The sequence below is a fragment of the Humulus lupulus genome, chromosome 9 (assembly GCF_963169125.1).
Source record: "Humulus lupulus chromosome 9, drHumLupu1.1, whole genome shotgun sequence".
In the NCBI taxonomy this organism is placed as follows: Eukaryota; Viridiplantae; Streptophyta; class Magnoliopsida; order Rosales; family Cannabaceae; genus Humulus; species Humulus lupulus.
In genome coordinates this window covers 149,255,654-149,327,742 of record NC_084801.1, presented here as the reverse complement: position 1 = coordinate 149,327,742, position 72,089 = coordinate 149,255,654, and the positions used below count along the sequence as shown (strand labels likewise).

Sequence of the window (72,089 nt, the reverse complement as noted above, 5' to 3'; positions counted from 1 at the left end):
ATGGTCATTTGACTATAAGAGATAAGTAACATCTGCCTTTACACCTTAGTGGAATTACTAGAGAGTGTGGGAAGCTGAAGGAAAGGGAAAGAAGGAAAGAAAGAAGAAAAACAGGGACTTCTCTTCTCCATTCGGTTTGTTCTTCTCTTCATCATTTTTCTATGAGTTTTGGAGCTGGAAATTCCAGAGTAAGCTCAGGATGGAGCTTAGGGCTAAGGACCTTGGTGAAGCTAGAAGAACTAGCAGGGTTTAGCCAGTCAATTGAGGTAAGTTTTAAGGTTTCCTGATGTGTTTTTCTGGGTTTTAATGAGATAGTTTCTAAGTTTGAGTTTTGGATGGAATAAAGGGATATGAACCTGAGGAGCTGAAGGGATTGAGGCTGGTTGGATGCTAGGGATAACCTAAGGTCGAAATCCTCCATAGAAGGTAACAATTTTTGGCTTTGATGTTCTAAGTATCTGAGTTTCTGGTTGAATCTTTCAGTTCTTGGGTTCAATGTTTGCTTTTCTAGTTTGATGATGCATGTGGTTAAGTTTTGTGTTATTGAGTTTTTTGGGATGAGATATAGGTGATGGTAGACTCAATTTGGTGTGTAGTTGAGGGTTGGAAGGGTTCCAAGGGGTTTTGGTTCGAGGAAAGTTGAAGAGGGGAAAACAGAGCGTTGCTGGTTTGTGACTAGCGCTGTAGCGATAGCCTTTGGGCGCTACAGCGCTAGGCTAGGGTTTTGTGGGCGTTTTGATTCTGTCTGTAGTGCTATAGCGCCCTCCTTAGAGCACTGCAGCGCTACCCTGTCTCCAGAAAGGGGTTTTTGAGTTTTTCCTTAGGGTTTTTTCCCAGAGGCTTGGGGTTTGGTTTCACCACCCCGTTTGGTGGAATTAGGGCTTCCCGGGGGGCTCGGGATTGGTCCCGAGGCTAGGTTTTGGATTTGAAGTTTGGTAGTGATTCTGATCTATGGCTACGACTAGGTACGCGCTAAGGTTCAGATGGGATCGTGCTTGAGGATCAATTTGAACGAGCTAACGAAATCTAAAGGTAAGAAAGCTGCACCTGATTATGTGGTTAAGTTGGGACTAAGTGTTCCCTATGTTTGTATGCATTTTTATGTGAATGTGATTAACCATGTGGACACGATGGGACTAAGAGCTCCTTGGTATTTGTATATCATGTCATGGGATGGTATTATTATGCCATGGGACATGCGATAACCGACCTAAGAGTGTCGAAATCAATATTTGCGCACAGGGCGCGGCTCGACCACTGGTAGTTGAGGCAGCTTATTTATCACTGAGCTCGGTTAAGCTGGCCGGAGTCAGTGAGTATTACACTGGGGGCGGCCCAAGTGAGCCGAAGACAGTGTGTTAAATAGAGGGTGCGACCTAAGGGTGCCGACCCTGATTATTACTTGATGAATGTGATAAACTGTTGTTTATGAATGTGAATACTGCGTTATGGTTATGATTTTCTGATTGTCTGGATGACAAATTGTTAATTTGTTGAGTGTTATCACTGATTGGATAAATGTTATGAATTGCTGAATTCCTGGTTATGCATTGTGGAATATTTTATTATTGATGTTAATCTTGCCATGATATTGTGCTTTCTTGCTGGGCCTCGGCTCACGGGTGCTACGTGGTGCAGGTAAAGGCAAGGGTATGCTGAATCAACCATGAGTTGGAGAGCTCTGGGGGCGAGTTGTACATTGTCAGCTGCTCGACCGCCACGGTCGAGGGATTGTACAGGGACGGAAACCTAAAATGTGTATTTTTCCATTAGAGTGGCTCGAATTATTTATAACTTTTGGAATTTGATGTAACTATGTCAACTAAACCATGTTTTGAGTTTCCATGTATTAAATTGTCATTTTTAATGAAAATAGCCTGTTTGTGACCAAAATCTTTTATTCCTAATCTATTAATGATGTTGGATTCACATTTTGTTAAAATGATTTGATTAGCAAGTTTTGCACTCTTTTAAACACACAGTGTAACGGTCTTGGTTATCCAGGGCGTTACATGGAGCCTGTTGTCGCAGTAGGCGAATCTGTTCATCCTGGCTCTGTAATCGAGCCTGCATATCTGCCATGAGTTGCTGCCAGTTATCAGGGACTGGCGAAGGAATATGGCCCTGGTCATCACCCCCGGTCCCAGACCTAGTGTCGGCTAGTCGCGTAGATTTTCTTGGATGCATAGCTATCCAAGTCAATCTGCAATCAACGACTCGGCAGTCAGACCATGATGACAGGATAAAAACTTCTCCAAAGTTCACCAATGGTGCATAACCAATCACAAACAATCAACATATAGGCATTTATCCACATGCACCGGCTTCTAATAAGCATGCCCCAATCTCACCACACAATAGCTATGAATCAAGCATTCATCCATACACAATATGCAATTTAATCATCCAAATATTCATTTACATGCACAGCGATGCTAATAAACATGCCTCAATATTCTCACACAACAGTCAAGGGCCAGACCCTATCAGAATCTCATGCTTCCTACTAATCCAATAAATACCAGCATTCATAACTCATTTTAGGCATATAAGCATATAAGCACATATACACATTACCAAACCCTGAATTGAGGTTGTCTCTAGCAGTGAATGTACATGTCCAGCCAGTCTTCAGGAACCCTTAAACCTAGGACACTCTGATACCAAGTTGTAACGCCCTGGATAGCCAAGACCGCTACACTGTGTAATTATAAAGGTGCAGGACTTCCTAATCAAGTCATTAAATTAAAAACGTGTCACTAAACATGTATGTGCTAGGGTTAAAAAGGTTTTGGTCTCAAAAGTTTTACTTTACATAATTAAACAGTTTTATACATGGGATCCTAAAAAGAAATAGGGTTTAAAAGTTGATTTACAGAATCTCCAAAATACAGACAATTATCAGCCATACTAAGGCAAAATAGACATTTCTGGTTCTCGCGTCCCTGCCTAAACCCCAACCGTGGCGGCAGAGCAGCTGGTCATGTACATTCGTCTCGTAGAGCTCTCTAAGGCAGGGCTGATCAAGCTTGCCCTTGCCTTTACCTGCACCACGTAGCACCCGTGAGCCAAGGCCCAACAAGAAAACATAATGTGCAACACAAACAACAATAACAAAAAGTCAATTCTTGAAGCATGATCAATTATTAAATATTCCACATTAACCATTCAGCACATACTAAGGATCAAAGATGCAACTAATTACAAATAACATTCAGGTCTCATAATAATCAGGTCACATAATAGTCAGAGCCGACAACTTAGGCCGCACCCTCTGTTTACCCCACTGACTCCGGCCCACTTAAACCGAGCTCAGTGTATAATAAGATGTCCTCGGCTACCAGTGGCCAAGCCGCGCCCTGGGCGCTAGTGTAACCCTTGGCACTCTTAGGCCGTTGGTTCACTGTTTACATGGCATAATATCATCCTTTCAAGCATATACATTAGGGAACCCTTAGTCCGATTACAGATATACAATCAGGTGAAAGTTTTCTTAGCTTTAGTTTTTGCGTTCACTGATTACGAGCGACGCTCCTCGAGCACGATCTGTTCCCGAGCCCTAGCCTTAACACCTAGTCACAACCAAGGTATTGGATTCCATTAATATTCAAATAAGGGTTTTCGGATACAATACTAGCTTCCGGGACATCGAATTCAACCAAGCACAGTGGTGAAATCGATCCCGAGTACCCTAGGCTAGATTCCCGCGCTTAAAATCCCTGAATGATCAAGAATGTACCTAAGGCTGCGGCCCTTGAACCCTAACCGCAGCCCACCCCCAAAACAGAGCCCAAGGCCCTCAGCAAGTAAACATGTGCTGCGGCCCTGCCCAAGGGCGTCGCGACGCTCTCCCCTGGCTCTCTTGCTTTGTAGGGCCGCAGCGCTCTAGAACAGAGCCGCGACCCTTCCCTTCGTGCCCAGAAAAACCACCATTTCTAGCATCCTAACCCCATCCAAAACCATTCCAAAGCACCCTAACTCAAAATCCATTAATTACAAAACTTTTATCATGACTCTAACAACATAATCCAACAGAAACTCAGCCTAAAAACCAACTAAAACTCCATTTTGATTCTCTGAAACCTAGCAACTCTAAACACCAAAACCAGTCATACAAAACTCAAAATTTAACCTATGATTTACGAATTGAAGCTTACCTCTTTTGCTGAACCGCCTTCTTGACGAATTCCTGAGCTGAAATCCAAGCTTCTCAGCTTAATTCAACCCTTAAACATAAAAACCATAAACTCCCTTAATACCCATTCAAAACTCAAAATTCAAATGCTCAGATACATGATTCAGCCCTTACCTTAATCTTGGTTGAGTTCCCTTAGCTGAGCACTAGATTTAACCTACAAGTTCCACCCTAAATCACTAAATTCCCAGCTGATTTCCCTTGAATTTTCTGTGTTTTCCTTGAAAGAGAAGAGAGAAGGAAGAGAAGAGAAGAGAGGAGAAGAGCTGAGGTCGGTTTGTGTTTTGTTCCTCTGTTTTTCGTTAACTTAGTCTAATCCTAACCAGTTAAGTCAATCCCGAGGCTCGGGGTACCGGAAACGTCCCCGAGGGCAAAATGGTAAATTTCCCCAATATTCCCGCCTAAGCTTTCTATCATCAAATATATCTCCATATATTTATTTCCATAACCCAATAGTCTAAATAACTACACGATACCTAAAATACCCCTGACTTATCCGAAGTCAAATATTATTAAGCCCCGTTGTGACTTTTCCTGCTATCTGGCTCCCTAGGATCGCCTCAAGTCGCTCACTGCTAATCTACCCACATAATAATGTGGTTATCACAGATATAAAATTTAACCACATTTACATTAAAATATTCATACAAGCATGCATTAAATCAAAAATTCACTCATAAGTCAATTATGCCTTCTCGGCACACTAATCAGGGCCCTTAAGCCATATTAGTGATTTTGGGTCGTTACATGAGGGCTAATTAGGAAAATGTGTCTGAAGCGATGGCATTGCAGCAGAGAGAAATTGATAGGCAACGCCAGGAATTTAATGAGCGACAGGCCGGTATGGACCGCCGGCAAAGGGATGCCACCACCGCTCTGGAGGTAGCCATTTAGTTGGCCCAAGGACAGCCGGCACCAGCCGCCCAACCAGATCAGCCACCCAGTGTACCACCACAACAGGATCCACATTCAAGTCATCCGCAACATCACCGCATTCCGCCTCAAACGGCAAGTCCTCAGAGGCGGGAGCAACCCCTCGCTACTCAATAGGATATTCCATTTTAGGATCCTGAGCAACAGCCACCTTCTCGCGCTGATCGAGACAATCCCCAGCAGCAAAGGCAGTATAGGGCTGGGCATCCTCCCCGAAGCCCTAGAAGCCAGACTGCTGAGGAGCCAAACTCATCGAGCAGGGGACAACGTCCTTCTGCTAGCAGAAGGCAGGTTGAATTAGGCTCTGCGGTCAGGGGCCCCCGCGACTTAATAATGCCCGAGGACCTACCGACCAACGCAGGCCTCCACCTGACGGTCGAGACATGCCAGCAAGAGGAGGGGAAACAGTGCGATCACCAGGTCACACCACATTCAGTCACACTTTGAGGACAACCATGACTACAATGAGGCGGATTCTGGCAGAGGAAATGTTGGTCGAAGGCAAGGAGATAGGGGCGGAGAGCGGAACCCCCCACCAAGAGAGAACTGGCCGACGAGCCAGAATGCTGGGGGGCAGCCTAGGCAACCTAACGTCTTTGATCGACTAGGCGCTAGCGAGTAAAGGCGTATGGATGAGGATTTGAGGGATGTTCTCAATGACAGACGAGAAAGACACGACGAGTATGCCCCTCCAGCATCGGTCGCCCCAACAATACCAGACGCTGTACAAGCCCAGCTCGATGCAGTGAATCAGGACGTCCAATAGCTAGTGGGGAGCCGGACATCCCACATTGAATACGACCGGAGAAGAGGCACTCCGTTTGTACAAAGAATAGTAATGGCCGAGACTCCAAGAAAATTTAAGATGCCAGTCTTGCCCAACTTCACCGGATTAGAAGACCCAGTATCTCACGTAAATAAATTCGAGATACAAATGGACATCCAGAAGGTGTCAGATGACGCTCGATGCATAATCTTCCCAACTACCTTGTCTGATACTGCTCAGGAGTGGTTTTTCAAATTTCCTCCTGTCAGCGTAGTGTCTTGGGAAATGTTCGTGAATGAATTTTACGGATAGTTTTACGCTGGTCGTTTACATCCTACCGAGGCTAACCAACTGGTCAAGATACGCCAAAAGGAGGCAGAAACCCTGAAGGGCTATGTCCAATGTTTTATGTGAGCCGCTGCTGGGGCTAAGACAGTTGGTGATGAAGGGAAGATGATGACACTTACTACTGGAGTACGACGCCATTCATCCCTCTGGAACAGTTTGCGGAAGAATTGGGTAAAAAGCACCCAAGAATTTCTGGACCAGGCAGACCGATACATCAAGCTCGAAGGGCCCATTGCCAACGAAGGGAAGGCACCTGCAGACGACCAGAGGCCAAAAGAAGATCCCACCAAAGCTGCCAGTGGGTCCGGGAAATCCAATGGCAACGACAAAAATAATGGAAAAAATGGAGGAAAAAAGGCGAACCACGAGCCATCAACATTTGAGAACAAGCGCCCTAAAAGTAACAGATACGAGCCGAGGTTCACCAATTACACAGTCCTAGTCGATAGTAGAGCAGAAGTGTACCAGGCCACTAACACCACTGTTCCCTTCAGGCGACCAAACCTAATCAGAAAAGATATCTCCAAGAGAGAGACAACCAAGTTCTGTCATTTTCATAACGACTATGGTCATGACACCAACGAATGCAACCAACTTAAAGATGAGATTGAGTTCCTTATCAGACAAGGACACCTGAGAAGATATGTACGAGCCCTTGGAGGATCTCAACGATAGGCTCAAGGAATCAACGAGCAGGCACTTGTATGCCAACGATCGCCCCCTTTACAGCCAGCTCCAGTTGCTGGTACGTTGCTAACCATCTGCGAAGGTCCACCCCTAGCAGGAGATAGTGAGAAGGCGAGGGAGAGGTATGTTCGAACCTTACGTCATGACCAGGACATTAAAGTGCTGAACGTAGAGGAGCAAACTCCCAAAAAAGCTCGAACAGAAGAAGAATCGATAACTTTCTCTGAGCTTGACACTCAGCATGTCCGATTCCCCCATTCAGATCCTTTGGTCATGGATGTCCAGATCGCTAATATGATGGTTAAATGAGTATTGGTGGATACAGGGAGCTCAGTGAACATTTTGTACAAATCTTCACTGGAAATAATGAAGTTATCAGTGCAAGATTTGGAGCCATGAAACCAAACCATCTATGGTCTTTCTGGCGAGGGGCTCGTGCCAACGAGGTCAATCAGACTTCCAGTCACAGTAGGAACTGCAGCATCGAACAGGACATTACTTACCACTTTTATAGTAGTTGATTGTCCTTCTGCATATAATGTTGTGATTGGGAGGCCAATTCTAGTTGACATGCGAGCTGTTACCTCAATCTGGCACCTAGCCATGAAGTTCCAATCGACGTAGAGGTAGGATGCATGTTGGGAAACCAACGAGAAGCGTGGGAATGTTATAATTCCTCGATCACCAAGGTGAAAAGGGGCGGACCGGGGGAAAAAGCTGAGAAAAGGTTGTTGTTGGTAAACGAAGCACAAGCCCAATCAGGTGAACATGTCACCAAATAGGGTGTTGCCCAAAGTAAGGATAGGGATTTAGATCCTCGCTTTGGGGATTTTGAAGAAAATGTAGGACCAGTGGAGGACCTCAAGAAGGTCCAACTTGATGAGGCAGATCCGACCAGGGTTATGAAAGTCGGTCAAAACTTAGAGACAATGACAAAGCAAAAGCTGGTGGAATTTTTAAAGGAGAACCAGGAGGTGTTTTCCTGGTCGCATAAAGATATGGTTGGGATTGACCCAGCAGTTATCAGCCATGTCTTGAATATAGATAAAAGTTTTCCACCAGTACAACAAAAAAGGAGGCTGCGCAACAAAGACAGATCAAAGGCATTAAAAGAAGAAGTCGAGAAGCTAGAGGAGAATGGATTCATCAGGGTAGCATTTTATCCATCTTGGGTCTCTAATCCTGTACTGGTTCCCAAGCCAAATGCCAAGTGGAGGACGTGCGTGGATTTGATAAACCTCAATAAAGCCTGCCCAAAGGATTGTTTCCCACTCCCAAGGATCGACCAGCTGGTCGATGCCACATCAGGGCATGAGATATTGTCATTCATGGATGTATACTCTGGATACAATTAGATTAGTATGCACCCACCTGATGAGAATCACACTAGCTTTCAAACTGATACATGGCTTTACTGTTACAAAGTAATGCCTTTCGATTTGAAAAATGCTGGTGCGACTTACCAGCGACTGGTCAACCGCATGTTCAAATAGCTGATCGGTGTTAACATGGAGGTATATGTCGATGACATGCTGGTCAAGTCTAAGAAGGTAGGAGGGCACATCAGGGACCTGCTAGAATTCTTCAATGTCTTGAACAAATATCAGATGAAGCTAAATCCCCTCAACTGTTCATTCGATGTTGAATCGGGAAATTTTTTGGGATTCATGGTAAACTCATGAGGTATCGAAGCTAATCCTGAAAAGATCAAGGCCCTGATCGAGATGAAGTCACCTGCCAAAATTAAAGATGTTCAAAGTCTAACCGGGAGGTTTGTCGCTTTGAGTAGATTCGTTTCTAAATCAACAGACAAGTTCGTTCCATTTTTTAATCTAATTAGGGGCAACAAGAAATTCGAGTGGACAGAAGAGTGCGAACAAGATTTTTAGGCATTAAGGTCTCATATGTCACACCCACTGATATTATCCAAGCTGATCGAGAAAGAAACTTTGTTCATCTACTTGGAAGTCACCGAGTATGCTGTGAGCGTTGTCCTGATCAGAGAGGAGGTACATGTTCAAAAAGTTGTGTATTATATAAGCAAGAGGCTAATAGGGGAAGAGTTGCGATATCCGCCCATTGAGATATTAGCTTATTGCTTGATTTTGGCCTCCAAAAAGTTGCGACCATACTTCCAAGCTTACCCCATCGTAGTACTCACCGACCAGCCACTACGACAAGTCCTGCAAAAACCAGAAGCCGCTGGTCGATTATTGAAATGGGCAGTCGATCTTTGGCAGTTCGATATTTCTTATTCGCCACGAACCGCTGTGAAGGGACATGCTCTAGTAGACTTTGTCACAGAATTCATTGGAATCCAGGATACCGAACCAATAGAAGAGCCTGAACTACATTGTCAAACTCCTTCCTGGAAGTTGTTCATAGATGGCTCTTCCAACAAGCACAATGCCGGAGCAGGTTTGATCTTAGTCACACCTGAAGGACATCGATTCCATTGTGCAATCATATTTGACTTCACAGCGTCCAATAATGAAGCCGAATACGAAGCTCTGCTCGCAGGACTAAGGTTAGCCAAGGACATAGATATCAAGTCGCTTAAGATCTACAGTGACTCCCAGCTAGTGGTTAATCAAATTATTGGAGAATATCAAGCTCAGGGTCTTAATATGGTTTCTTATTGAAACAAAGCAAAGGACTTATTAGCACAGTTCAAAAACTATACCCTCCAGCAAGTACCTCACGACCAGAACTCAAATGCCGATGCTTTGGCCAAGTTAGCAAGCATGAAAGATGCTGACACCTTAAACATAGTACCAGTTGAGCATTTGTCCGCACCAAGCATTCAAGCAGAAGAGTCTTCCCTGGTAATTCAGGAAACATACACATGGATGACGCCCTTCATTGAATACCTAAAGCAAGGAGAGCTGCCGGCAGATAGAAACAAAGCAAGAGCCCTCCAGAGGCAGTTCACTCGATTCATTCTGGTCGATGGAGTTTTGTTCTGGAGAGGGTACTCAATGCCACTTTTAAGGTTTGTTTCAAAGGAAAAAGCCAAGGAACTAATGCGAGAGGTCCATGAAGGTTTCTGCGGAGATCATGCTAGGGGCAAAGTTTATAAAAAAAGATCCTAAGGCAAGGATACTTCTGGCCTACCATGAATGAGGACTCAGTGGATTTTGTTTGGAAATGCGATAAGTGCCAAAGATTCTCCAAAATACCGCGAGCAACCCCTAATGATCTCAAACAGATGCAGAGTCCGTGGCCATTTGCAGTGTGGGGAATAGATTTGATCGAGTCTTTACTCGCAGGAAAGGGCAATGTCAAGTATGCAGTAGTTGCTATTGACTACTTTACAAAATGGGCCGAAGCTGAACCGCTTGCAACAATAACGACCAAGAAAGTGCTAGATTTTGTGGTGAAGAACATCGTGTGTCGCTATGGATTGCCAAGAAATATTGTCTCAAATAATGGCACACAGTTTGACAGTGATCTGTTCACCGATTTTTGCGAGAGGCATGGGATTATCAAGATTTTTTCTTCAATAGCTCATCCGCAAGCAAATGGACAGGTTGAAGCTGTTAACAAAACATTGAAGGATACCCTAAAGAAAAGGCTTGAAGAAGTGAAGGGGGCATGGCTAGAACAGTTTCTTGAAGTCCTTTGGTCGTATAGAACGTCCCATCGAACAACAACGGGCCATACTCCATTTTCTTTGGCCTATGGATATGACGCCATGTTGCCTGTTGAATTAGACCCACCATCACATAGAAGGTTTGCATACGATCAGAGTATTAATAGTCAGTTATTGATGGAATCTTTGGATTTGGTCGATGAAAGGTGCGACCAAGCTCAACTCCAAGTAGTAGCTCACTGGCAAAAGGTCGCTCGGTATTTCAACTCTAAAGTACGTGAAAGAAAATTTAACGTGGGAGATTTGGTACTTAGAAGGGTTTTTCTTAACACCCGCGATCAAGTTGCCGGAGTGCTTGGACCTAACTGGGAGGGTCCGTATCAAATTGAAGAAGTCCTCCAACCAGGCACTTATAAACTTGCTCACTTGAATGGAGATCTCATTCCTCACTATCGGAATGGAGAACACCTCTGCAAGTGTTATCAATAAAACAATTCTTTTTAAAGAATTGGCTTGTATTAATTTCACTTTTTACAAGTTTATGAACAAGGGTTAGTCAGTCATATGACTAGTCGTTTATAAGTGTATGATCAATTTTTCATCACTCGTACAGACACGATTGTCCATTTATTACGAGAAATAAAAGGAACTATGCGCAACTAGTTATTCTTGCCAATTATTGTATTTATTACAAGTATTTGCTCATTACGTGTGTTGTTTTGCTATATTATCATTTTTTTAATACAAACACTAATGTTCGAATAGGTCTTGGTCATGGAAAGTGACCGAGGACCTTAAGCTCCTCAATCACTTGGGGCGCATATAAGGTACTAAGAGAGCAAAGCATATCAACAGGCATATGTAAACACACGAAAAAAATAAAGGAAAGCATACTACGGTACTTAAAGCATTTTTCAAAAATTTGTTTAAATTTTGTCAAGTCAAAACAAAGTGCTATGCTAAGTTCGGTCATGCGAACATATGTTATAATATATTGCAAATGTTATAATATCAAAATAGAAATGTGTTGCACCGCGAGAATTTCCTGCTCGGATGTAACTATTAATTAAAAGAAAAGCTGCCCTACTCATCAAAAAATTGTCTTGACATCACGAACCATGGTTCGTGTGTCCTAGTTACAAATCAAAATAAATAAATAAAAGTTATTGAGTGGCAGGAGCAGCTGGAGGATCTTGCTGGGGTTGCTGGTCGACTGTGGTCTTAGCATCCTCTTCGATGCCTTCAATACCTGTCGCCAAAGAGATCTCAAGAGATCCCTGAGTTTTCTCCTCTTCCTCCAGGCGAGTAATGCACTTGGCCAGCTTAGCCTGCTTCATATGTTCTGGAAAATAATCAAACTTCGCCTCGGGGTTGCTTTTCCATAACATATAAAAGCAGTTGAACGCCGCTCCTTTGAACCTTTCTAGGTCGCGAGCATTGGTTTTCTTGAGCTGTTTGACACGCTCTTCTTGCTCAGTAGTCTCCTTCCTGCTAATCACCAAGTCATCCTGGAGCTTGGAAGCCTCTTTGAAGTTCAGCACCGAAGCCTCCTTGTACTTTTCTTCGGCTTCAGTAACTTTGACCAAAGTCTCTTGGTGCTGCTTCAGCTCCTCGCCCAACTTAGCAATTTTTTCGTCAGCCGCTCTTAGCTGCTCAGCATGTTTGGCCTCGACCACCTTGAGCTGTTCGGTGAGTCTTTCCTCGACCGTCTTAATCTCTTCAAAATGCTCGGCAACCATCTCCTCCGAGTGACGAAAACTAGTACTCATGGTCAAAACCCCCTACGATCAAAGGAAAGGTAAAGCTGTTAGTGTGAATAAAAGGGCAAGATAGACAATTAAACCACAACAAAAATGACGACTTACAATGAGTACTTCATTCAGTGCGCGGCTGATGAGTTAGTCGACCTTCATGGTAGAGGCGTTGCTGAAGGCTTCTAGGCTATGCTGACGTCTCGACAGTTTCTTCAGCCTGTCGGTGGCCGAGTTGTAAGCTATGTTCATGATAGCCTCGACTTGAGTCTTTCCTGACTGAGCAGAAGGAATTGGGTTGCGAGGAGCTGGAGGAGTTAGGTCGACGGGAGCTGGAGGAGGAGTCATGTCTCTGGATGGTGTTGGTGCAGGAGGATTATCAGCCTGGGCCTTTTTCTTGGAAGGGTCGCTACTGCTTTCCCTAGGGTGCCACCTACTCACTTTCTTCCTGCTCGTAGGAGCCATGGCGTTGGGGTTGCTGTACAAGTCGAACGCTTCACCAGTAGGCATAAATGCAAGATGGAAACCAACAATCAGATAATATCAATTAAGTTACTTGAAAAAGCAAGGGAACAAGAACAAGAAAATTTCTAAGTAGTATACCCGAGCTATTATTAGTGGTCGATACATTATTTATGGTACTACTGCTACACTTACTCCCTGCCTCAAAGAAGTCTGAATTTAAACTATTGATCGCATATTTAAAGTTGCCGTCCCTGTCGAATAAATGACAGGGAATGGGAAAATTGTCTAAAAGTGAGAAGTCAGTACCGTTCTCATCAGAAGACTCGAGTATGGGCTCGGGGTATTCTGGAAGTTTCTGCTTGCCCTGCTGGAGGGTTTCCTGATGGTCACTCATGTTGCCCGCTGTCTCAGGGGCTGTGACACATCTTGTTGCTGCTCGGGGATCGCTCCTCCAGTGGCACTCCCTGCTGTAGACTCCCTCACTTATTGGTGAGGCGCAAGAAGGTCGACCAGCCTTAAGTTGCTATCAGTAACCAACTCTTTGACGCTCTTCTCAATCGTCATCATGCTGGCCAAGGTTACTGCCTTTATCTCCATCTCTGGAGTAGGGTCTGGTCGATACCTTGGACCTAAACAACACCAAAATTCTAAAGACGGTATGGAAAAGCTAGAAGAAATTAAACGATAAGTAATTAAAAGATTTACCTCCTCGAGTGAAGGCCAGGTTATTAGTGACCAGGTCCGTTGTAAGAAAGTACTCATGGAAGTACTTTCCTACATTGGATTTGTAGGTGATGTCGCTCAGGAAGGTCGAGCGGACTCTTAGTGGTAGAAGTGGAAGAACCCCGTGTTGTTGTGGTTGGGGTTGGACTTGAGATCGAACAAGTAGTTGATCTCATGTGGTGTAGGTATGGACCACTTCTTATGATTATAAAGATATAGAGTGCAGATAGTACTCTATATCCGTTAGAAGTAATTTGAAAGGGGGCGACGTCAAAATAATTGGCCACCCCTTGAAAGAATTCGTGCAGGGGCAAGATTGCCCCTACCTCGATATGGTACCTCGACAAGGCACTGAAAGCGCCCCCAGGCACGTTTGCCCTCTGGTCGGGTGAAGGTTGGATTAGGGTTATCCCAGGAAGGTCGTACTTCTTGAGATAATTATTCACCATCGTAGCTGATATGATGCTAGTAGGGGCAACATACCATTTGACCTCTGGCCTAAGGCCGTCGCGAGGTCGGGCTTTAGTTTGGATTTCTGGGGGTGCGATATTCACAGGCTGCGGGTTTGTAGAAGGATCCTCAGTGCGAGGGGCAGGCTGGTTAGAAGAAGGGTTGGATGTTTTCTTCTTTCTACGAGCAGTATACTTCATGCAACCCATGTTCGATTGGCTGGTTGGAGGTCTACTTGTTGGGTCTTGCTGAAAAAAAGGAACCTCTAGAAAAAACAATGATGGTTTCTCTTGGTCCTCGAACAGTAGTGCGAGCAGATCGTCGTCGATTGGCCTTTCACCTCCCCAAGGATTGTGCATGAATATCTAAGAACAGAAAAGGGGAGATGAGAATCTACGGCCAATAGATAGAAGAAGTGGAAACGTTGGGATAACGTTGCTCGTGTATAAAAGTTAAGTTTTTATACGACCAGCAGCATTCTAATGTAAACACTAAAAGCACGCAAACAGTTTGGAAAAACAGATTGAAAAGCGAAAATGAAAAGTTTTTTCAGAAAAACCTTTTGACTCCGAAAATAGGCGGGAAAAACCATGATTTCTCCGAAAGTATAAAAATTAAAATTTTACTTTGACTTTGGACCCTAAATCAGTATTCCTACTTCCCACGCCAATTTCTAAGCCTCACTTAGTGTTTTTGTTAATTAAAACTCCTATCCTATCATGTTACTACCTACGAGCCCAGTTACCCCGAAATCGTTTTTTCTCAAGAACATTCAGATACTCAAAGCCCAGATATCAAAAAACTTGAGAAATAAATGTTGCATGGTATATCAAAAACAAAGACGATCAAGAAACTTACTTGATTGGAAGATTGAAGTGAAGTCACGAGCATTGATGCTTGCGGCTAGATGGACACACCTCAGATCATAAATTTTTCTGAGTTTTTCTTGCTTTGTTCTTATGAGTTCTTGAGAAAAAGAAAAGAAAAGTGGTAAAAGGTAAAAAATGAGAAGAATGAGTTATTTATATTGATCATGGAACAGTTAAAAAGGTAATGATGGGGGTGAGTTTTTGATACGTGGGGAATTGTGTTAGCCGTCAAAACACTTTTGGGAAACTGCAACGTCCATAATTAGTTACTTTTTCGAAAAGGCACTGACAGATGTGACAGGTCATACGGAAGGTTGGTCGAGTAAGTTTATTATATGCTGGTCACATTAAAATAAATTTGGGGGGAAAATGTTTACCCAAAAAAAGACTACTGATGACGTGGCAGAATTAACATACATGTGGGACACACGTGACTATTTAAGTGAGTATGATTTGTTCGACTATCAACCAAAAGAGAATCCACCCAGCATACATCATATTTATGGGCGATCAGTCTGGTTGCAACATTTCATTTATTTCCTTCAGATATGTAATTTCGCATTTATGTAATAATTGCATTTTCTATTATTATTTAGATACGCCTGTATTAAATGTAATTAAGGCCCATCGGCCCATGTAAAACTCCTTGAGCCTATAAATAAGAATCAAAGGGCTCAAGAGAGGGGACTTTTGGTTTTTGAATTTTGGAGACTTTCTAAACTTGATAATTCTAAGGGAAAATCAAAGTGTTTTATTCGCCATACTTGTATTCATCCTAAAACTGGTGAAACTCGTGAACCCTTAGTTCATTGATCACAATTCTTGGGATTTTACATCAATAAGAACACTAAGTGGATGTAGTTTATTACCATTTACTAGGGCCAAACCACTATAAATCACTTGTGTCATTTATCTTTTTGTCTTGATTTCATCTCATTTCTATCATTTTACTTGACTCCGTGTCATTGACCAAATCGAGGGTCAACACCCTCAACAATGGATAGACCAAGGGCTGACAAACATCCATTTTGGGGCTATTCGACTCACCCTCACCCATCATGGACGAAAAGGATCACTCTGCTGGATACACGAATGCGAAGGTTTCAACATGCCTCCATCAACACTCTTGAAATGACGCTTAATGCGGGAACGATAATTGTCACGTTCTACCCAAACTTCTGCATGTCTTTGAAAGTTAAAAGACTTCTCGATGATTTAAAAGTTTAGCAACAAATTGTGGGTTTAGACCAAGATCCAGAATCTATTGGTGCTACACTGCACTGTCAAATGGATTAGAGCGTCCAAAACCATGCCATTGACATAGCACTTCCGGGAAGCTCAGACGCACTGATGATCACTGTTGATACAAATCAACAACAAAGCTGCACCCACATACCAAGACAAATCACTACTGAAGAGATGCAAAAAATCTTTCCGACCTCATGGATTACTAATTACAAAAGGATCCACAGACCGCCTCCTACAATCCATTAGGCATATCCAACAAACTCCACAAATAAAGATGGGTCTATTAAAATCAACTTCCAAAAAAAGGAAGATACACCTAAGATATTCTCTACTCAGTACATAATGTCCTCAGTCATACCAAAAAATGCAGAAATCACCTCGTTCGACAAAAATGGAGTCCCCATATATGCCTATAAGTCATCCTCGGGGCATATTTATTGGGACGTATGCAACTACCCAGATTGCATTAACATGGACGAACCAAAAAGAATCCCCAAGAAAACTAGTACTGGCAAAGTATTAAAAGAAAAATGGAAGGCAAGGCACACAAATATTGCTCCTCTTGGGCAACCTTTTGGAAAATTTGATTACTTAGTCAAATACTCCTTCGATTCACCATCCTATCCCCCTCTCCCACCTTCCGGATGGGACAAAGATGAAAAACACCCAATGAGCCCCCCTCAGCCAAAACAAAAAGGGTTCTAAGGTGTTTTGACAATGTTTGTTTCTTTCAAAACTACTAATAATAACTCATACCTGATTATAACCCAGTTATGATGGCTCCTTACAAATATTAGATCATAATCTATATAATACATGTAGTATCTCTCCGTCAATTTTCATCACTAATGAAAAACCATGTTTTTTGTACATGATTAAGAATATATATAATATATTTCATCAAAATATACTCATTTTCTTTCCATTGGCAAAGTATTTTACATTCTTAAAGTATTAAGCAATTTAACATTAAAAAAAAAACTATACAGGTGCTAATTGAAATGCTAGGGAAAAAAAAATATTTGGCACCTCGACAGTTTTTAGGGTTGAAATACTCACTACTACAAAAACATGCTTTTAGGGCACTCACCTAGATGCGAGCCCTAAAAACATCTTCTGGAATTTTTAGGACACTCATTGAGAGTCCTTAAAGAATTTCTTTTAGAACACGCGGTATAAGCCCTAAAAATTGATGTGTGTCCTAAAAGTTTGATTTTTTTTAACAAGAGTTCCGGAACTTTTTAGGACACTCATTGAGAGTCCTTAAAGAATTTCTTTTAGGACACGCAGTGCGAGCCCTAAAAACTTATGTGTGTCCTAAAAGTTTGAATAATTTTTTTTAACTAAAGTTTTATTATATATTAAATCACAAAAGAAAAAACAACAACAACCGATTCTCTCTCTCTCTTCCTTGGATTCCCTCTCTCTTCCCCCATTTCTCTTTCACTCTCCCACTCTCGCAAGCTTGTTGCCCAGCCACGACGTCGTCTCTCCAGAAACCCCACGCCTACACGCATTGGCCCACCGTCTTCCCCAGCCCCCAAAACCCCCAGCCCCGCAAGCCCCTAGCCTCACGCGCCCCCTAGCCCTCTCGACGAAGCCTCCAAAGTTCGACGACCATGTGGGTTTCTAAAACTTTTTGGGCATTTTCCGACCACCTTGAACCACCCCTAACCAAATAACCACCACCACTGCATTCCTTGTGCTTTGGGCTTTAAAACCCACAAAAGGATCGAACCAAACCACCACCGTGGGGTGGTGGTGCCACCGTCATCGTCGGAGCTCTGGCAGGAGCTTTGGCTACCAATTAATTTTTTAAAAAAATTAAAAATAAAAATTTTCAGGACTCGCAATGCGTGTCCTAAAAATATTATTTTAGGGTGTGAGCCCTAAAAAACCTAATTTTTAAGGCTCTCAAATAGAGGACTCGCGCCCTAAAAAACCTTTTTTGTAGTAGTGACTCGTGGTCACAAAAATCTACTTTTTATAACCAAAAAAACAAAAAATATATATTTATAAACTTCGAGATATATAAGTGATAGAATTTGAATGGTTATATATATAGAACATGCTTGTAATAAGTAATGTATAGAATAAAAATCAAAACTAAAATAACTATAACTAAAACCCATAAAATCCAGTCAGCTGGAATGGATTAGACTTCGTTTGGGGTATGAAGGTTGTTTTGGAGTGGATGCTGAAGGGAATAGTGGGGGTTTGGCTCTTCTTTGGAGAACTACTACCGAGGTCTCTATTTGTTTGTACTTTCTTGGTTATATTGATGCCTTAGCCAAAATTGGTCAGGGCCTAAATGGAGATTCACAGGGTTTTGTGGCAATCCTAATCCTTCATTGAGAAAACATTCTTGGGATCTTCTTTGTAAAATGCATGATTTGTACAAGATGCCTTGGGTTTATGGTGGGGATTTTAATGAGATTCTAGATGCTATTGGTAAGAAGGGAGGTGGGCTAAAACCAGATTATTTGATAAGGAACTTCCAAAGGGTGATAGATGATTGTTGCTTAAAGGAGATGAAATTTGAAGGAGGCCCGTTTACTTGGTGTAATGATAGGGAGGCAAAATTGATCTTTGAAATATTGGATAGAGTTTTTTACAATAAAGAATGGGAACAGCTGTTTGTGGTCTCTAAAGTTCTTCAGTTATGTCGTTGGAACTCGGACCATCAACCTCTCCTTCTCATTTTTAACTCTAATCCTACTCTCCTTCTCATTTTTAACTCTAATCCTACTCAGCTAGCTCATTCTCGACCTAAATGGAAGTTTAGGTTCCATTATGAGCAGGCTTGGACATCTAATGAGGCTTATCGAGAGGTAATCCAAGATTGTTGGCAACATTCAGAAGGTATTCTTATTGCCAAGGATTTACGCCGAAAAATTCAACCTTGTGGTTCTAAACTTTCATCGTTGGAATAGAAAATACAGAAAGGAGTTGGATAGTAAGAAAAAGCGTCTTCAGCTAGAGGTAAAAGCTCTTTCAAGTTCGTGGGATTGAGCTGATTGGCAGAGAAGTCAGATTTTGAGTAAGAATCTTGATGCTGTATTGGAGAAGGAAGAATTAATTTGGCATCAACGAAGCCAGGCCCTTTGGTTAAGGCGTGGGGACAAAACCACAAGATATTTCCATAACAAAGCCTCGAGTAGAAGAAAGAAAAATGAAGTGAAGGGATCATTTGACAATAATATGATTTGGAATGACTCTATTGAAGGTACGGAAAAAGTTTGTTGTGATTACTTTACTGACTTTTTTACTTCTAAGCTCCCACAATTGGAGGTGCTTCACGAGTTTGCTTGTTGTGTGCCGAATAGAATGATCACAACAATGAATGAAGAGCTTCTTCGTCCTTTTTCAGCAGAAGACATCAAAACAACCATGTTTTAGATCCACTCTTTAAAAGCTCCTAGTTCAGATGGGCTTCCAGGGCTATTTTTTCAATCTCATTGGGATTTGGTGGGTCCTTTAGTTACTAGGGTATGCCTAAGTGTTCTTAACAACAATGGGGATTTTTTTGCTCTTAATGACACTCTTATTTGTCTCATTCCAAAGAAAGAGAATTTGGTGCACGTAACTAATTTTTGACCCATTAGTCTTTGTAATGTGGTGTACGAAGTGATTTCTAAGATTCTTGCTAATAGAATGAAGGATAGTTTGCTTCTTTTTATCTCGAAAACCAAAGTGCTTTTATAGGAGGTAGGTTGATCCAAGATAATTCCATTATAGGCTTTGAAAGTCTCCATACAATGAAGAAGGGGAGGTTTGGTAATGACAAAAAGATGGCTTTGAAATTGGACATGTCCAAGGCATATGATAAAGTGGAATGGAAGTTTGTTGAAGTAATAATGCGTTGTCTTGGGTATGAAGAGGATTGGATTCGAAAATTAAGAAATCTGTTTGTTCTGTCTCCTTTTCCATCTTATTGAATGGCAAGGTCTGTGATTCAGTTACTTCTCAACGGGGTTTAAGACAAGGAGACCCTCTCTCTCCTTATCGTTTGCTTGTTTGTTCTGAGGGGTTGTCTTGACTTATTCATAAAGTTGAGCGTCGTTCATTTTAGCAAAAATGGTTTACGAGTTTCTCATTTATTTTTTGTCGATGACAGCTTTATTTTTCTAAAAGCGTGTCAAATTGAAGGAGAGTCAATAAAAGTTATTCTTGATGTTTATGCTTCTGTTTCACGTCAGAAAAATAATTGGGAGATGTCTGAAGTTTGTGCGGGAAAAAACACTTCTCAAGAGGAAGCTAGGAACTTGGCTGCGTTTCTTGGAGTTACTCTTGTTGATTGTCACTCTAAATATTTGGGCATGCCAGCCTTTGTGGGAAAAAGAAATAAAGAAGTGTTCTCTATGATTAAGATTTTTTTTTGGAATAAACTTAAGGGGTGGAAAGCCAATCTCTTCTCTCAAGCGGGTAGAGAAATCCTTATCAAGGCTATTATCCAAGCTAGTCCTTGTTACATTATGAGTTGTCTTGTATTCCTAAGTGCTTAATTAGAGAGATTCACGCCATGGATGCTCGGTTTTGGCGGGGTTCATCTCTCCATAAGAAGAAGATTCATTGGGGAAGTTGGGACAAATTGTGTAAGGAAAAGGAAAATAGGGGCATGGGGTTTCAAAGTTTGGGAGATTTTAATCGTGCTCTTCTAGCTAAAAAATGGTGGAATTTACTTTCTAGGCCTTCCTCCTTTCTTTCTCGCATCTTCAAAGAGTGCTACTTTGTGAATCGAGATTTTTTAAATGCCAAAAATAGTTCCTACAGTTCAGTCATTTGGAGGAGTATTTTATGGGGCCGTGAAGTGCTTAAAAAAGGGATTCATTGGCATGTTCAGAATGGGGCTTCGGTTATAATCAATGAGGATTGTTGGCTACCCCGCCCGAAGACTTTTACTTTGCAAACCAAAGCTCTTGTTCCTTCAAACACGATGGTGAGCTCTCTGTTAGAAGACAATGGGGATTGGAATGTTAACTCGATTACTCAAGTTTTTCATAAGGAAGATATTCCTTGGATCTTAGGAATTGTTCTTGGTGGTCCAAGGAAGCAAGACGATCTGTGTTTGAGCTTCACAAAAGATGGGAGATATACAGTTAAAAGCGGGTATAAAGTGGCTAGAAGTTTGACTGTTGAAGCTGAAAATTCAAATGATGATCACTTAGTGAGCTGGAGGAGAAACCTTTGGCATCTAGATTTGCCTCCAAAAGTAAAAAATTTCTAGTGGGGAGTGTGTCATAATTGGCTTCCTGTCCATACTACTCTAATGAAGAAATTTATTGATCTATCCTATAATTGTTTCATGCGTCATTGTAAATCTGAAACTATTATTCATATTCTTTGGGAATGTTGGAGTGTTAAGAAAATATGGGATTCGGTTAACTTGTTACAACTCTTCCCTCATAACAACTTAGATCCTTTTGATTTTGCTTTGAGTGTTTGGTCCCGCTGCTCTAAGCATGAGTTTTTGGTTTTCTGCATCTTATCCTGGGCGATTTGGTCTAGAAGAAATAAACTTCTTCACAAACTTGTGGTGCCCAAGGAGTTGGACTTTCTTAATTGATCTTTGCAACTTCTTACTGATTATGAGAGAAAGGGAAACAGTCGGAGCAGGGGGAAGAATTTTAAGTGGCAAGCTCCTCCTCTTGGGACAATCCGAATAGACTATGATGCTTCTCTTGGAAGAGAGTCCATGGGATGTGGTTTAGGAGTTGTTGCTCGGGATCATGGAGGCAAAGTTATTGTTTCCCAATCGGTGTATAAACCTGGGATTTTCCCTGTGGAGTTGGCAGAGAGTTTAGCTATTCAGCTAGGTTTTCAGTTGGCTTGGAAACTGAGATTGCGTTCGTTCCAGCTTTCCTCTGCTAGTGCAGTAGTGATAAAAGCTTTGAACTATATAGATACAACTATTACTAATTGGTCTTCGGTCATAGACATTATTAAGGAGTCCCCTATGTTTACTTTGTGCAGTTCAATGTTTCATTCTTTTAGGGAAGCTAATATGGTAGCTCACATTATTTCTAAACTTGCTTGTACTAAATTTGTTTATAATTTATGGTTGGACTATGTCCCTGATTGTGCCTTTGCTTTGATTCAGGTAGAGTTGCCTTAGCTGTTGTTTCTTTCTTTGGTGGAATAAAAGTTTCCTTTTTAAAAACACCCATAAATTTTAGGTTATTTTTTTCGGTGCACCGATGCATCTCTCTTGTATTTTCGATATGTAGATAGTTATTGTTGACCCTCGATTTGGCCAACGACACGGAGTCAAGAATACGACAAGAAATGAGATAATACCCAAGAGTTTAATCTAATGGTAAAGAATAAACACAGACGATTTATAGTGGTTCGACCCCAGCGAATGGTAATGACCTACGTCCACTTAGTGCTATTATTAATATTGAATCTCAATGCCGTGATCAAAGAACTAGGGTTCTTGAGTTTCACAAACCTTGAGAGAATTACAACAAGACGATGGATAATTGCACTATATGCTCTCTCTCTCAGTATTCAGGAAAAAGATTAAAATGTCAAAAGTCCCTTCCTTGAGCTCTTTCATGCATATTTATAGGCTCAAGGGGGGTTACATGGGCCAATGGGCCTTAACTATCCTTAATATCCGTGTATCAAGGCAATAAAGATGAAATAATCAACGTAGTTATTACAAGATTACAATCTTTTAAAGGAATAAACCGAATCATACGACTAGCTTGGTTGTATCTAATCGTGAGGTTTGACGAAGTAATGTGTAGCTAGTCGATAATCGAACAACATCTCCTTATTTCGACTTTGCCACGTGTCAACCACGTCTGAGAAATATTTGTCACGTCATCAGTAGCCGTTTTTGGGTAAACAGTTATAATTTCAATTTTTTTATATGACGGTTTACATTATAATTATGTAAGACATCCTGCAAATTTTCGAAATTTTTTGAATAATTTACAGTGCCGAAAACACAGTCAAATAACTTGTTTCACAAGCATTAAAAAAAAAACATGTGTGTAACAAATTTTTGAACCATGTTTTTGACACTATAACTTATTCAGAATATTCTCAAAAATTTGCAAGATATCCTAAATAATTATCTAAGACATCTTATAAATTTTCAGAAAATTTCGAATAATTTACATTGTCGAAAACAGAGTTCAAATCGCTTAAACTATATGTTTGACACGGTAAATTATTCAAAATTTCTCGAAAATTTACAATATGTCTTAAATAACTACAGTGTACATAATCATATAAAAAAAATAGAATTATAACTATCTATGTGTCGAATACACAAATAATTTTGTCAATGGGTACACCTTTTTATTAGGTGCTCTATAAATTTTCCTAAAATTTATATCTGGTGATTTTTTTTTTCAATGTACGCAAAATCGCACTATGAGCATGAATAATTGTAAAGCATAAATATTGAATACAATTTAGATGGAATGTAAATTTTGAGTACAAATTTTTGTGTAATATATGTAGCATAATATCATACATATTATATGTTATCATAACATATTATATATGCTTGTCATGTCATGAATGTCAAATTTTGAATGTGTTCTTGTTTAATGCATAGAGTAAGTTCAACCACACTATAGAGTAAGTTCAACCACACTGCAAAACAGGGATATGGTGCTGCTTTCACACCAAATAATCATCCAATCACACTGTAAACTTAACAGCATTTTGGTATATAGCTATAGTGTTCCACCAATAATGTTAAGATACCTTGGCAACGACAAACTACTTTTTTTTTTATTTCTAATTTTTATATTAATATTTTATAAATTTATATATATATTATTTGTAGTATTTCATTGATAAAATAATAAAGAATATAATTATTGTGTAACTAGTAAAATTGTGATTGGAATTAAAATTTTACCATTTTGATGTATAATTTTATAGTTGGACTCACATAGTGTCGGTCAATTTTTAACGATTGAAGATTATATAAAAGTGAAAAATAAGGAAGGATGTTTGTGCTTGGTCCAAACTATTTATTATGAGACTACAACAGTACTCAGTGACACACACGGCAACAGTGTGTGAAGGGTATGCAACTAATGGTCGACAAAAGCTGCAGGTTGGCGTAGGAGATCGGTAGTAGTTTCAATCTCATCAGCACTTGCTTATTTTCCAATCGAACTTACAAAATTTAACATGTGACGTGTTTTATTTTAGTCCAATTAGCACACTAGCACGCAATTCGAGAGACTACATTTATATGTCGTTTGGAGTCTCTATCTTATACCACTAACACTGATGTTGATTACATATTTTTGTTTCTTTCTTAAAAGATTGATTGATACACAATAATACTAGGTACAGTTTGGGGAAAATAATCAACACGATAGACCCCAGTTTGGTTGGTGGTGGTTTGAATAAAGTGCTATAGGATTTACACCATGTTTGGCACAAGCAATTTTTGGAAGGATAGAGACAGTAAGAGAGAGAAAGGTGGGAGGAGAACAAAAATAATTGTTTGGTAAGAGTGGAAGAAAGAAAAAGAGTTAAAAAAAAAGACAAAAAAATATGTAAGAAAATTACATAAATACTCTTCAAATAATTTAAATATATATTTTATAATAGTTAGTTTAGTAGTTTTGAATTATAAAACTATTAAGAATACTAAAATGTAAAATATAAAGACAAGAAATTAACAGAGAAATAGAGAGATGAAAAGAGAGAGTTAAACTCTTGTGTTTTATTTCAATAGGGGAATGACCCCTATTTATACAGATACATAAGCCCTAAGGAAATCGGTAACTACTTTAAATACATTCAAGAATTAATGCTGATGTAATACTTTGGATAACCTAATGATTATTCATTATTATGAATATCCATATATATATAATATTTATAACACTCCCTCCTGGATGTTTATGAAAGTTGCCTCATTAAAAACCTTGCCAGAAAAACCCAGTAGGAAAAAAACTCGGCTAAGGGAGAAAGAGTGCAGTGTATATTTACTCCCTCTCATTTCGATCCTTAAATCGACGCATTCTATTTTTATGTACCATCTTCTTGAATGTTGATGTTTGAATTGACTTTGTAAATAAGTATGCTAGAATGTCGCTTGATCGAATTTGACGTATATCAAATCACCACTCTTTTGAAGATCATGTGTGAAGAAGAACTGCGGTGAAATGTATTTAGATTTATCTTTTTTAAGGTATTATCATTTTAGTTGAGCAATGCATGCTTCATTATCTTTATAGAGAATTGTTAGTATTTCTTTATCGGGTGATAATCTACATGTTCCTCAAATATGTTGTTTCGTTGATCTCAATCACACATTTTTCTCTTGCCTCATGAATTGCAAGTATCTCAACATGATTTAAAGTTGCCTCGTTAAAAACCTTGTCAGGAAAACTCAGTGGGACAAAACCTGAACTAAGGGAAAAAGAGTGCAACACGTATATATCTCCCTCTCATGCATATATTCAAGGTAACTTTCGCGATCAAATATCTCATATGATTTTCATCATAATATAAATCACCATAAATTTTCTATGATCACAAATTTACTATAACTCTTCTAGAGCATATGTGTAGAATGAAATATGAATATTTATCCAACATATTAAGTCAATCATGTATATAACCTTGTTCATTATCATATCATATAAAAAATGTTATAATATCCATCATATTTCTGGATATTCATTATCCATAACTATGTTCAATCCAAAATTTGAAATTTAAATATGATCACATGAATGAATATCTTCGATAATATCAATTTTTATTTGCAATAAAGATGGTACTTCGAGACCATATATTCGTTGCATTCTCATTACATGTTCTTTAATTTTTACATCATATGATCATATACACTATGATTCTTTATGCATACAAAGTTCTTCGCGACTTCTCTACTCATAATTTAATCTATAACAAAGAATATATTTAATAATTTTCAATCTACAATATGAAATAAGAAATCATTCTTCAATAATTTATAAAATAATCAGAAGCTCTTCAAGAGCCTTTTACAATGTATTATTTACAGATTCACATTATATAGACAATCATACTTGTAATTTCAAATAATTATTCACCTACATGTCTTTAATCCAGACAAACATCTTTATTGTATAATGCGCGCAACTTTGAATTTATATCTCTTAAGACATGTTAAATTCTTCTGGAATTTTTCCGGTAAGGCATATTTTAAATTCTCATATTACTAGGAACTCCAAATAAATAATTTGTATTGCAACGTTTATATGACACATATCAATTCTCATATATACTCCAGGCTATCATCAAATCTTGATTATATTTTCTCATAACAATATGTATATGCTTTTATTTAATCATTCTCTTGTCTATGCAAATTTTGTACAATAATTCATTTGTGTACAAATATACAAAATTCTCATTAGAATTACCTTTTCTTGTACAAATATTTATTTGTACCCCTACACGTTTTACTTCACTTTATGTGAGTAAATTTATACAGCCTGGATTGCGTCATATAATCTTGGCCAAAATTATATATACATCGATAATTCTTGACTCATTTAATATCATGATCCTTGTTATCTCATATTAGTTTATTGCATATGCAAATATTTTGTATTGTCGACAATAATTCATAATATGATAATTTCCTCCCATATTGACATAACTTAAAGGGATCTCATTATTTTCAACATCCTTGTCAAACATGTATATAATTTATAGGTACCTATATAACCACTTCAAGGGCTTTAATTATTATCAACTTTGTTATGTCTATAACTTCTTTAGGGAGTCTCTTCTGGAGCACCATTTTAATTTAATGCTCAAATTATCAATACTTTATAACATTAATGTATCTTCATGAGTGCATCTTACTTACAACATCTTCAGGACGAACCAAATGAATATTTGTTTTCATAATTTCTACTTTGTTTACTTACGCTTCAAGTGTTATTAGACTCATTCTTACTCAATTTAAATAATATTGATTTGCAGTTGGCATACATATATGTATGATTTTATCATTTTGAACTTCTAGTTCTTATGTTGTGCAATAATCATTTTTCAAAATATTTATCGATCCAACTGCATTTCTCTCCCCCTGATCGAGGGAATATTTTTTTTAAGAAATAATTTAACCTGTAGGGATTTTAAACTCATATATATTATTGGGTCATTGAACTTCTGGTTCAATAAATCACGATTATGAACTTATTTCATTTTCAAGAATGAGTCATATACATATGTATAGTTGAAAATATACAAGCTTATAATTCTTGTAAGTTCATGATCATACAATCTTATCACATCGATAAAAAATTATGCAATAAAAATCCAATAATGATTCAAGAATGCAAGGATAATATAATTAAACACTCATTATCGAAATAACATAATTTTTTCTCGTACATCTTGAACAAAATAAATAACTATATATCAAAATAATTTACATAGAAACAATAATTTTCAGAAGATATAAAAATTTCAAATTATAAATAATTATGAAAAATTTGAGAAATGAATGCACTAACATTCTAATGAGTGACACTTTTATAAATGATATATATGTAGTAAAAAATTTAACAATAAAATTGCACAAGTTAAAATATTTATAAACAAAACATCTGAAAACTAGTTGAAAAATATATATTTTTCTTTTAAAAATGCAAGATATTCAAATTTTTTTCACTTCCCATATACAAAAAAAAAAAATATATATATATATACATATTTTCTTGAGCACCATATAAGAATTAAAAAGAATCTTCTGATTCTTCATCTAAATTTAGGGAAATTTATACATTTTATTGCAGATGATTGATCAATGAATTAATGAACTTCAGGTTCACTATACTTTGTATTTCACTAAAATTTTCAACATATACATAACCACTATAAAAGTTTCATTTTTGTTTATACACTAGAGAATGAAATAATTTTAACATCCTTCAAAATATATAATAGCATTGATTCTTCATGAATCAGATTTCTCCATTTGATTTTTGTAATATATTATGTTCAACAACATTATATTTAACAATTTTCTCTATCAAATGGTATGCTTGCTTAAAAGCACAATTATTTTTCAAATATAAACAACTTCATTATTTATTCAAGTTAATACACAATGATAATAATCATGTTTGTTGTAGCGAAATAAGTATAATCATAATATGAATATATCACTTACTTTTCTTTCTCATTTTTTTCGAACAAGTGGTCAAATTTATTAATGAAATAAATCATTCCTTATTCTTATGACTTGATATATTATATAATTAAATGTACAAACGGTACATATAATAAGTCATTTTTGGCCACATTCACAATTATATAGAAATTGTACAACTGGTATATAAAATATGTTTAACTTTAGCTAGCAATTGTGTTCAGGTTTCATCAAGAACATTTTCAAATAATCTTTTTGACTTTATAACACTTTGAGGAATGTAATTATAAATTACATTTTGATCGACGACAAAGTTCACTATAATACTAATAATTAGATATTCACTTTTAGGAATGTGGAATGAATAATTGACATAAGTAACGAATCATTAACTTCAAGGAATAACATTGAAAATACCATACTTGCTTCTGGAAAGAAATATTGCATATATAATAGCATGACTAATAATATCCATACTCTTTAAAATGAAATTTACTTTCTATCATTCTCTTCAGGGAATAATATTTAAATGTACAACAAAATTGATATACATGTTAACTTCTTTATTGTACAATAAACACACATCCAAGTTGATATCAAAGGTAGTTACACCTGAATTAGTTTATTCTCTTCGTATTTGTTTTTCAATCTTATTTATCATTATTTCATATTTTAATGTTTTGATGCAATTTTCTTAAAACTTTTGGGACTTGAAAAATCTGTCACCAACTGCATCAATCATAATACATTTCAATATTTTTTTAATTGTGTTCTTAAATTTCATATAATTGACAAATATGTGAAATATTCACTTCAGGGAATTTTGCTAAAATATCACAATTCTTTAGCAATTATATTTCTTTTTCAATATTGTCAAAGAACACATATACCTTAATAAATAATTATAATGATGAATATCATTTTCAATTTGCATAATCTTCCGGATATATATTCAGGATAGATATATGCAAGATCTTATTAAGGATCTATAATAAATAATTTTTTTCTTCTCAATATGCCATGGGAGTTTACAATTTCTAATGGAAACATAATTATAAAATAAATACTATAGTGAAATCAATATCAATCATGTGAGATATATTAACACATATATAAATATAACCATATTTATGATAATAAGTTATTAAACCATCTCATACAATCACAATGGTGAAATAGCAACTCATATATATACAAGTCTTATCAAAATATACAATATGATAATGATATAAACTGTAACGTCCTGGATAACCAAGACCGTTACACTGTGTGTTTAAAACAGTGCAAGACTTGCTAACCAAGTCATTTAAATACAAATATGAACCTAAGCCATAAACAGGTTAGGTTTAAAAGATTTCAGTCATAAACAGATAATTTCTATTAAAATAAATGTTTAGTACATGGGATCCTAAAACATGGTTTAGAAGACATATTTACAAGATTTCCAAGTGTTATAAATAAACAAAGCCACTCTAATGGAAAAATACACTTTTTAGGTTTTCCGTCCCTGTATAATCCCTCGACTGTGGCGGCCGAGCAGCTGACAATGTACACCTCGCCCCCAGAGCTCTCCAACACATGGTTGAACCATCATACCCTTGCCTTTACCTGCACCACGTAGCACCCATGAGCCGAGACCCAACAAGAAAACCATAACATCATAGCATGATCAATATCAATAACCAAATAATTCATAAAGCATAACCAGATAATCAGCAGTCCATAACATTCACATAATCAGTGATAGCAATTGACAAATCAACAATCTATTATCCAGGTACTCAGCCTATCATATTCATCAAATTAACAACAATAGACATATCATACAATAACTAGGGTTGACGTCCATAGGCCGCACCCTCTGTTTAACCCACTGTCTTCGGCTCACTTAGGCCAAGCCCAGTGTTCAACCCACTGACTGGCTTGCTTAGGCCAAGCTCAGTGATTATTTAATTAACCTCAGCTACCAGTGGTCGAGCTGCGTCCTGTGTGCCAATATTAATCCCAGCACTCTTAGGTCGTTTATCTCATGTCCACATGGAATAATACCATCATATGACATTGAATACAAGTATAGGGAACTCTTAGTCCCAACATAGCCACATAACCGGGTGCAGTTTTCTTACCTTTAATTTCGAGTGCTTTAGTTACTACGAACGCTCCTCGAGCACGATCCCACTCCGAGCCTTGGCGTACACCTAGCCACAATCCATAAATGATACTTCAATGAGTTTGAATTCCAAAGGACAATCCCGAGACCAAACTCGCGCTCTCGGAACCCCAAGTTCCACCAAACGAGGTGGTGAACTCGTCCCCCGAGCCCCCAAGCGAAAACCCTAAGAAAATACCCAAAAACTGACTTCAGGAGGCTGAGGAGCGCTACAGCGCCACAAGGTGGGCACTACAGCGCTATAGGCGGAAACCCAAAACCCCCTAGAAAACACAACCTAGCGCTACAACACTAGTACCAGAAATGCAAATTTCTGGGCTTTCTTTCTTCGAACCTCCCCGAGCCAAAGCTCCAAAAATCCACTCCAAACCTCAACTAAACTCAAAATTGAACCTACAATACACTATAGCTCAACCAAAACACCCACATAACACCAAACCTTGACAAACAACTTCATCAAACACCAAAAATCAAACTTGAGCTCTAAAGCTCAAGAACACCATCTAAAACCAGAAACCCAGAAAACCCAGAACATTCAAAGACTAGAAATCATTACCTCAAAGAGAAATTCGACCCTAGCCTCTGGATGGTCCTTAACAACCACCAATTCTTCCTTTCCCTCCAGCAACCATCAAAAACAAACCTTTTTCCCTAAAACCCAGACTCAAAGTCTCAAGCCCAAAACACCTTAAAAATAAAATAAGAACTCAGAAATTCCAGAGGTTGAAGTTTGAATTCGTTACCTTGATGGCTGCTCAATGGGTCCCAAGTTGATCCTTGCTTGATTCTACACTCTAAGCTTCCATTCCCAAGTTTTCCTCTTCCAAAAATGGCAAAAACCTCAAGAGAGAGAGAGGGATAAGGGAAAGAGAGAAAAATAGAGAATGCTTATTCTGTTGCCTTTGTTTCTTTCTCCAATTTACAGCTTCAATGTTTCACAAAAGAGAGTGAAAGAAAGGGTGTACGTGAGGTGAGAGAGGGTGAGCTGAGAGTTCCTTTAGTTTCTAGTTTCTTCTCTTTTGTTTTCCTAAATTTATGAGTATATTACTTTTACAAAAGACCAAGCTGCCCCTCTAATTTAACTAATCCTCAAATGACTCCTAGGGGTAAAAAGGTCATTTCACTCCCAATTCTAACTAATTCCTCAAATGTTCGTATTAACCACCAATTAATCTCGTTATCCAATTAACTACCATTTATTTTTCCCAATGTTTAATAATTCCCAAATTATTCTCCAAATGCCCAAAATACCCACCAGGCTCCCCCAAGCCGGGTATAGATCTTCGCCGAGACTATTTTGCCATTCCGCTCACTAGGACCGTCTCGACCCATATGCTGCTAATATATCCACATAATAATGTGGTCTCAACAATTTATCACATACAATTACATTTATGCCCTCTACAGGCCAAAATTATAAATATGCCCTTATAAGCAAAACAAGGCCCACATGCATATTTAATACTCATAAACATGCACTTAATTATCTCCATATAATCATATAGTCATGCATGCCACACAATCATGCATTAAATCATTTATTCACATAAATATCAATAATGCCCTCCCGACACACTAATCAAGTCCCTTAAGTCTTATTAGTAATTTTGGGTCGTTACATAAACATACCTTCGCAACATAATATTTTTTTTTATCTCAATGAAATATGATTACTAGAGTTTTGATGATGATTTTTGATATCAACATATGATGGCGGCTAAAGATTGAATCATCAAGTTCAAATTCAAGGAATGATTATGGCTAGAGACCCGTGATAATATTTTGAACCTACAAACAATGGTAGTTAGAGAATCATGCTGATAACGTGTTATAAAACACTGAAATGTAAAATATAAAGAAAATAAATTGACAGAGAAATAGAGAGATGAAAAGAGAGAGTTAAACTCTTGTGTCTTATTTCAATAGGGGAAGGACCCCTATTTATACAGATACATAAGCCCTAAGGAAATCGGCAACTACTCTGAATATAATCAAGAATTAATGCTGATATAATACTTTGGGTAACCTAGTGATTCTTCATTATTATAGACATCCATATATATAATATTTATAACATTTTGAAATTAATCTTTCTATTTTAATCTCTTCACCATACCGAATAATATGAAAAAGTATATAACTTCTCTATTTTTTTTTCACTATTTATCCAACTTTCTATAATTCCAGCCATATATGTATAGCCTTAGGCTATCTCCAACATGCCTCAAATATGGTGATGCACTCATTGTTTTCTCTCCAACCCAACAATATTTGATTGGCATTTATGCATTGCTAGCTACAGTGCACTGCACTGTCTATATGCAGTGGCATTGTAGGTACGACATCCATATTTTTTATTATATTATATTTTATAGTGTTTAAATATATATTTATATATGTTATTATTTATGTTAATAAAGTTTAGAAATTGGTTTATTTTGTTTGGGTTAAATTGTGAATAAAAGTGTTATTAATTTTTTCTTAATTACAATTATAATTAAATTTATGTAGAATTTTTAAACTTTTTAGTTAATATTTATACTTATAGGAAAATGAAAATCAATACTTAAATTAATTGAAGAAAAATTTAACAAAATACAATAAAACATTACAAACTTAAAATCAAACCTAAAACATTTCAATCAAACATTAGAAACTTAAACATACATTAAAAGTTAAAATCAAACACACCAAACATCAAACCGAAAGCAATAACATAAATCTGAAATAAGTGAGATAAACTAAGACAATAATTTATTAATTTAGAAAATTATTTACGGTTTCGCCGAGATAATCATAATATTGACTATAATCTTGTGGGACATTTTCATATTTTCGCCCTTGATCTTGAGATGGTTGGCCTTCATCTTGAGCTCTTTCTCCTTGATATTGAGATGCTCGATATTGAGATGCTTCTCCTTGTTCTCCATGTTCGGATGTTTGTGCTATTTCTTTGTAAATTCTTCTTTTTTCGTTGGTGGGCGATGACAATGCTCGGTTTCAAGAATTCCTTGCTAGACATAGAAAAATCAAGGATAAGCAAGCTCACATTGAACTTTGAAATGCATTAATTGAACACTTGTGGGACGAATATACTAACTCGGAGAATTAGTATAATTTCATTAATCTTTTCAAGTGTGTGTTATATTTTAGATTTAATTTAATGTAATATTTTTTCTCTAGTAATGTAATATTTATTTTAGCATATGTAATATGATATTTTAATTTATCGAGTTTTAATAATCTATAGTATTATTGTCATGTAATTTATTAAGTATTTTATTTTATTAAAATAATTTATTGGATATAATAAGTGTGATGATTTTAGTAAAATAATATTATATTTTATTAAGAAAATAATATAATAATAAAAAAAAAATTTGTTTAACTTTTAGTGTTGTAGTTAGAATTGAAAATAAATATAACAACATATTTGGTGTTGGTGCGACACTAAATTTGATAATATGGCTGGAGATGGCCTTAGAAAGGGAATTGTATTCGTCATGTTCCTTTAGAGATGACATATCTCATAGTAAAAAAAAATCGTGTAATATTTATTATCAAATCAATATATTACATTAATTAGTTTAGATTTTTAGTCAACTTTATTATCGCACAATTAAAAATCAATAAACGATTGTAAAAGATATAATTATCATTTTCGAACTAAAAGGAATTAAATCAATTGTCCGTTAGTGAGAGCTTAAGTGTTCTTTGAATTTAGGATGTTAGTTTTACAATGTAGAGAGGAATGAGCATTTACTCTTATGGATTGGGGTGCACGGCGGGCAAGTTATGGGCGGTTTGTGCAGGCTTTTTATTTGGTGGTTTTAGAAAAATGTAACTCATAACTACCCAATAAGTGTGTAGTTTGAGCGGTTTTTTTATGAGCGGGTTTGTGCGATTTTATGGACGGGTTTGATTAATTTAAAGTTCAAAATTATGTACTTATGATATTAAAAAAAATCAAAAAATTGTAGACTATAAAGTTTAACTTATACATTGTTTACTCATCATCGTCTTCATGAATAATAACTTGATAAAATATTATCATATCTTAAACTTGAATTTAAAATTTCATAAAAAAAATTCTAATAATTATCTAAATTATACAAATTATAAATGGTTTTAAACTTATCAATCCACACATTGATAATTTCAATAATTTGAGTTTTATTATGAAAAGTTTCACTAATATTTAAACCATCAATAAAAGTAACATTATTTATTTTTTCATCTATTTTTCCTAAACAAGTTTTTATATATAATTCCTAAGTTATTACCATTAATCTCATAGCAACAAAAGTTTTTGTTAAAAAAAGTTAAATATTTGGACTAATATAAATATGTAGATATATGTATAAATATAAAGAATACAATGATTCGCATCTCAATATCTAATATTAAACGAGTTACAAACTTTATTATTTTCAACGAACCGTTTATGAGTTGTATTTTAATTTTAGATTATTATTAAAAAATATATATTCAAAAAAATAAAGTAGCGGATGCGGGTTGTACTCACCTTATATTATTGCAACCCATACCTAACCCATCTAGTGACGAGTTGTGTAACGTCCCAACTTTTCTTATAAGGCTTAGTGTCTTGATTAGGGGGACTCGATGGCAATAATTATGTATTTATGTGTTATGAGTACATTATTGTGTGAATTGTATAATGATATGATCATGTTTGCATGTTTAAGTGAATTAAATATGCATGTGGGTCTGTTTCATATTAGAAGAGCATTTTCATAATTTTGACCCGTTGAAGGTATAAATGTAAATATATGTGATTTATGATTGAGACCACATTATTATGTGGATATATTTGGGTTATTTGGCACAAGGCGATCCTAGTGAGCAAGTTAGCGAAAAAGTCACAATGGGGTAAAATACCCGGCTCGGGGTGAGTTTGAGTGTATTTTTGTAATTTGGTAAATTACCGGGATTTATTGAGTAACAAGAATTAACTTGGTTTGATAGATTTATTTGGGAATATGTGGGGTAAGGGGCAATGTGGTCATTTGACCACATTAGATATCAAATTGGCAACTGAGTGCTTGGTCACATTCAAACCATTTCTAGTGGGTTTTTGGAACATGTTGGAAGAGCACTCAAAGGTACTCCAAAGCTAGGTCAAATTGGATTCTTGAGGGAAATTGAAGGAGAATTGAAGCTTGCTGGGGGTTTTAGAGCTGTTAAGCTAGGGATTTCAGCAAGGTTTCAGATTGGGCAGAGGGAATTAAGGTACTTCTCTGGTTCCTTCCTACTTTAATGGTGTTCTTGAGTTTTGAAAAGTTGATTTTGGGTTTTGGGTTATTTGATGTGTGTTGTGGTGAGATGAGAGTTGGGTTTTGGTTGCTTAAGATTTGTGGTGTGTTTTGTTGTCAAAATTATGTTGTAATACTCGATTTGGGTCGAAATTTGGTCTGGTTGGGAAGAGAAATCGAAGGTTTAGAAAATTAGGGAAGAACATTATGTTATGGGCTCAAATTGTGTTTCTGGAAACCTAGCGCAACCGCACCAAGTTGGGCGCGACCGCACTAGTGTCCCAAAAACTAGGGGATTGAAATTCGATTTGGGGGCAAGAGGCTTGGGGCGCGATCGCACCAATGCCCTAGAAAGCCCAATATTTATGTAATGCCCCAAAATCCTTAATACGGTTTAATGGCTGGATTAGTAGGCCGGGAGGGCCATAATTATTTTATTATGCCATTAAATGATTATATGCACGTGTTATGTGAATTATATTATAATATGATGTTAAATTCATGCATGTGAGTCCACATTTGATTATTTGGGTATTTTGGTAATTTGGCCCATTGATGGCATATTTTTGTATTTTGGTGCATATTGTGATTTATGGATAAGATCTCATTATTATGAGGATATATTCGAGCTATTCGGTATGAGACGGTCCTATGTTGCAAATTAGCGGTTTTGCCATAACGGGGTCAATTATTGGGATATTGGATAATGAGAATGTTTATTTGATGATTTATTGGGAGTTATTGAGATCAGGAGGAAATTCTGGGAGTTTTGACTATTTTTTCCCCAGGGATATTTTTGGGACCCCGAGCATTAGGTTTTATTTGAGGTTAATTAAGCCTGAAGTAGTCTGTCAGAAAGAATCGTACGTTTAAAACACTTTCTCTCTCTCTCCCCCCCCCCCCCCCCCCCTCTCTCTCTCTCTCTCTCCCGTTAACCTTTGTGACCATTCGTGGAAATTTCGAAGAAATCTTGAGTTCTAGGAGTCGGAATCAAGCGAGGATTGAGGCATAGAGATCCTAGGAAAGATTAGAAGCTTCTTGACCGAAGGGTTTAACGAGAAACAACCCAATCAAAGGTAATCTAAGCTTTGATTTGGATTTTGTGAATCAATGAGTTTTTGATTCGTTTTAGCCTCGGGATTTGATGATTTTGGATCATTGGGAAGTTTGGGAACTTTGATATTTGGATTTAGAGATGTTTAGGTATGTTTTTGGAAGGATTAAAATGGGAGAAAACGGAGTTATGGCTGGTTCCCGGGTGGGGGCCGCAGCCCTGTTCTTGGGCGCCGCGGCCCAAACTCGAAGATGAAGACGGTGGAGTTTTGTGTGTGCTGGGGGCCGCGTCACTGAGTAGGGGTACCACAGCGCTTGCTCTTGGTTTGGCTGGGGGCCGCGGCTCAAGGTTTTGGGGTCGCGACTCATGAAGTTTTTTTAGGCCAAATGGGTGTTTTGATCATGGGAACTCAATTTTAGGCCTCGGGATCGTTCCTACTACCCGGTTTAGGGGATTCGAAGTCCCGGAGGCTAGATCTTGGTTCGGGAACCTTTGTTGTTCATTTTACTGATGGAATCTCATATTTGGTTATGACTAGGTGACCGCTAAAGTACTTAAAGTCAGATCGTTCTCAAGGGTTGTTCTTTTATTAACTCTCGCTCAAATCAGAGGTAAGAAAACTGCACCCTGTGTATAAGACATGCGTGGTTGTTATAGCGACATGTTGGTTGTTAAATGTGGACATTGATTGCTTATTAAATGCTTAGCAAATCTTGCTTACTTGTGTATGGTACTGACTATTCGGAATCGACACTGGTCGCGTATTACTGACCTGAGAGTCAGAAACGGCATAAGTGTCGTGAACGCAGAGCCGATAAAAGATTAGATCTAATCGATATCAGTGTTGAATGACTCTAGAAGCATTAATGCTGGATCGACCCTAAGGTCGATGAAAATTATAAGCACTTGACTAGTCTAAGACTAGTTACTCAGAGTTAGGGCCAAAGGACTAGTTGACTGTTGTCACATGGCTAGGGAGCGGAATCCCATGGTTGTGACTCTATGGTCATGCGGTAGGTTATATTGGTGACTAGTTCATCAAACACCTATCTTGGTAAGCTAGTGAAAGGATCACTTATTTGTAAAGCCCAGATGACCTTATCGTGATGGCTAATGGGAATGGAACCCACTTTAGTGACTTTTCCAATTGTCACTCCTCTATTTTGGACTAAAAGTCCTGAATGATTATTATGATCATTGTTGATATTATATTCATGCAATATTGTGTTTTCTTGCTGGGCTTTGGCTCATGGGTGCTATGTGGTGCAGGTAAACGGAAAGAAAAGCTCACCCAGCCTTGAGTGGAGAGCTTAGGTGGTGCTGTGTACATATGCGGCCGCTTGACCACCACGGCCAAGGAGTTCTCAGGGGAACTAGGGGGTTTACCCTATTTTTTCCGCTTAGATCAACGGCTTGTAAATTTTATAATGTAGTGACCATTTTGCATTGTAAACAACTTGTAAACATTTTTATGGGCCCATGAACAGTTTTATGTTTTAAATAAAATATATCATTTCCTTTTTGATTGGTTTTCCACCTTAACCTGTTAATAACACTTAGAAGCACGTTTTTAGCCATAGAACTCGGGTAGCAAGTTAAATTCACAGTTCAACGTTCACTGTAACGGTCTTGGGGTAACCAGGGCGTTACAATTTGGTATCAGAGCGTGCCTAGTTTAGGGTTCCTTTAGACTGGCTGAGCATGTACACTCACCACTGAAGACAAGCTCGACTCATGGTTTGGTAACTATTTATGTAGTTATATGTATAACTGCTTAAATATATTATAAATGCTTTACCTGTTTACATGAGACACCATGTTAAACATGTTCCCTGAATATTGTATCTTCAGCAACCGTGTGCTAAATAGTACTGAAATTGCTAGAACATACTTATTAGTATTGTTGATTGTGAATTATTATGTGATACATGCTAAGTGCTAAATGCTATAATCATGTATCTATTTGTATATTTGTATGACCATGGAATATGATAATTATCTGCTTGTTCTTGGACCGTAAGGCGGCAAGAGGTTTAGTTATCACTACCTGACTGGCTGTATTGACTATTGTTTCAGCAAGGTATAAGTTGATAAGAATGAATCCAGGATAGACAGATACATCAACTGACCAGAGTGATCAAGGCCAGAATAATAATAATTAGGGTCAAGAGAATGACCAGGGACAAATTCCACAACCAACTCCTGCAAACTGGCAGCAGTTATTCAACGATCTGCAGGCTACAGTGTTGAGGCAGGGAGAAGAACTCCGCCTCCTGAGACAACAGCAAGCTCCTGCAGTGGCCAGTGTATCAGCGGCACCTCCTGTGTCAATGCCAGCAGTTGAGCAGCTGCCTGAGGTTGGTAATAAGTGAGAGCCTCTCTATGAAAGGTTTAGGAAGCAGCAACCTCCAGTTTTTAAAGGCAGTGCAGATCCTGCCAAAGCTGAGCAGTGGATGAGCATGATTACCACCATCCTGGATTTCATGAGGGTGACTGGTAATGAGAGGGTGGCTTATGCCATATATATGTTTCGGGAGGATGCCCGAGTTTAGTGGGAAGTTGTAACCCAGACCAGAAATGTCAATGCTCTGAGTTGGGAAGAGTTTCAGACTCTGTTCAATGAAAAATATTATAATGATGCTACCACGGCAGCAATAGCTAAGGAATTTATCAGGTTACTTAAGGGAGGTTTGTCAGTGACTGAGTATGTCCTGAAGTTTGATTGTTTGGAAAATTTTTCCATGGAGCTGGTGCCCACTGATGGGACCAGGAGGGAGAGATTTCTCTAGGGGCTACAACCTAGATTAGCCCGTGATGTTCGCATTACCACTACGGCTGAGGTTACTACCTATGCATAGGTAGTTGAGAAGGCACTATAGCTGAGAGTGCAGAGAACAATATCTGGCAAGATAGTGCATCCAGAAAGGAGTTCAGGAGGACAGGTCCTCCATTTGTGGGTTCTAGAAGGGGTGGAGGCCCCAGTGATCAGAAGAGGAAGGTTCTTGACACCTTCCCAGTTCCAGGCCTGATAGGCGGCCCCTTGGTGTTTCAATGGGTCGTCCAGGTGGTAATGAGGCCTGGAAGTCTTATCCTGAATGCCCTAGATGCAAGAGGCATCATTTGGGAGAGTGTAGGGAAAGGGCCTACTTTTCATGTGGGGCAGTGAGCCATCTTAAGAAAGACTGCCGTAAGGCCAGAAAAGAAGAACCCAGGAAAGCGGACAGCTCGAGTGTTCGCGTTGACACAAGCAGAAGCTGAGGCTTCTCCCTCAGTTGTTACAAGTCAGAATCTTAGTGCTGGAACCCCTTATAATGTATTGATTGATTCTGGTGCTACACATTCTTTTGTTGGTAGTAGAATTATTGATAGACTGTGTAGACCCTGTGATTTTTATGCTGTGGGGTTTGAAACTTTGTTACCCACTGGGGAATTAGTGGTATCTAGGAGATGGGTTAGATCTTTTCCAGTGACAGTGGAGGGTAGAGAGTTGTCAGTGGATTTGATAGAGTTGGTTATGACTGACTTCGACATGATATTGGGTATGGATTGGTTGGTAAAGTATGGGGTAACCATTGATTGCAAAAGGAAGATGGTCACCTTTGACCCTGAAGGTGAGGATCCTTTTGTGTTTTTTGGTACTGTACATGGACCTCGCATACCTATGATTTCTGTATTAAGGGCTAGAGATCTTATGCAAGGAGGTTGCATTGGGTTTTTAGTCACTGTGGTTTACACCACTCAGGTCGTGCCAGTGAGACCAGAAGAGACCAGATTAGTTTGTGATTCCTGGATGTGTTTCCAGAAGATTTTCCAGAATTGCCACCACACCGAAAAATTGAGTTTGTGATAGAATTGGCACCAGGGATGGAGCCAGTGTCTAGAGCACCGTACAGAATGGCCCCAACTGAGTTAAAAGAATTGAAAATACAGTTGCAGGACTGTTGGTTTTGGGTTTTATCAGACCTAGTTTCTCATCTTGGGGTGCGCCAGTTCTGTTTGTGAAAAAGAATGATGGTTCTCTGAGGATGTGTATTGATTACAGAGAACTGAATAAGTTAACAATCAAGAACAAGTATCCTTTGCCAATGATATATGATCTGTTTGATCAGTTGCAAGGTAAGAAAGTATTCTCAAAGTTTGACCTTCGTTCTGGTTATCATCAGTTGAGGGTCAAGGAGGGAGACATATTGAAGATTGCTTTTTGCACCAGGTATGGGAATTATGAGTTCTTAGTCATGTCTTTTGGATTGACTAATGCCCATGCTGCTTTTATGGATCTGATGAACAGAGTGTTAAAGGATTATCTAGACCAGTTTGTGATCGTCTTCATCGATGATATCCTGGTTTATTCTTAGTCTGAATCAGAGCATGAGCAGCATCTGAGGTTGGTTCTACATAGACTGAGGGAACACAGACTGTTTGCAAAATTCAAGAAATGTGAGTTCTGGTTATCTCAGGTATCCTTTCTTGGGCACCTTGTCAGTAAGGAGAGGATTAAGGTAGATCCAGTGAAAATTGAAGCAGTCAGAGATTGGCCAAGGCCAAAGAATGCTTCTGAGGATAGAAGTTTCCTTGGATTGGCAGGCTATTATAGGCGTTTTGTGGAAGGGTTCTCAAAGATTGCTACTGCATTGACTGAGCTGACACGCAAGAGTCAGAAATTTGTGTGGTCAGATAAATGTGAGAACAACTTCCAGGAACTGAAGAAGAGATTGATTACAGCTCCAATTCTGAGTCTTCCAACATATCAGGAGAAGTTTGTAATTTATTGCGATGCTTCTCATTAGGGTTTGGGTTGTGTTCTGATGCAGTCAGAGAAGGTAATTGCTTATGCTTCACGTCCGTTGAAGGAGTAAGAAAAGAGATATCCCACTCATGATTTAGATTTGGCGACTGTGGTCTTTGCTTTAAAGATATGGATGCATTATCTTTATGGAGAGAAATGTGAGATCTATACAGACCACAAGAGCCTGAAATACTTCTTCACCCAAAAAGATTTGAATATGAGACAAAGGCATTTGCTGGAGTTAGTACAAGATTATGATTGTGAGATTTTGTATCATCCAGGAAAGGCCAACGTGGTAGCTGATGCTTTAAGCCGGAAGGGTCCGCGGTAGATTTATGGTGCGAGGCTGATAGCCAGAGAGTTAGCAGATGATATGACCAGAGCTGATATAGAGTTGTTGGTGGGCCAGTTGGCCAATATTACGATATAGTCTACACTTTTGGAGAGAATCAAGGAGGGTCAGTTGAGTGATCCACAGCTAATCAAGATTAGAGAGGATATTTTGGTTGGAGCATCCAGATATTATACAGTGTCTGATTTAGGCTTGTTGAGATACAAGGGCCGGATATGTGTTCTGTTAGACATTACTTTGAGGCGAGAGATTCTGGATGAATCTCATACTACACCTTACTCTTTGCATCCAGGCACCACGAAGATGTATCAGGATGTGAGATCGTTGTATTGGTGGCCGGGGATGAAGAGGGGTGTAGTAGAGTATATGGCTAAGTGCTTGACATGTCAACAGGTCAAGGCTGAGCATTAGAGGTCAGCAGGGTTATTGCAGCCTCTGGATATCCCAAAGTGGAAATGGGAGGACATCACAATGGATTTCGTGGTGGGGTTACCCAGGACTGTTCGTCAGCATGATTCTTTTTGGGTGATAGTGGATCGCTACACCAAGTCAGCTCACTTCTTGCCAGTGAGGACTATACATATAGTTGATCAGTATGCAGATCTCTATGTGAGAGAGATCGTGCATCTCCATGGAGCGCCAAGGTCGATTGTGTCAGATCGGGACCCCACTTTTACTTCCAAGTTCTGGGGGAGTTTACAGAAGGCTATGGGAACATAGTTAAAGTTCAGTACTGCTTATCATCCTCAGACAGATGGGCAATCTGAGAGGACGATCCAGATATTGGAGGACATGCTGTGAGCATGTGTGCTGGACTTTGGTGGATCTTGGAGTAAGTATCTACCTTTGATAGAGTAATCCTACAACAACAGTTATCAGTCTACCATTGGAGTTGCACCTTATGAGATATTGTATGGTAGGAAGTGCAGATCTCCCATTCATTGGGATGAGACAGGTGAAAGGAGATACTTAGGTCTTGAGGCAGTTCAGAGGACCAGTGAGGCCATTGAGAAAATTAGAGCTCAGATGCTCGCTTCTCAGAGTAGACAAAAGAGCTATGCAGATCCCAAGCGTAGGAACGTGGAGTTCCAAGTGGGAGAACATGTCTTCCTTAGAGTCTCGCCATGGAAAGGGGTGAGGAGTGGGAAGAAGGGCAAGCTGAGCCCTAGGTTTGTAGATCCATTTGAGATCCTGGAGAGGGTTGGTCAGGTGGCTTACAGGTTGGCCTTGCCACCGACGTTGTCAGTCGTGCATAACGTGTTTCACATTTCAGCTCTTCGGAGGTATGTATCTGATGTGAATCATATTTTGAGCTATGAAGATATGGAGCATGAGGCAGATCTCTCCATTGAAGAGCAGTCGGTCCAGATACTTGACAGAAAGGACAAGGTCCTCAGGAACAAGACGATACCTTTTGTTAAGGTATTATGGAGGAACAACAAGGTCGAGGAAGCGACCTGGGAGCTGGAATCAGATATGCAGAGTCAGTATCCTGAGTTATTCAGGTAAATTTCGAGGACGAAATTTCTGTAAGGAGGGGATAGTTGTAATACCCCAAAATCCTTAATACGGTTTAATGGCTGGATTAGTAGACCGGGAGGGCCATAATTGTTTTATTATGCCATTAAATGATTATATGCATGTTTATGTGAATTATATTATAATATGATGTTAAATGCATGCATGTGGGTCCACATTTGATTATTTGGGTATTTTGGTAATTTGGCCTGTTGAGGGCATATTTGTGTATTTTGGTGCATATTGTGATTTATGGATGAGATCCCATTATTATGGGGATATATTCGAGCTATTCGGTATGAGACGGTCCTATGATGCAAATTAGGATTTTTTGTCATAACGGGGTCAATTATTGGGATATTGGATAATGGGAATGTTTATTTGATGATTTATTGGGAGTTATTGAGATCAAGAGGAAATTCTGGGAGTTTTGACTATTTTGTCTCCAGGGATATTTTTGGGACCCCGAGTATTAGGTTTTATTTGAGGTTACTTAAGCCTGAAGTAGTCTGTCAGAAAGAACCGTACGTTTAAAACACTTTCTCTTTCTCTCCTGTTAACCTTTATGACCGTTCGTGGCAATTTCGAAGAAATCTTGAGTTCTAGGAGTCAGAATCAAGCGAGGATCGAGGCATAGAGATCCTAGGAAAGATTAGAAGCTTCTTGACCAAAGGGTTTAACGAGAAACAACCCAATCAAAGGTAATCTAAGCTTTAAGTTTTGAGTTTTTAGAGTTTCTAAACATTGATTTGGATTTTGTGAATCGATGAGTTTTTGATTCGTTTTAGCCTCGGGATTTGATGATTTTGGATCATTGGAAAGTTTGGGAACTTTGATTTTTTGATTTGGAGATGTTTAGGTATGCTTTTGGAAGGTTTAAAATGGGAGAAAACAGAGTTATGGATGGTTCTCGGGTAGGGGCCGCAGCCCAAACTCGAAGATGAAGACGATGGAGTTTTGTGTGTGCTTGGGGCCGCGGCACTGAGTAGGGAGCGCCACGGTGCTTGCTCCTGGTTTGGCTGGGGGCCACGGTTCATGAAGGTTTTTGAGGCCAAATGGGTGTTTTGATCATGGGAACTCAATTTTAGGCCTCGGGATCGAACCTACTACCCAGTTTAGTGGGATTCGATGTCCCGGAGGCTAGATCTTGGTTCAGGAACCTTTGTTGTTCATTTTATTGATGGAATCCATATTTGGTTATGACTAGGTGACCGCTAAAGTACTTAAAGTCATATCGTTCTCAAGGGTCATTCTTTTATTAACTCTCGCTCGAATCAGAGGTAAGAAAACTGCACCCTGTGTATATGACATGCGTGGTTGTTATAGCGGCATGTTGGTTGTTAAATGTGGACATTGATTGCATATTAAATGCTTAGCAAATCTTGCTTACTTGTGTGTGGTACTGACTATTCGAAATCGGCCCTGGTCGTGTATTACTAACCTGAGAGTCAGAAATGGCATAAGCGTCGTGAACGCAGTGCCGATAAAAGATTAGATCTAATTGATATCAGCATTGAATGACTCTAGGAGCATTAATGCTGGACCGACCCTAAGGTCGATGAAAATTATAACCGCTTGACTAGTCTAAGACTAGTTACTCAGAGCCAGGGCCAAAGGCCTAGGTGACTATTGTCACATGGCTAGGGAGCGGAATCCCATGGTTGTGACTCTATGGTCATGCGGTAGGTTATATTGGTGACTAGTTCATCAAACACCTATCTTGATAAGCTAGTGAAATGATCACTTATTTGTAAAGCCCAGGTGACCCTATCGTCACATGGCTAATGGGAACATAACCCACTTTAGTGACTTTTCCAATTGTCACTCCTCTATTTTGGACTGAAAATCCTGAATGATTATTATGGTCATTGTTGATATTATATTCATGCAATATTGTGTTTTCTTGCTGGGCTTTGGCTCATGGGTGCTATGTGGTGCAGGTAATGGGAAATAAAAGCTCACCCAACCTTGAGTGGAGGGCTTAGGTGGTGCTGTGTACATATGCGGCCGCTTGACCACCACTGCCAAGGAGTTCTCAGGGGAACTAGGGGGTTTACCCTATTTTTGCCGCTTAGATTGGTGGGTTGTAAATTTTATAATGTAGTGACCATATTGCATTGTAAACAAATTGTAAATGTTTTTATGGGCCCATGAATAGTTTTATGTTTTAAATAAAATATATCCTTTCCTTTTTTATTGGTTTTCCACCTTAACCTATTAATAACACCTAGAAGCACGTTTTTAACCACAGAACTCAAGTAGCGAGTTAAATTCACGGTTTAACGTTAATTGTAATGGTATTGGGGTAACCAGGGCGTTACAATTTATGTGGGTGCAATCGCGCCAGGGGCAGGTGCGATCGCGTTAGGTGCCTTGAAAAGTTGTTTTGCTGAATTTTGAGAGTAAGGCTCGGGGGCTCGGGTATCTGGTTTGGGATCCCACTTGGGGGCTCAGGGGACATTTTTAGTGCCCCATTAACTGGGAAAAGTGGTTCCGAGAGTTAGAGTCCAGATTGGAACTCGGGATCTGGGGTTGATTCATGATGAATGTATACTTGTATTGTGACTAGGGTTTCCACAAGGATCAAGTCAGGGATAGCGCTCGGGGTCGTTTCATCATTCACACGAAACTCGAGTTAAGAAGATTGCACCCTGGTTGTGATTACGGCTCGGGCCCCTATTAACGAGCATGATTATAATTAAGCATAGTGGAATGCGTTGTATTTGATTATATGATAAATAGATTATATGTTTGATTATTCCTGGTTGGAAAGTTCGACTTATAAGCCATGGTCGGCACTGTAATGCCCTACTACCCAGGGACCGTTACGGTGTGCATTTTAAAATAGTGCTAAACTCGTTAATTGAGTCATTTGGCCATAATTGTGTAACTAAGTATGATTAACAGTTTAGGGTTAAAAATTGTGGTTAAGATACAATGTTTCACTAAAACGTTTACTGTATACATTGGGATCTCAAAAATTTAATTTAAAGGTTAAGTACAATAAAATATTTACAACCATCCGACCTAAGTGGCAAAATAGGGTTTAACCCTAGTTCCTCTTTAAATCCCCGGTCGTGGTGGTCTAGCAGCCGCATATGTACACATCGTCACCTAAGCTCTCCAACTCAAGGATGGTCCAACTTTCTTTTGCCTTTACCTGCACCACATAGCACTCGTGAGCCGAAGCTCAGCAAGAAAACTCACTATGCTCATGAACAGTAATAACATGGTACTACATCATAATAGGCATGCCTAGCAATAATAGCCTTATTCGTGCATGCAAATAAGTTCAAGTAAATGATTGTGCTAATTAAATGAGTGACTATGGAGTTACCAATTTGGGCTTTGCACCCAAATCAGATGAGTGATTATGGAGTCACAAACTTGGGCTTTGTACCCTGATCAGATGAGTGACTATGGAGTCACAAACTTGGGTTTTGCACCCTAATCAGACGAGTGACTATGGAGTCACAAACTTGGGCTTTGTACCCTAATCAGATGAGTGACTATGGAGTCACAAACTTGGGTTTTGCACCCTAATCAGATGAGTGACTATGGATTCACAAACTTTGACTTTGTACCCTAATCAGATGAGTGACTATGGAGTCACACTTTGGACTCTGCACCCTAATCAGATGGGTGACTAAAGAGTCACACTTTGGGCTCTGCACCCTAATTAGATAAGTGACTAATGAGTGAGTCAAGAAATTGGGCTCAGCACCCATAGCCATGTGACGTTGCAGTCACCTGAGCCTTTTGGCTCTGCCTTTAAGTAACTAGCCTTTAGACTAGACAAGCGCTTTTAGTTTTCATTGCACTTGAGGTCGGTCAAGCATTAATGCTCATGATGATTCATTCAATGCTTATGTCGATTAGATCTAATCTTTTCGGCTCTGCATTCATGATGCTTATGCCACTCTTGACTCATAGGTCAATTCCATACGACCAGTGCTCAGTAATACTGTCGAACTTGACTAATGAGTCACAGCTTCACAGTCAATACTAACACCATTGTCGATTCTAATTATGGAATCAGTTCCACTCACAAGTAAGCAATGCAACCAGGCATATATCATATGTCAAATATCCAAATCTACGACATCCAGCACGCTTACTTAATAGTCACTAGCAAAATTATGATCATGCACATTTACAAAGACTCAAGCTCTAATCAATCTCATATTCAACATTCATGCCATGCCCTAATCACATGTATCTTATGCATCACATACTGGGTGTAGTTTTCTTACCTTTAATCCAAGCACTAATTACCAATGAACGAGCCACAAGCACAATCTTGATTCCAAGTCCCTAGCGATAGCCTAGCCAGAACCATAAATGGTGTCTCAATGAGTTCAAGTTCTAAAACCCAATCCTGGGACCAATCCCGTGCTCTCGAGACCTCCAATTCCCCCAAATAGGGTGGTCGCTGTAGCCCTTGGGTGAAAACCCCAAAAAGTACCAAAAAACCAATATCTGAAGGTTGTGTAGCGCTACAACGTTACCTTTGGGGCTACAACGCTATAAACAGAACCAACTTCCCCAAACAGGGCACCTAGCGCTGTAGCGCTACCACCCTAGCGCTACAGCGCCCAACCCAGAAATTCTAGGTTTCAGCTTCCTGTTCTTCGAGTTCTTCAAGCTTCAAAGCTCCACATCCGACCCCAACCTATCCAAATCTCAAAATTAAAGTTCCCAAAGATCATAATCTCCCAAAATAAATAAAACCCAAGCCTCAATTCATCCAAAAACTCATCAAAACACAAAATCCAATCCAAGCCTAAAAACTTTAAAAATTAAGAACTTAACACTTGAATCACCTTCAATTAAGTTGTGTTCCAGCTAAATACTTCGGCTAATAAGCTTCTAATCTTTCCTAGAATCGCTATGCCTCGATCCTCGCTTGAATCTGAGTCCTAGAACTCAAGTTTCCTTCAAAAATGTGATCGGGTGTCGAAAAGGGAACGGGAGGAAGAGAGAACGTTCTGAACGTTCTTTTTATTTCTTAACAGGTTGCTTCAAGCTTAAGTAGCCTCAAGCAAATCCTAATGCTCGGGGTCCCAAAAACGTCCCCCGGGGGTAAAATAGTCAAAACTCCTAGAATTTTCCCCTCATCTTACTAACTCCCAATTTATCATCAAATATTTATTCCCATAACCTAATATCCTAGTAATGTGCTAAATACCCCTTGACTCACTCCGAGTCAAGTATAAATCCCGTTGTGACTTTCCCCACTAGCTTATCTCCTAGGATCGTCTCGTGCTGAGTAACCCTAGCATAACCAAATAATAATGAAGCACCAGACACATGCCACATATATGCCAAATATACCGGAAATGGCCAAAATATGAAAATCACCCAATTGAACAGAAATGGGTTCAAGTGCATATTTAATACACCTAAACATGCATATCAAGTCATATTATGATATAACTCACATAATCACATAATGATACACATAAATATCACATAATTCCAAGATTTTTCATCCTGGCCCCCTAATCAAGGCGCTAAGCCTTATTAGGAGATTTGGGTCATTACAGGCACTATGCGTAGAGCTATAAATATGGGTCGGGCTTTCTAGCACGGCACGAAACCGACACGAACCCGGGAGGCACGAGCACGACACGACACGAAAAAATATGGGCTTGGGCCAGACATGACACAAGTTGAAAATTGACATGGCACGACACGACATGGGCCTGAGCACGGCACGTCACGACAAGCTCGAAGGCATGACACGAAAGCACAAACAAACAAGCCCAAAAGCACGATACGATAAAAAGCCTGATATTTTGACATTAATAATGATAACACATTTTTATTTGTCAATTATCTATAAATTAAAATGATAATAAAAGTCTATTATTTTTCTCAATGTTTATATTTTTATAATTATATTAATTTATTTTAAGATTTGTGAGTTAAATTTTTCAGCATTTATTAGAAGGTATTCAAATTCTAATAATTATCTTTGATATATTCTTGGGTAAAGTATTGTTAAAAAAGTATATAAAAATATCTAAAAGTATAATTTAAACAAAGAAATGTATTTTGAATAGTGGTGAGTCCATTGATTCTTGAAGAAGAGGTGGAGGGTTTAATTCCCCATCCTCACATTCTTTGGCAATAATAAAATGGGCATAAAAGTGGGCCCAAATTTGGGCCAAAATAAGGAAAGTGGGCTGGCCCGAATAAGGAAAGTGGGTCGGCCTGACTTGGGCCCAACACAACACGAGCACGACACGACATGGGTCGGGCCGTGCTGGGCTTACTCTTTCAAATATGGCCTGGCTCGACTCGAATTATTCGGAGGCCCGAAAATGTGGGTCGGGCCAGGTCGGCCCACATTTACAGCTCTAACTATGCGTGCAGAACGTAGGCCGCTATGGCTAGGCCACTCTGGGAGTGCAGTATGCATTTGTCTGGCTCGAATGCCACTTGAATAAATCAAAGTGTGATATGTACTTGTGGAACTCTGTGGTCGCATACTTTTATAATATGCCTATGGAGTATAGTTATTACTGTTACGTATGTTATTTATATTCTATGAACTATCTGAATTGGTTTAATTAAGTTTTCTTGCTGAGTCTTGGCTCACGGATGCTATGTGGTGCATGTAAGGGTAAGGAGAAGTTTGGCCAACCATGAGTTGGAGAGTTTTAGGGGTGGTGTGTACATATGCAGTTGGCTTGACCGCCACAGCCAACATATCACGGAGGAACTAGAGTTGGACCCTATTTTGTCGCTTAGGTTGGCTCATTTTGTAATCCTTTGGGTTGTAAATAACTTTTAAACTTCTATTTTTGGATCCCATGTACAGACCGAAACTTTTTATGAAATTTTTTATTTCCTTTACCAAAAAATTTTATACCGAAACCATTAGTTACTTAAAACACACATTTAAGTCCAAATGAGTTATTTAGCGAGTCCATCACTATTTTAAACGCACGTCGTAACGATCTTTGATTAGTAGAGCGTTACAGGTAGGGCTGTTCATTGGACCATATCCAATGTTTTTGGACCCATCCAGATCCAATCCAATTATACATTGGATGTTGGATTTCTCCAACCGATCCAATCCAATACTGTATGCTCAACCGAACCGAACCGATCCAATAAGTCATTGGATTGGATCGGTTCCATCCAATGGATATGAATCCCTGTATTGGATCGGATCCATCCAATATTTTTGATCCAATATTTATTAGATCGGATTGGATCCATCCAATATTTTTGATCCAATATTAATTGGAATGATTGGATCCATCCAATCCGATCCTTAGAAGAGTTAAACCTGATTTTTCACATAAACGACTAATATATTAGTTCAAAACATTACAAACCCAACATAAATCCAATGATATTTTAACTTTAAAAAAAATATATAATATATTTTTTATCTGAATATTAATTGGATGGTATTGGATCATTATTGGATTGGATCGGTCGGTTGGATCCATTGGATTTACATGTCATCCAAGAACCGACCAATCCAATATTGGATTTTTAAAAATGTCATCTGATCCAATCCAATCATGATTGGATATCCAATTTTTAGCGGTCGGTTGACATTGGATCGGTCGGTTTGTTATTGGATCGGATCGTTTCTGCACAGCCCTAGTTACAGGTTGTGTTCAACTCAACCAATTTCAGCGGGTTTTTTAATGCACAGGTTCAAAGTGGGAAAATTTTGATCGGTTGGGCAGGTAAGGCAGACTAGCAATTTTTTTGTGCACCCCTACTTTTGGAAGACAACCAAGTTTCTCGATATTTTTTTTTTTTTGAGTGATTGGTGAAAATAGATATTTTGTAATGTCATTTTGAAAGAAAAAAAATGTAAAATAACTTCCAAATATGATGTCAATTTTTTTTATCCAAGTATTAAATATTTAAAAATTTATCAAAATGATCGACTAAAAAAATTATTTTTGCCAAATACCCATTTCTTTTGGCGTGATTTCAATAACTCTAGAGTAATTTCGTCTTACACTACCTATATTATAGTTTCCTCTATACTACTTGGTACATATCACAACACTAATTCTAAATTTAGTATTCCATGTGAGTTCTAAATTTGACTCGTATACATAAATGCGCGCGTTTGTTGGGTTAGGTAGAACCAAAATTTCTACTAGTCAGAATGTCAAGGTTACCACTGTATAATTTCTGAAAACTACTACCTCTCTCTGCGGCACTCTTGATTGAACATTTTCGTACAATAATTTAATGCAGCGACTTGACCAGCTCAACTACAATTCACTACGCAATAAATGAAACTCAACTACCAACCTTATTGGAACACCATCACTAATATTAGTGAAGTAGACTCGTAGTTCTACGTTTGTTTGCTCAAAGTGCCATCATAGTATCATAGAACTTAACCCCTGATTAGATTTGAATTCCAAACATAGGACAATATCATAGTGGTAAGTTCTCTACTTCATAAATTGGCTAACCCTTATTTGTTGCACCTGCCCATTTAGTAAGTATTAATTATAACATGTGGCCAGGTGGTGAGTTACCTGATGCCGTGCGTTTCCTAAGTCGGAAATGGCGGGGCAGTACCGACTGGCGCAGACCTCTGGTGACCCATCAGGACAACGACATTGCTAGGGTAAGATGACAAGAGAGGCAACTATTTAAAACTTAAGTATTAAAACACATATTTCATAATTTGAAGGGTCAATTATTAAAATTTTAAATATTAAACTATGTATTTAAAATAAAATAAAAAATTGGGGAGGGCCAAGACCCTCAATCAAACACATACCTCACCAGGGCCTCACAGCTGATTTTCTAACGGTCATAACGTTGATCTCGCAGCTGGGCTTCCAAGCAAGTGCGGTGTAAATCTCCCTTACATTACAAGATCAATTGACCACTCCATTGACTGCAAAAGGTACAGTAAGAACTTGTGACTAAATTTGCATATGTATCTATTTTTAATGTGATGGATGTTATGTGTCATGATCCATCTCATGCAACTAGTGAGATAACAAACAATTATTTTGTTTCCTAGAAAACTCTTCGACTAACTGAGGGGCCAATTGTGTACACAAGTGTTTGTCTCTACCTTAGAATACTAGTGTTCTATATAGTTTATAAAATATTATAGGGTGTTTGGCAAAATAGCTTCTTTTCAATGATATTTTGTAGAATAGCTTTTTTTTATTATTCTTTGTATAGTAGTTTATTCGATATATTATATAATGTACATGTTGTACATACTTAACGCTAATAGGAATGCTACTTTATAAAGAATTATCAAAGTAAAACCATTTTACAAAATAACATTAAATTTTTTTTGTTTTCAACCTAGTGCATTTGTCAACTTTTGTTGTGATTGTGTTTGGTAGTGTCAAGTGAAGAAGAAGACAAAGCCAAATGATATCAAAGCTGATATAACATGGTTATAGTGTACATAAGTGCTTTAGTTCACCTAATCTCCACTGGGTATAATATTACCATAGTATAATGACTAATGTTGTTTGTATTTAAGTTCTCATTGGCCCTTTTGTATTATTTAACTATACGTTCAGAATACGTACCTTCAATGGAGCAAGCACTTTTGTCTCGTTTGTAAAGTCAGCATCACCAACAAGGTTCAATCATCTGATCAAAGTTAAAAATCTTAATGACAATGATATTTTATATTATTTATAATATAATGTTTAGATTAAATAATGTGACATAATATAGTGTGTTATATATTGTAACATAATATATATGAGAGTTATATTTTTGGATAGTGTGAATATTCACATATATAACATATTTGGGGTTACAAAACTAGTTACAAATTAGTAACTCCAAAATATTACCTAATAACGTGTAAATTTGATGTTACATAATTTGATTTAAATTTGTCAAAACCATAAGTGATATGACTGTTGGAGACATGATTTTAACCCCCATAATGTGTTTGGAAGTTACAAAGTCATGAGGGAAGAGCCAGAACTGTTTGAAAAAATTGCACAAAATAATGTGCTGAAAATGAGTTGTGGTCGCGGGCACAAGTGTTCTTGACCTTGGCCTGGGGAACAGAGGCTCATGGGCGCGGCCAGTGAGGCTGACAGCCAAAGTCATTTTTCCATTTCCACTTTGAACGGTTCTAACAACTCATGTAACTCCCAAAATTCATATTTAATTCCATAAACATCCAATTAAATATTGGTAACAGTCATGGGGTTGGTGGAATTTAAAATTCAAAGGGTGTCTCAAAACTCTATAAATAGGAGCTTATTGCTCACTTGCAAGACACTAGAGCACTTGGCTAGAAAATCACCTAGAGGTTTGATTATTCCAGAGAGCTATTTCCAATTGTGAGAGTTCAAGTTGGTGACCCTATTCATTAAATCCATAAACGCGGCTAGAGCGTTGGTAAGACCGAAAGACATAACTAGAAACTCATAATGACCATAACGAGTTCTAAAAGTTGGCTTAGGAATATCCTCTTCCCGTACCTTGAGTTGGTGATACCCGGACCGTAAATCAATCTTTGAGAACACGGTCGCTCCTCAAAGTTGATCAAACAAGTTGTCAATCCGGGGTAGCGGGTACTTATTCTTAATCGTCACCTTATTCAACTCGCGGTAATCTATGCACATCCACATGCTTCCGTCATTTTTCTTCACAAATAGAACCGGTGCTCCCCATGGTGAATGGCTCGATCTAATGAAACCCAAGTCTAAGAGTTCTTGTAGCTGCGTCTTTAACTCCTTGAGTTCGGTAGGTTCCATCCGGTATGGTGCCTTGGAGATAGGCTTGGTGCCCGGTACAAGTTTGATTGTGAAGTCAATTTCCCGAGTCGGCGGCAACCCTGGTAAGTCGTCAGGAAATACTTCTGAAAATTCCTTCACAATGTGGACGTCTCCAACTTTTAGTGGTGTTTCCTTTACCACATCCGTGATGCTTGCTAAGAATGCTTGACATACTTTTTCTATCATCCTCTGAGCTTTGAGAGATGAAATAAGCAGTGTGCGTAGTCCTAAAACTTGTCCCATAAAGCATAGTCTCTGACTGTCAGGAGTCTCGAATATCACTTTCTTACGTCTGCAGTCGATGGTTGCGCCATGCCTTGCTAGCCAGTCCATGCCCAGTATCACGTCGAAGTCTTTAATCTCCAGTTCTATCAGGTCTCCTTCTAGTTCTACGTCCTCAATCTTGATCGGTACGCCTCATACTATCTGTGATGATAGGACTACTTCGCCCGAAGGCAACTCTGTTACAAACCTAGTACTAAATCTTTCACAAGGTTTGTACAATTTCTCTATCATTCCTAACAAGATATACGAGTGAGTGGCTCCCGAATCAAATAATACAGAACATACATTATTGAGGATAGAAATTTAACCTGTAACTACATTATTGCTAGCGTCAACTTCTCCTTGGGTTAAGGAAAATACCTTAGCGGGAACCATCTTGTCATCCTTTTTTCCCTCTAGCTTGAGCTAGCACTACAAGAAAATGGGGTCTTTACCTACCAATTGTAAGTGTAGGTAAAACTAGCCTAATGGTGGGTAATGTGGTTTACCTACCAATATTGAATTGGTAGGTAAATGTTAGTGGGGAAAGAGTATTTACCTACACTTATTAATACTGGTAGGTAAGAGAATCAATTGACCCCACTAAGTTATAAATCAATTGATGAGTCAGCATATGACATGTTTGACGACGTGGCATCCTACGTGTCTGCTGACATGGTTTCCATAGTTTTATGTGTCTGATGACATGGCATCCTACGTGGCATACATCAATATCGCCACTTGGCATCTTGTGGTTGCTCCACGTGTCAAACAATAATTTGTCCACGTGTCGTTTGATAATTAGTACATATGTCATCATTTGATATAGACCACGTGGCATCATTTTATTAGTCTACGTGGCACGATATTATTGGACCATGTGGGGTCATTTTATTAGCCCACATAGCATGATTTTATTGGTTTATTACAGAATTTATATTTTGGTCAAATGTAATGGTAATGTGTAGGTAAAAGATAATAACAGTTATTATAAATGTTTTATATTAGAAATAAACTAAAAAAAAACCATACAATAATAAAATGTTTAATGCTAAAATTCTTTATAATGTTCAACACTAAAATAAGTCATAAAGTTATCCTTTTAAGGTTACCCCTACAAAAATAAAAAAAAACTTCATAAAGTTCATTCCTTAGTAAATAAATTACTGTAAATAAATTAAGAATCATCTTGTGACTCACGAACCAAACTCAAATAAATTATTTAACATTAATAATAAAATAAACAAACATATATTATAAAATATTCATTGCTTATTAAAGATGAGTGTTAAACTAATTACATTTCATAAAAAATATCAACAAGTCTATTCTTGACTTTGAGATTATTACTAAAGAGTATCATTTTTCTCGAACTTGTGAATGTCGATGATGGTTTTGTGAGGTGGACACCGACAATGGTTGGAGGTGGGGTTCGGGTTGGCAACAATGGGAAAATATAATTAATCTCAACATAATAATTATCCCCAATTTAATCATCATCAGGATTTCAGAAAATATGACTTATTATTATGGGCATTTATGACACTTGATATACCAGCATATATTAAAAAACAAATATATGAGCACATCAAGTCCCATAATCACCAACATAAAATAAAATCATTTATCAACATCACAGGCAAAAAAAAAAAATAAATCAAAGTAGCATAATAATCCAAATCAAAAAAAGAAAATATAAGTCAACATTCAAAACTACATTTAATAGGCAATATGCATCGAAAACTATAATTCATGTGATAAAATAAAGAAGTTCATATGCAGTATTTATGAACATGTAAACAATGATGAAGATAATACAAACTAGATTCAAAGTTTAACATAAAAAAACTTAAAATAAAAAATAGAAGTCTCTTCTTCTTTTTAAAAAGAATAACAAATTCATATATATAATCAATGAACATAATACATAAATCAAATACCAAACACAAAATTTTCACACTTTAAAAAAATCAGATTCAAAACATATTTGTATATAGAATAAAAATCAGATTCAAACACACAAAACTTGTAAACTCAAAAACTAGTTATCTCTCCAAAAACAAAGTTCACCCTACAATATCAATATCAAAGTTCACCCTACAAACCAGAAAGCAGAGCATGCTAAAAATAGAGAAACACTTGAGATTATTGCAAAACTTTAGAAATAGAAAAACAAAGAAATATGAAAAAGCAAATATCTAAATATGAAAAACAAATATCAGAACATAAAAAAAATTAGTAAATCTTAGTACAGGAACAAAGAATCAGATTCACTAATGCAGTAAGCTTATTAAATTAATCTACATGCTAAATCTGAATATCAATATCAATAACAAAGTACAAAAAAATCTCCAAATCTGAATATAGCAACATAGTATCAATTTATTGATGATAGCATATACCTTGTTGTTCTGTCTGTCTCTGCTACAGAACCAAAAGCTACTCCAAAACAGGGAATAACAAAGACCAAACACTATATGTGATGTTCCCAAATCATCATCAGTATTTCAAAACTAATTATGACCAAATATGGGCATTTATGACATACATAGAATGCCAATATAACTAAAAATACGACATATCAAATGTCATAATCACTAACACATTAGCTAGTCATACTTATTATGGCTCTTCATTGACAAGAAAAAAGTGCACGTCTACACAATGTCTCAAAAATGAAATAAGTAAACCATAACCATAAAATCAATTAAAAATACACTTGTTTAAGAGCCGAAGAAAGGTACTGTGTTCATAACTTTGAATACACAAAATCATATAATTAGAAAGACAAAAAATCACATATTCATAGCAATGTTTGGCACTCTTTCTTTCGGTGACCTTCCTGGCCACAATTGTTTCTTTTGGCACTTAGAGCATCGCGGGTATTCTACATAACCTGACTTATTGCCTCCGTTGTTTGTCCGTGCTCTTTTATCGTTATCAGACTGCTTGTTGTCAGGATGCCGTCTCTTCTGACCATTACTATTGTTGCTGGACTGATGGTTGTTGTGGTTGTTGTTTCAACCATTCTGAGGTTGACTCTGCTGTTTGGGCTCAGGCTTACTAGCCTCCTCTTTACTAACATTTTCCTGAAGCCTTTCTATTTCTATTGTTGTTTCTAGAACATCGACATAGGTAGTATTTCCCGGGTTCGCGAGCTTAACCCCTAGCTCAATCTTTGGTTTAAGTCCTCTAATGAACTTGGTAACCCTCAGAAAGTCAGTTGGAACCATCTCTGGTGCAAACTTAGCTAATCGGTCGAACTTCCGAGCATACTCTGCTACTGATAAGTTCCCTTGCTTCAGACTAGCAAACTCCTCGACCCTAGTAGTGATGACTGCCAAATTGTAGTATTTTTTGTGGAACAGCTCCACAAATCTGGTCCAAGTCATGGTGGTGACATCATGAGTTTGCTGAGCTAAGTCCCACCATATTCTAGCATCTTTCTTAAGCAGAGACGAAACGCAGGATATGCGGTCCGCGTTGCTGAGATTCATGTGCACTAGGATTGGCTCCACATTTCTGAGCCATTCTTCCGCCTCAAAGGGGTATGTTTTCCCTTCAAAGTTTGGAGTGTGTTGCTTACGAAACCGCTCATAAATTGACTCCATGTGCTGACCTGGGTATGGCGCATAGTTCGCCATTGGCCATCCCCCATATGGACCAACTTGTTGGGGTGCTGGAGCCATTTGTTGAGGCTGTGGTTGCGGCAGAGACAGAGGCTGAGTCTGCTATCGTTGTTGCTGCAGCAATTCCTCAACTTGCTGTCGAAGTCTGGCAATTTCTACAGTGTTATCGTTCTGCGCCGGTGGTGCACTTCGGCTAGCAATAGTATTGGTAGCACGTGCTCCCCTTCTGCGATTTAGAGGGGCTTCATTGCTCTCAGGAGCGACGTTGGTGGCATTGGCATTGGTGCGAGAAGATCTTCTGAGTGACATTTCCAGCAGAGTTCTAACAGTCGAGAAAAACATGTTAGAACTTACCCTAATAGGCTCTAAAACAAAACTTAATCTAAGCAAACATAACTCAGACCTATTAATTATGACTTTTATGAAAAGAATTATATAAGCCTTCTTTATAGTTAGGGTGTGTTTCTATACTTAGAAAAATAAGCCATCTTTATTATTTTCTAAGTGTGTTTCTAATCATCCTATATGACTTAATTCTCAAGCTCGAAACTCGTCGTTGTTCCAAAGTTAACCATATTGAGGGAGGGTTGGGATCAGTAAAATCGTCCCCACTACTATGGCCCCTTAACTCTCAATATGGACCCGGTTAATTGATTTGTATCCACCCTCACCGAACTTGGTCATTATTTTTTAAATTTATTATTTATTATGATTGCAAAAGAAAATCAAACTCATACATGTCATCAAAATAACAATGATATTTATTTGGAAAAAAATTTCACTAAATACAATCATAAATGCAAATATAATAAATAAAATAAATAAAGAAACTTATCTATTCTAAAGATCGGGATCTTCTACATCTGACCCTTCATCTAACATATCATCATCTATCTCCTCATAGTCATCATTATCTTGAGCCTCAAAATTCCCTCGAGGAAGATTCGTAAAGATTCTATGATTTTGCTCATTTGTGAATTGGAATTCCATTTTAGAAGTGAACCTAAGTATGAGAAAATAATATCTCATAGCTACCGGTAATTCATCTTCATCATCTATAGTCTCCCATATATCTTCTAAAGCTGCAATTACAGTAGGATAATCTTTAAAAAGTCTAATCACTAAAATATATTGCTCCGTTGCTCTCATCATGATTTGCTTTGTTTGGAGGTGACCTATCTCCCTTTGGAATAAGAGTAGTCTTCGAGTGATTCTTTCTAGCACTCCTACTGTATTCCTTGGCTCTCTAATTCTTTTCAAGGCCTTAATGGCTTGGATATCCTCACAGGTCAAGGCTCCATTCATTCTTAACTGAAAACATATGGCTAAAATGTTAGCTAATCACATAGGCATAATAACTATAACATAAACACTTACATTGGCGGTTAGATTCAGAGCTTGAGTGTGTGTATCAAGGAGAACTTCATGAAAATGAGTCGTCTCTCTGATACCAACTGTAATGACCCAACTATTTCTAAGACCTTGGACCATTAAAACTACTAGACATAGCCACTATTTTTTAGAAAACATACATAAGGAATATTCATAACTTTATTAAAAACTCCAAAGTAATTGTTGAAAATACATAAATGAGTGATATGGGATCCCATTGTTTTAAAATAAAACATAACTTTAAATTAAATGAAGTTGTTTACAAAGCTAAATGCGGAAAATACATAAAAAATAATTTTAAGAGACTAAAAATAACGTCATCCTCGAATCGTCACGCAGTCCATTGAATCTCTTCATCCTTAATACACAAGCCAAGCTACCAGGAATCCTTCTACCTCCATATCTATTTTCCTGGATCACATTAAAAATAAAGGAGTGAGCCTAATGCCCATAACTCTAACCCATGTCCATGGTAAACATTGGGGTTTGCCAGCTAAGCAACTATGAGCCTTAAAATACATTGAGGTTTGCTAGTTAAACAACTATGAGCCCCAAGCAACATAAAAACATTGGGGTTTACTAGCTAAGCAACTATGAGCCTCAAAATACATTGAGGTTTGCTAGCTAAGCAACTATGAGCCCCAAAGACTACAAGACATATTCATATATATATATATATATCATAACATAACATATTATAACATAAACATATCATAACATATAAGCATACAAAAACTATCCTATTTTCCTTACCAACACCGGGATATTTGAGAACAAGGACGTGATTTGGAACATTCCTAAAACCAACAATAAGAATGGTGAATATTTCTAAAGAAAAGAGATGATAAAGAAGAGAACTAAACCACCAAGAAGAAGCTTACCGAAAAGAAACCATAAGTTCAAAGAACTTAAATACCTAACCAAGAATCGAAAACAACGAGTTAGGACTTGAGTAAAGAAAACTAAAGAACCCTATAGAAATGAACTTAAGAATAAGAATACCTTTGGATGTACTAGAACCGATCTACACCTCGATATTGAAAACACACTATATCTCACTTCCCAAGTGTTTATAAAGCTTAAGATGATAAAGCTTTTATCCCAAACCCAAGTGTATCACTCTATAGTAACCCTAGCAGCTTGAAGGCTCTACACACATCTTGAAGAGTGAGAAAAATGGTTGGGTATAGGTCCTATTTATAGAGTTCAAGGAGTGAAAATATCTCCTTTTAACTTGAATAAAAATAATGAATATTAAATGAAAAATATTTGAATATTCGTTCAATAGGTGCTTAAGACTCGGTCAAAAACGTTCAGAGGCAAGTCAAGAGGTTAAGGGATGAATAAAGCTCAGATTCTACAACGTTTGAAAATATGGTCATAGGGCCGATATATCGCCCACCCTAGGCAATATATCGCCTAGCCCTATGTCCCAAGTGATCGTGGTTTCGTTCGTGCGAAGTTGACGTGTTTTTCGTATCTCCCGTGTGGCGATATATCACCCCTATAGCTGCGATATATCGGCATACGTTGAAATATTAGACACGTAATTGCACTTTATCAGCTTAATTTGAATTGGATAAATAGCTTTGACTGAGTCATAATACGATCTTAAAGCTGCTGGAAGGTTCTAGAGCTTCTATATCTTTCTTTTTAATTAAACAATTCATCAAAATACTTAAATCTTTAATAAACATGCACACGACAAGTGTCATGATCTTATTAGTTCTATCTAAACCTTATAGTATAATAAATGACATCTTTATAATCAGTTATATTAATCAAACCTTATGTTATAATTTAAACTATAGGTTAAACTTATAAAATCTATAGGTGTTGCTACGAGTGTTCAACTAAGTCCCGGCTTGAACCAAAATCCACAGTAACAAACATACTATAACTACTACTAGCTACTACTACTACTACTACTACTACTACTACTACTACTACTACTACTACTACTACTACTACTACTACTACTATCTAACTAGCTAAGTAAAGTTTTGGGACTCTACACTTTTGGTTTAGAGTTGTAATATCTTCTAAATCTCTCTTCTACTACTTCTAGTTTATTTGAATCTATTGTCTAGAGTTGTATTTTATATTATTCTCTTCATCTACATATTTCTACATTTACTTGTATTTTTGTTATTGATTTGTAATCTTATTTAATCAATCACCTTGTCATTTGTATTATTTTGCTTAGAGTTGTAAGAGTCTTACAATTTCCATTGAGGCAATATATATCTAACATTCAAAAACTTACCCTTGTTTGTTTCAATGGAAGGTGAGACCATCAAGATCATGAACCAAGACCTAGTGAAGTTGGATAGGTTTGATGGATCCAATTTCACTAGGTGGAAAGACAAGGTGAGAATCCTCTTGACCACTCTTAAGATTGCCTACATCCTAGACTCCACCCTTGAACCTCTCCCGGTGCCATCCGACAAAGACACTCTCGAGGTGGTGGAGAAAAGAAGGAAGAGAGAGGAGGGCAATCTTCTTTGTAGGGATCATATCCTCAACGCTCTATCTGATAAGCTCTATGTGACAGTCAGAATCCCGTGATCCGTAAGGGGAAAGACCGGGTAAGGTTGTGCAATCCCACACTGCCTGGGGAAGGTCAAGTGTGATGATTCTAAGGCTGTGTAGGTATGAGACTACACAGTTGAAGAGGGCTTAAATGGATTGATGGGTAATACCTATATCAACAAGATACATCTTCTTTTCGGTAGCCCATCACTTGAGAACTCCAAAGTTAAGCGTGCTTGACCTAGATTAATCTCAAGATGGGTGACTTCCTGGGAAGTTTTCCCATGAAGCGTGCGAGTGAGGACAAATCATGCTGGAAAGACTCGTGTGGGTTTGTAGGGCCAATCGTCATTCCAGTAAGCAGCCATAGTGACGTGGGGCGTTACACTCTATGACCTCTATACCGAGACCAAGTCGACAAAGGGGATTTGGGATGCACCAGCTTAAGACAAAACTCAAGGCAGAAGAGGAAGGTACAAAAAAGTTTTTTATTTCTCAATACTTTGATTTCAAATTTTTTGGTGATAAACCTATTCTTCCTCAAATTCATGAGCTTCAAATAATTGTTAACAAATTGAAAGTTTTGAAGATTGAGCTTGTAACGCCCTGGTTACCCCAGGACAGTTATTGTGAACTTTGAACCGTGAATTTAACTCGCTACCTAATTTTTTTGGTTAAAAACGTGCTTCTAGGTGTTATTCATAGGTCAAGGTGAAAAAAACCAATCAAAAGGAAATGATATATTTTATTTAAAACATAAAATTGTTCATGGGCCCATAAAATTTTTTACAAGTTATTTACAACTCAAAATTGTCATTACAGTTTAAATTTACAAGCCGCCGATCTAAGCGGCAAAAATAGGGTAAACCCCCTAGTTCCTCTGGGAACTCCTTGGCCGTGGTGGTCAAGCGGCCGCATATGTACACAGCACCACCTAAGCTCTCCACTCAAGGTTGGGTGAGCTTTTCTTTCCCTTTACGTGCACCACATAGCACCCATGAGCCAAAGCCTAGCAAGAAAACACAATAATGCATATAAGTATTATCAAATGATTATTATTATTATCACACAGAGCTTATAGCTCTGAACAGATGAGTCAATATCACTTTGTAGTTACATTAACCATGAAGGAGCTTATAGCTCTTAAACAGATGAGTGATTTAACACTTGAGGTTCTGGTAAACCATAATGAGTGACTAATGTGAAAGTCACTAGCTTAAACAGATGAGTGACTGCTGGGTAAGTCAAAAGCTTAAATAGATGAATGACTGTTGGGTAAGTCACTAGCTTAAACAAATGAGTAACTACTTGGTAAGTCACTAGCTTAAACAGATGAGTGACTGTTGGGTAAGTCACACGGGGCTCGGCACCCACAGCTGTAACGCCCCAAACTCCAGGGACCGTTATAGTGTGCCTTGTAAACAGTGCTAAACTCGCTAATCGAGTCATTTGCCTAAAATCGTGTAACTAAGTATGATTAGCAGTTTAGGGATTAAAATTTTTGGTTAAGATGTAACGTTTCATTAGAACGTTTACTGTATACATTGGGATCCCAAAAATATAATTTCAGAGTCTATTACAAGAAAATATTTACAACAGGCCGATATAAGCGGCAAAACAGGGTTTAACCCTAGTTCCTCTTTCAACCCTCGGCCGTGGCGGTCCACATCGTCACCTAAGCTCTCCAGCTCAAGGATGGTCCAGCTTTCTTTTACCTTTACCTGCACCACATAGCACCCGTGAGCCGAAGCCCAGCAAGAAAACTTAAGATGCTCATGAACAGTAATAACATGTCATCAAATCATAAGGCACACGCCTAGCAGATATAGCCCTAATCAAGCAGGCGAATGAGTTCACGTACTGTTGAGTATAACACATCAACCAATGATGATGATAATCATCCAGGGCTTTTAGCCCAAAATAGAAAAGTGACAATGGTACAGTCACTAAGGTGGGTTCCGTTCCCTTTATAAATAAGTGATCCTTTCACTAGCTTAAACAAGACAGGTATCTGGTGAAATAGTCACCAGCATAAACCTATCGAGTAGATAAGTGATCCTTTCACTAGCTTAAATAGGATAGGTGCATGATGAATAGTCACCAACATAACATTCCTCATGACCATAGAGTCATAACCATGGAGTACCGCTCCCGAGCCATGTGACAAGTTGTCACCTAGGCTTTTGGCCTTGGCTCTGAGTAACTAGTCTTAGACTAGACAAGCGCTTATAAGTTTCATCGACCTTAGGGTCGGTCCAGCATTAATACCCCATATGAGTCATTCATTGCTGATATCGATTAGATCTAATCTTCATTCGGCCCTGCGTTCAGGACGCTTATGTCGTTTCTGACTCTTAGGTCAGTGATACGCGACCAGTGCTGTCCCTGACTAGTCAATGCCATACACAAGTAAACAACATCCTCTAGCATTTAATATGCAATCAATGTCCACATTTATCAACCAACATGCCTCAACAACAATCATGCATGTCATATACACAGGGTGCAGTTTTCTTACCTCCAATTCGAGCAAGAATTAGAACAAGAAGACCCTTGAGAACGATCGATCCTTTAATCCCTTAGCGGTCTCCTAGTCATAACCAAATACAATCTCCGATTAATGAAAATCAACAAAGATAGGGTCTTGATCTAAACTCCACTCTCGTGACCTCGAAACATGCCCACACGATGAGTAGATTCGATCCCGGGCCTTAAGGATTGAAACCTCGAGCCAAAAACCCTTAAAAACACTCAAAACAGGGTAATGAAGAAACACCTAGCGCCCCAGCGCTCTTCTCAGAACCAAACCGCCCTAACCTCCCCTGCAGGTAGCGTTGTAGCGCCCTATACTGGGCGTTGTAGCGCTACCTTCAGCCAACAACTGCCCAGAAAATCCTTCCTTCGATTCCACCATTTCTAACCCAAACCAAAAGCTTCCAAACATCAAATTAAGTCCCAAATGAACCCAAATACCATCCTCACATGCCCCAAGCATCATAACCACAAGAACCCTAGCCAAAAGTCCAATCAATTCCCAACCTTTCAACTCAAAAACCAGCTGAAACTTAACTAAGAAACCAGAGCAAAACCAAGAGTTCTAATGGCTAAAAACTCACCTCAATCTCAGCAACACACCCTCTTCAATGGTGGAGCACAACCCTAGCTTATCCCAGCTTGGTTCCTTGGCTTGGTTCCTCAAAAAGAGCTTAAAAATTCAAAGAGAAATGGAGGAGAAATGACCATTGGGAGAGAAGGGAAGCAGACTCTGTTTTTGGAACACTTCTACAGGCTTAATGGCTTATAATTATCCTATGGGTGAAAAGACCAAAATACCCCTAGGTCTAATAAGGGTTTCTAAAGGCTTCCAAGGGCAAAATTGGTATTTCCCACCTATCTCGTTAATCATAGTTAACGCTCTCCAATTCCCCCTATTCTCGATATTCTCAAATACCAATAAACTATATCCCATTACCCTTTAATTCCCGGTAATGCTCTAATCATTAAAATCACCCTGAGACTCACCCCGAGCCCCAAACTTAAACCCGTTATGACCAGACCAAACACTTGTATTTCATGATCGTCTCATGCCGAAAAGCTCGAACAAATCCACATATAATGTGGTACCATTCATAAGTCACCCACATTCACGAAAATACACAATTACGCCCTCAACAGGCCAAATTACCAAAATGCCCTTATAATTATAAATACACCCATATGCATGCATTTATCATCATATAATAATATAATTCACATAAACATGCACATGATCACTAAATAACATAATAAATCAATTATGGCCCTCCCGGCCTCCTAATCAAGGTCCTAACCCTTATTGGGAAATTCGGGGCATTACAACTATCCCCTCCTTATAGAAATTTCGTCCTCGAAATTTATCTATACAACCCAGAATAAGAATTTCGCACAACTAATTCCAGTTTCCCAGGTCATTTCCTCGACCTCACTAATTCCAGGTAATGTTTCTGTAACATTACCTTAACTCAAGGTACACTCTGTTCCTCAGAACCTTATTTCTTCTGTTACAATCTGAACTGGCTATTCCTTACCGGAACACTTAACCTTAACCCTCAGATTCTTATGACTCAACTCATGAGTTCCTTTAACCCATGTCCCCTGCATGGAAATACATAACACACTGCATTCAACTGACAGTGCCAAAGATAAGGCTGATCCAAAGTCAACCTGGCCAATCCTATCCAGAGCTCAACTGCCAAGATAGTCTAGGGCTTAACTTGCCCTTAACTCCTCACCCCTTTTCCATGGTGATACTTTCAGAAAGATAAAATCCCCTTCTTGGAACTCCATGTTCCTGCTTTTCAATTCAGTAAAACTTTTCAATTTATTCTGAGAAGTGATCATCCAAGCTTCAACCTCTAATAATCTCAATAGTCCCCTGAACCAGCTCAAGATCCATATATATATATATTAACTCATTCATATTATAAGATGTTCTTCCAATAATAATTGGATAACCCTCTCTCTCTGATTTACGATCAGTCTGAGAGTAATAAACTATACTGAATTCCATCTATATACTCATTGCCTTCTTAACTCTTCCAAAACCTGGAAGTCGCACTAGAGTCTTCATCTGATAAGATAGACCTTGAGTTTCATGAAGGCACTCTATTCCTCTCTCACATAGGGATCTGAATACTGATCAACTGTATTATTTACTCATTCTTATTGGTAGAAGTGAACTCACTTGGACTACTGGTCCATAATGACCCAATGCCAACTCATACTGACCCACTAACTTGGAAATCCCACCGCAAAACCCATCGCGATGCTCTCTTATTTCCATTATAAAATACTCAAAGGCTACCATGGCCTCACCGATTCCCGACACTCTGATCTGACTCACTAACAGGCTAAGAACTTTACCACACATCCCTTTCCATCTCAGGCCATCACTATAAAGCTTTCATATCTTGTTACATTTCCATGATGCCAGAATGAAGAGAATAGAATAATAACACAAGATTCATCCAGAATCTGCCAATTAATTCCAGTGTCCATCGGATCTCAAATCTGATCTCTATACCTCAATAAATTCATACCTACCACTGCACAACTCTTAGCTAATCCAGCTAAGACATTCTCCTCAATCTTTCCTATCTGTGATTCACCTAATCATCTTTTCTCTTTGATCTTCCCTGAGATAATAATCTCAAACATAAATCTAGCCACCTGGCCCACCAGAAACTCTACTCTAGTTCTGGTCAGATCCTTTACTCAACACGTTGCATAGGCAATCACTTTTCTCTGCTACTGATATAACAACCACCAAATTGATTCTGATCTGCAAGAAGACTCAGAATTAATTCCCAAGGCACCTACAATATCCTTACCACCCAAGGACACTTCTGCCCCTAAGGCATTTCTTGACCTTGGCAAAACTTCGCAAAGAAAACATCACAATACCATCGTCCAAGACAATCACAATCCCCATTCAAATAAACCTTTGAATGCTCTGTACATCTGATTCATAATCACTTGGCATTAAACAATTTTCCAACACATAACTCAGCACTCCTAGTGCCCTTATCTGATATAAAACAGTCCTTTATTTATCCTTTTCCCTGATCTCTAACTGGTACTAACCAGATCAAAGATCCACCTTAAAGAATACCATATTACTCATTAACTGGGCCTTTTATTCTTACTACTCTGTTGAGCCATTCAAAACAATGCCCTAAATCCTATTTCCATTCCTGACATTAACTCAATCACCATTCCATTTCCTCACATAAAGAAACCCTGGCAAATCCCCTGGAAACACAACCAGAACTCACAGACCAATCCAATCTATCCTGACCCCGCTGGCACAATCTAAGTGGTATCCACCACACTAGTTAAGAGTTCCATGCATCTCCCTACATTGGAATTCTAGCTCTCAATACAGATGTCATAAGCATATCAAATCTATGCATAGTGCCAACTGCCACAAGGCTTTCCACTCTCAAACCCAAGAGATACTATTCCTTTCTTGCCATTTAAAATTGCTCCATAATTACTTAACCAATCCATACTCTAGATCAAACCAAAGCCAGTCATAACCAGCTTTATCAAAGTCACTAATGAGTTCTTCCACAATAATTCACCTGATCTCTTAAATTACCAATACAGTATCACTTTTCATCATAACATAACCATATGACCTGTATATCAACTTTATACCTCTCTATATACAACAATTAAAGGAAAACATGGCACCAAATCAGTCAGCACAAAAATAAAGATCAGAACCAAAAACTGACCTGCCACCCCCGAGAAACTAGTCTCGGTCTCAGACTCTGACTGCCTCGGAATAAACACTCGAGTTGGAATCGAGCTGTCTATCCCCTTCTGCTCATACTCTCTTAGCCTTGGGCAATCCCTCTTGAAATGCCCAACCATGCCACATGCAAAACATACCCTTGCTCGGATTCTCCTAGATGACGCCTCTTGCATCGAATGCATATTGGACGAGTCTTCCAGCTTTCACTCTTGCTCGCTCTAATAAGTGGAGATACCACTATCTGAGCTCCGTGCTCCCTGGAACTCTTCTTCTCATCTTTTATGCTCTCAACAGCAAGAGCCTTCTCTACCACCTGAGCATAGGTAGAGATTTCATACACTGGGGCAACCCTAATAACCCGAGCTATCCCAGGATTCAATCCCTGAACAAACCTTTCCTTTCGAGCTACATCTGTGGGTACCATGTCTAAAGCAAACTTGGCCAACCCATCAAATCTGCTAACATACTTGGCTACTGTTGCCTTTCCTTGAACAAGATTCAGAAACTCATTCATCTTAGCAGTCTTAGCTGCATCACAGTAATACTTCTCATTAAACAGCTGCCTAAATTCTTTCCAATCCATTACAGCTTTATCTCGTGTCTGGGATACTACCTCCCACCACGTCCGAGCATCATCCCGCAATACATATGTCGCACAGATCACGCTATCGTAACCCACCAGCCCCATACTATCAAGAATGGAACTGATCATACACATCCATTGCTCAGCTTCAAATGGATCTAGGCCTCCTTCGAAGACTAGAGGGTAATACTCCTGGAATCTTCCACAGAGAAATTCCCATCCGCTCTCAACCCTAGGCTGAGCCAAAGCTGGTGCCAGTCCTGGCACAACAAAGGAAGAGGTGCTCCCCAACAGATTCTGCTGTTGCTTCAAACACCTAATCTCTTCCTCCTGCCTCTGCAATCTCGATTGCAAATCTGCAAGCATCTGCTGAAAATTCATAGGAGCAGATGAAGAACTAATACCCTGGCTGTAACTCCCAGCCTCTGTATAACCACCACCAGGCCTCATTATTTGCCTTGAATATAAACCTGCTGATTGAATCTGTAGTCAATAACTTGACCCATTAATCATGATGAGCATATCAAGAGCTTTTCCCCCACGAGATAAATCTTACCACACCACAATCACAAACCACTTGCAGTGCTAAAACATGCCCATGGCATACATACATCAATCATGATCCCTACTCTTCCAACATTCACACCATGCCTCCAACTCCAGCATGCAAATATTACAATTATATATTCATGGAGCAGGTAATCATATGATCACATTCATATATATATATATTCACAGAGCATATAATCATATAGTCAAGAGCCAGGCTTTATCAGAATCTCATGCACCCTAATACAATGTGCAGGTAAAGCATTTACATTCTATTTAAGCAGTTAAGAACATAACTACAGAAATAGTTACCATTCCATGCCCGGCTTGTCTTCAGGAACCATAAACCTTGGCTCGCTCTGATACCAAAGTTGTAACGCCCCAAACTCCAGGGACCATTACAGTGTGCCTTGTAAACAGTGCTAAACTCGCTAATCGAGTCATTTGCCTAAAATCGTGTAACTAAGTATGATTAGCAGTTTAGGGATTAAAATTTTTGGTTAAGATGTAACGTTTCATTAGAACGTTTACTGTATACATTGGGATCCCAAAAATATAATTTCAGAGTCTATTACAAGAAAATATTTACAATAGGCCGATCTAAGCGGCAAAACAGGGTTTAACCCTAGTTCCTCTTTCAACCCTCGGCCGTGGTGGTCGAGCAGCTGCATATGTACACATCATCACCTAAGCTCTCCAGCCCAAGGATGATCCAGCTTTCTTTTACCTTTACCTGCACCACATAGCACCCGTGAGCCGAAACCCATCAAGAAAACTTAATATGCTCATGAACAGTAATAACATGTCATCAAATCATAAGGCACACGCCTAGCAGATATAGCCCTAATCAAGCAGGCGAATGAGTTCATGTACTGTTGAGTATAACACATCAACCAATGATCATAATAATCATCTAGGGCTTTTAGCCCAAAATAGAAAAGTGACAATGGTACAGTTACTAAGGTGGGTTCCATTCCCTTTATAAATAAGTGATCATTTCACTAGCTTAAACAAGATAGGTATCTGGTGAAATAGTCACCAGCATAAACCTATCGAGTAGTTTAACACTTGAGGTTCTGGTAAACCACAATGAGTGACTGACGAGCAAGTCACTAGCTTAAACAGATGAGTGACTAAGTCACAAGCTTAAACAGATGAGTGACTGCTGGGTAAGTCACTAGCTTAAACAGATGAGTGACTGTTGGGTAAGTCACACGGGGCTCGACACCCACAGCCATGTGACTAAATAGTCACTGTGGCTCTAAGTAACTAGCCTTTGGCTAGACAAGCGCTTATAGTATTCATCGAACTTGAGGTCGGTCTGGCATTAATGCTCTTCTGAGTCATTTAATGCAGATGTCGATTAGATCTAATCTTTGTTGGCTTGCATTGAACAAGCTAAGGTCATTCCTGACTTATGAGTCAGCAGTGTGTGACCAGTGCCCAGTACCACTGCCGAACTTGACTAATGAGTCACAGCTTCATAGTTGATACTGACACCTTTGCCAATTCTGACTATTCAGTTAGTACCATGCACAAGTGAGCAAGATTTCCTAAGCATTCAATGATCAATCCATGTCCACATTTAAACATTCAACATGCCTCATGAATAACCATGCATGTCACATATGGGGTGCAATTTTCTTACCTTTGGTTTGAGCGAGAATTAATAAAAGAATGACCCTTGAGAACTATCTGTATTTTAGTTCCTTAGCGGTCACCTAGTCATAACCAATTGGAATCCATTAATCAAGTAAATCAATAAATGGTTCACAATCTAAAACCACACTCCCGGGATCAATCCCACACTCTCGAGAATCTCAATCTACTCAAATGAGGCAAAGGAACCAACCCCCGAGCCTTAAAAATCATCCCGAGCCCTAAAAATGAGATTTGCTGGAATTGGCCTAGTGCTGGGGCGCTGCCAAATGGCGCTGGGGTGCTGACCCAAAGCAGAGAGACCCAAGTCTCTGCCCTGCATAGCGCTGGGGCGCCAGCTTCAGACCAGAGAAATTTCTGGTTTTCCCTCCTTGTGATTTCCCTTGAAACCAACCCTCCAAACCAATCCCAAACATTACCAAAACATCCAATTCAACCCCTAAACTCCATCTACATCACACCCTCATCAAAACCCACACAAGCTTACACAAACACCTCCACTAATTCCCAACTATCCATATCAAAATCTATAAGCTGAAAACTATAAGAAAAACAGAGCAAAGTTTATATTCATGGATGATTTCTTACCTTAAGTTGGTTTTGAGTCCTCTTCAATGGATGAACCAAGTTCCTAAGCTCCCACCTTTGATTTCCTAGCTTAATTCTTCAATTTGTTGGCTCAAAAACTCCAAAGGAGAAAGAGGGAAGATGATGAACGTGAGGAGCAAGAACAACACTCTATTTTTGGGTAAACTTCTACAGCCTTCAAAGCTGATATATATCTTAGGGGTGAAATGACTATTTTGCCCCTAGGTCATTTAAAAGTTTCTAAAGACTCCCAAAGGTAAAATTGTCCTTTCCAACCTATTTCGTTAATCATAATTAACACCCTCCAATTCCCGCTATTCTCAAATACAAATAATTCATATCTCGTTACCCTTTAATTCTCCGCAACGCTCTAATCATTAAATCACCCCGAGACTCACCCCGAGCCTCGAACTTAATCCCGTTATGACCAAACCGCTAATTAATATTCAAAGATCGTCTCAGGCCGAATAGCTCAAACAAATCCACAATATAATGTGGCCTTAACAATAT

At 38.5% G+C, this 72,089-nt stretch overlaps 1 protein-coding gene and 2 long non-coding RNA genes across 4 annotated transcripts; all 3 read right to left on the bottom strand.

Annotated features, from left to right (window-relative positions):
- Positions 1-11,684: 11,684 nt before the first annotated feature.
- LOC133800164 (uncharacterized) lies at positions 11,685-12,782 on the bottom strand. Its single transcript, XM_062238124.1, has 2 exons — positions 12,429-12,782; positions 11,685-12,302 (listed from the first exon to the last, which is right to left on the bottom strand). Exons 1-2 carry the CDS (start codon positions 12,780-12,782, stop codon positions 11,685-11,687), a joined length of 972 nt encoding a protein of 323 aa, XP_062094108.1.
- Positions 12,783-29,476: 16,694 nt separating this feature from the next.
- Positions 29,477-31,326, bottom strand: LOC133802143 (uncharacterized). 2 transcript variants are annotated; one of them, XR_009877163.1, is made up of 3 exons: positions 31,080-31,326; positions 30,293-30,364; positions 29,477-29,774 (listed from the first exon to the last, which is right to left on the bottom strand). It is a non-coding gene; the product is annotated as an uncharacterized LOC133802143 (long non-coding RNA). The 2 variants fall into 2 exon arrangements; XR_009877164.1 differs by lacking the exon at positions 31,080-31,326 and adding an exon at positions 30,893-30,986.
- Positions 31,327-33,162: 1,836 nt separating this feature from the next.
- On the bottom strand, positions 33,163-52,387 carry LOC133802217 (uncharacterized). The gene is made up of 3 exons (XR_009877192.1): positions 52,096-52,387; positions 51,848-51,934; positions 33,163-33,350 (listed from the first exon to the last, which is right to left on the bottom strand). It is a non-coding gene; the product is annotated as an uncharacterized LOC133802217 (long non-coding RNA).
- Between the last annotated feature and the right edge of the window lie 19,702 nt (positions 52,388-72,089).

What these genes read in the sequence shown, in the direction of transcription:
- LOC133800164 (XM_062238124.1), bottom strand. Translation starts at nt 12,782, where the DNA reads ATGCCTACTGGTGAAGCGTTCGACTTGTACAGCAACCCCAACGCCATG. An exon ending in GCAACGCCTCTACCATGAAG is followed by an intron (nt 12,303 to 12,428) that starts GTCGACTAACTC and finishes CTTTGATCGTAG; the next exon opens with GGGGTTTTGACCATGAGTAC.